The sequence below is a fragment of the Coffea arabica genome, chromosome 4c, assembly GCF_036785885.1.
Source record: "Coffea arabica cultivar ET-39 chromosome 4c, Coffea Arabica ET-39 HiFi, whole genome shotgun sequence".
NCBI lineage: Eukaryota > Viridiplantae > Streptophyta > Magnoliopsida > Gentianales > Rubiaceae > Coffea > Coffea arabica.
In genome coordinates this window covers 14,918,547-14,990,635 of record NC_092316.1, presented here as the reverse complement: position 1 = coordinate 14,990,635, position 72,089 = coordinate 14,918,547, and the positions used below count along the sequence as shown (strand labels likewise).

Genomic DNA, 72,089 nt, shown 5'->3' with positions numbered 1-72,089 from the left:
TCTTTTGCTGTAAAACCATGATGAAAACTTACCACTTTCACCAAATGATGCCTGTAGCTTTCGGGTAAGGGTAGCAATGGGGCGGGGTTGGGGGGACCCCTCCCCCACCCCCCGCCCGGTTGCCTATTAATTCCCCCTGCCCCCGCCCCCGCCTTGTCCCGCCCTGCTTTTCCTGCGGAGCACCTGTGGGATTAAAAAAATTTTGTTATATAATTTGATTATAATTAAATTTTAACAAATAATTAAGTACTAAAATATCAACACATCACCTAATTATTATTCATTGTAACTTCACAATTAAAACTCATAAAAATAATTAAATAAAAGTTATCTGAATACTAATATGATAAAATAAATATAACTAAAATAATCAAGTTTTCACTTTTGATATCAATACAATCACTAATTTATTATTGTATTTTTTTAAAAAAAAGTGTTATTATATTAAGTATAGTTAGGAATTTAATATAAATATATTAATAAATTTAGTAGAAATAATTAATAATTTTTATTAATAGACATGTATAATTAGTAATATAATTAATAATATCAATTATATTACATATACTAATATATATTAAATAATACATATAACTAATAATATCATTATTATAAATTTATAACTAATTAAATTAAATATTATATATATAATTATGTACATATATATGTGAGAACCCGTAAAACCCTAATAAATTTTCCTAGGGTTAAACCCTTTAATGGCATGTTTTCTGCTTTTTCTGGCGTAGGAATATTTTCTTGGTGGGTTTTATGAGTAGTTATAGTTTTTAGATGATTTTTCTAGTATTGGAGAGTTTTTGAAAAATTAAGAATATATATTGGACGTGGGACCCACCAGTGCGAAAAGTTCGAAAAAATTCGGCCAATAAGGTTAAGTTTCGGATATTGTGTGAAATTTATCGGGTGTTAAGAGATAAGTAGAGAGTGGGATTTGATTGATGGGAGAGGAAAAAGAAAGATAAGAATGCATTTAAGAGGTGACAAGTGTCACTCTCTTATTGGTTATACTTTATGATTTACTATTCATGTTTTTGACTTTTGACCAAAATGGTTAAATATCTTAAAAATTGCACAAAAATCACCATTTATTACCTCCTCCATAGCCGGCCCTCTCTCTTGCCAAGAAGGAAGAAAACTTCTTCAAACTTCAAGCTTTCAACTAGCTCAAATCATCCAAACTAATTGCCTAAACTAGTTTCTACTCCATACAACCTTTCCATTTGGTGTTAGTGGTGAGTTTGGTGAAGTTTTTGGAAGAGCTAAGGTGGTTTACAACTCCTCTTCTCTTGTATACTAGGTAAGTGATGATTGAACATACTCCTACACCTAATGATGCTTAAGTTATGCTTAGTAGTGGCTAAAGTGATGATATTTGTGATTTATTTCTTGATTTGAAGTGATTTGGTGAAGTTTTTATATTTTTGAGGAATTTTCTGGTTCAATATGAATGTGATGTTGTGGTCATCTATGATGGTTGATAATGAGGGGGAAAGACTCTAGTAGGTGTGAATTAGTGATAATTGCAACCAATTTTGGGTTTGGATTGAATTGTGGAAAGTTAGGGTTTTATCACCCCTTATTCTGTCCGGTTTTGGATCATAGGGGTAGAGGCCAAATTCGATTTTTCTTAAAACATGAAAGTTGTAGGTATTGATGTGTTTGAGGTGCCTGAAAAATTTCAGGTCATTTGGATTAGTGTAAAATGAGATATGTCGATTTTATTGTGGCAGTTCTGTGTTGATCAGGATGGCAGAACTGCGTTTGTATTTGGCTATTTTGACTGGAATTACTTTGGATTTGGTTGTTGGTGTCTTCTGATGAAATATAGAGGAATGTTTTAGCTACCATATGCCTTTGGAATCAATACATTTGGACTTGTATAGACTGAGTTGGACTCATTACAGCATTATGTGATTTGCAAACCTGTTTTGGTAATTCTGGTTTCGTATTTTGCATATTTGACCTAGTTGTGCTAGGATTTGGACTACGTGGCCTTCTACATTGTTGTAGCCCTATTTCTTAGCTTCGAAACGGTGGGTCTTACACCCCCATCCGATAACTGTAGTGAATTTGGTTCCATTACCACATATTGAGGTCAAATACGGTTTGTGATCCTGTTTTGCGATTCTGGTATAGTGTCTTGCATTTTTGACCTTGTTACATTCAAAATTGGACAAAGTTTCCTTCTTCAACATTGTAGCCCCTTAAGTCTTGGATATTCCTGCAAAATTTCAGGTTAAACGGATTGGTATATCCTGAGTTATAAATGAAATACTCAGACCTGTTTTGACCGTCAAATTCTGTTACGTTTTTGGAAAGTTTCTGACCGTGACTTTTTCGATTTTGATAGAGTACGATCTGGGTGTCGACTCCTTCATAAGAAATGTAGATCTTGGTCACAGCTTCGAAAAGCTATAAAGTGTGTCAAAATCCGAGTCCCGTAGCTCTAGTTATGATCGAAATAAGAATTCATGTCAGGGCTGTTCTTATATCCGGATAGTTTACGACTGGAACTTTGGCTTCACATTTGACTGGGTTACAAGCTGTTTGGGCTTGCGACCAAAACACCAAACTTATAGCCCTATATCAGGGCTTTCTAACGCCCTTGGAATTTCATGAATCGGATTTATAAAACCTGAGATATGGCCGAGCAAACAAGGCCTGCCCGTGAAAATGACCATTTTCTGGTCAGATCTGTTTTGGTCCTGATGACGAATTTCCGTTCCTAATTTGGATTGCCGACCTTCATGAAAGTTGTTCCATTTGGAATGAACCATCTAACTGCCAATTTTCAGCTCTTTTGACCATGTGTACCATAGAAAACAGTTTGCACCCAAAACTGACCATTTGTACATTGGCTAGATTTCGTACGTGATTGTGTTTGATTCATTTGGGACTGAAGCCTCCAATTTCAGTTCTGGATGTCTTCATAACAATTGTTATTCATCCTTTAAGCTTCGATATGGCTTCTCATACGCCTTAATCCGATATTCGTAGCTCAACTTATGAGTAAACTAGAAATGAGTGTGAAATCTGCCGTTTCCGCTAACGGCCGTTTCCGTTTCCGTCCGTCATATTTACGTGCGCGCGTGTCGTTTTTCCGTTTTGCTTGTTTTAGGCACGATAGTAGCCATTTGCAATATTATGTGACACAATCTTCTATTTCAGACGGTGGTGAGTTGGGCGGAACTGGTGGGGCCCACTACTAGCTGTTCATTTCGATCCGACTTCGTACTTTTGCTATTTCAGTTTCTGAGTAAGTATTCAGGCCAGTTTGGTGTGTTTTCTTTGCTATGTGTTTGAGATATGTGAAAAGGGTACTTAGACGAGGGTGTACTTTATCGCACTCGACCTAATCCCTAATTTGAATGTATAATTGTACTTGGCATATGTATATGAACCTTTTGGAACCAAAACCCTTGAGCTTGTGGCTCGGGGCGACTTTCGAGTAAAGTTTGTGAAGTTTGCAAAGTTTGTGACTTCGTGGGCCCGATCTAAGACCTGTATGGACTATTCGAGCCAGTTAGGGCTTGGTCGAGTCAGTCCAACTTAGTCTGAGGTCACCAAGTTTGTAGGTTCATGTTATTAACCAATTTTGTGAATCCGGTTCACCGAGAAGGTGACCAAGTTTGTGACCCGAGCTTGCGACTCAAGCTCAAGTTTGTGATTTCGTTCGCCCGGGCAAATTTGGGAGGTGACCGGCCAGTGAGGGTGATAAGGTGTCGGTGGGTGTACAAGTGAAGTTCTACGGACCATTGAGTGTGGTCGACGGAGTGTCGGCAGAAGATCACGCATGGCATATGAATTGGCTTTGGAGCCACCTGTATCCTTATTATGTGATGTTACTTTTCTACTTTTGCTTTACTCTGACTGTGTAACTGTTGTTACGTGAAATTTATGCTTTTGTCCCTGTTTACTTACTAAGCATATAGCTTACCCCTTTCCTTTTGTTTTACTTAGCAGGGGCCGACGCGGGGACTTTTGACTCGTATGCTAGTATAGTTAGATTGGCTTGTAATAGTTGAACAGTTAGGATGTTTGTTTTTGTTTTGGTGGTTTGTATAAGGACCCTTCTTAGGATCTATCTTCTGCTGGTTGTAGTTATAGTGTATTAGAGTGGTTTGACTCGAGACTTTTGAAGATGTAAATATAACTTTTAGGATTGTATATATTGTATATAGTGTTCTTTCGATTTATCTAGTTTTATTGCTTTAAATTTTGAGTCCTGGCGCGAGTTAGGCAGGCGGCCCGCCGATACCCTTGGATTCGCCCTTGGGAGAAGTGGGGTCGTCACGGTTGGTATCAGAGCGTCTAGGTTAGAGAACTTGGGCAAGTGGGATATACGCGATAGGCACTAGGCATATTTGACTATTTTAAGTTGAATGATATCTTTTAAGCTGAAATGCCGGTTGACTGACGACTTAATGTTTTGTAGGTATGTATCCGGGCGGTTCGAGTGGTGCGGGACCCAGTGGCGTGGGACCGATCCGAGTTCGAGAGGCGTAGAGGATCGAGTGCTGCGTAAGCGGGCGATCCGCTATCGGCAGAGACTTGGAGAGCCATATACACTATACTCCCCTTTTGGTCAGGTGGCGCACCGACCTTGTGGATGTTGGTACACATACTGTTACCCTGACGAGGTCGTCCTGGCTGTGGATGACGAGCGACGCAGCCTGCTTAGACAGCTAGACGAGGCTAGAGAGGTTGGCCTTGGGCAGGCAATGCGTATTAGGGACTTGGAGCAGGGTCTCCGAGAGGAGAGGGAGAGGACGGATGCTTTGCACCGTCAGCTTCAGGACACACACCAGCACCTCTTCGCTATGAAGAGGTAGCTGAGGGATAGGGCTCGGTGTATGTCTGTCGACTGCGAGCTCCTTCTAGATTTAGCCGCAGAGGCACCGCCACGGGCCACCGGTCCAGAGAGGATGGACGAGATGGACACGTTAGGTTCTGTTGGGAACCTGGGCCCTAGGGGAGGCGATTTGGGTCGCTTTTGTACTTTTGTTTAGCTAGTGTATGACTTTTGTTAGAACTAATTCGGCTAATTCCTTTTGTTACTTGGCCGACTAACTAGATTTTGGAGCCGGAGTGCTCGTGTATATTGGGTTTTGTACCGACTGGAGGTCGGGTAATGTGTAAATCTTTTGGTGTGACTTTGTAAATACGTGTATATATTTGAATAGAATTTTGAACTTATCTTTTGTGTGCCTTTTGTGCGTAAGTTTTGTGTCTCTTCTTTTGCTCATAGTCTGGATAATAAGTATACGTATTGTTCCGAATTATAGACTTGTACACTAGATGGACTCCGGTGGTCCAAGTGGAGCTAGAGGGCTAGGACAAGGCTCTGAAGGAAATAATGGAAACGGGCCGGATCAAATAGCTACAGCCATCTAGCGGATGACCGATCTGTTAGAACGCATGGCAAATCCCCAAGGTCAAGGAAGCAGTACTGGGAATCCTGGACATAATCCGGGACATAATCATGAGGGCGAGGACCGTGCCTTAGAACGGTTCCAAAAGTTTGCACCTCTTAAGTTAATAGGAGGACCTAATCCTGATTTAGCAGAAACCTGGATGGACCGTATGCTCGATATATTTGCCGCGCTTAGGTATTCGGAAGAGCGGCAGATATCTTTTGCTGTGTTCCAGTTTGAAGGAGCCGCTCGAGCCTGGTGGAACGTGATTAAAACTAAATGGGAGCGCGAACAAACCCCCTGGACCTGGATCAATTTTATCCGAGAATTTAATGAGAAGTACTTGCCGCCCATCGTGCAAGAGAAATGGGAAGATGATTTCATCCGCCTGCGTCAAGGTGCATCTAGCGTGGCGGAGTACGAAACTCAGTTCACTAAACTTTCTCGCTTTGCCCCAGAGCTGGTGTTAACGGAGCAGAAACGAATCCGTCGATTCGTTCAAGGTTTAAATGTGGAAATCCAGGAATCGCTAGCAGCTGCTCAGTTGAACACGTTTAGCCAAGCGCTAGAAAAAGCACAGCGGATTGAGACTGCCAGAGGACAGGTTAAGGCCTTCCACGATCGGAAAAGGAGGCAACCTAGCTCAAATGATTCCATGGTCGGACAAAGCTCGCGAAACGAGCCACCTGCCAAGATAAATAAAGGTACGGATGGTCCACGACCTGCAGGGACCCCGAAGAACTTTGTGCGGGGTCAGGTAGTGCAAGAAGGGCCGAGGAGTGTCCAGCGTGGAGGGGCAAGTACAGCCGCCAAGTCAACCTGTGGTTTCTGTGGGGGCAATCACACCGATGAAAATTGTTGGAAGAATAGTTCGGTACGCAAATGTTTCAAATGTGGTAGTACCGAACACCTGATTGCCCGGTGTCCTAAGATGAAAAAGGAATGACTTAAGCCACCGACTGAAGGGACCACAACTAAGCCGTCAAATGCAGGGGACAATCGACCTAAAAGGCCAGCAAGAGCGTATGCAATGGGTCAACAGGAGGCGATTGACCCTTCGGCAGGTTTTGAAGGTACGCTTTGACCAACGAATTAATTTCGAGAACGAAATTGTCCTAAGTGGGAGAGAGAGTGAGAACCCGTAAAACCCTAATAAATTTTCCTAGGGTTAAACCCTTTAATGGCATGTTTTCTGCGTTTTCTGGCGTAGGAATATTTTCTTGGTGGGTTTTATGAGTAGTTATAGTTTTTAGATGATTTTTCTAGTATTGGAGAGTTTTTGAAAAATTAAGAATATATATTGGACGAGGGACCCACTAGTGCGAAAAGTTCGGAAAAATTCGGCCAATAAGGTTAAGTTTCAGATACTGTGTGAAATTTATCGGGTGTTAAGAGATAAGTAGAGAGTGGGATTTGATTGATGGGAGAGGAAAAAAAAAGATAAGAATGCATTTAAGAGGTGACAAGTGTCACTCTCTTATTGGTTATACTTTATGATTTACTATTCATGTTTTTGACTTTTGACCAAAATGGTTAAATATCTTAAAAATTGCACAAAAATCACCATTTCTTACCTCCTCCATAGCCGGCCCTCTCTCTTGCCAAGAAGGAAGAAAACTTCTTCAAACTTCAAGCTTTCAACTAGCTCAAATCATCCAAACTAATTGCCTAAACTAGTTTCTACTCCATACAACCTTTCCATTTGGTGTTAGTGGTGAGTTTGGTGAAGTTTTTGGAAGAGCTAAGGTGATTTACAACTCCTCTTCTCTTGTATACTAGGTAAGTGATGATTGAACATACTCCTACACCTAATGATGCTTAAGTTATGCTTAGTAGTGGCTAAAGTGATGATATTTGTGATTTATTTCTTGATTTGAAGTGATTTGGTGAAATTTTTATATATTTGAGGAATTTTCTGGTTCAATATGAATGTGATGTTGTGGTCATCTATGATGGTTGATAATGAGGGGGAAAGACTCTAGTAGGTGTGAATTAGTGATAATTGCAACCAATTTTGGGTTTGGATTGAATTGTGGAAAGTTAGGGTTTTATCACCCCTTATTCTGTCCGGTTTTGGATCATAGGGGTAGAGGCCAAATTCGATTTTTCTTAAAACATGAAAGTTGTAGGTATTGATGTGTTTGAGGTGCCTGAAAAATTTCAGGTCATTTGGATTAGTGTAAAATGAGATATGTCGATTTTATTGTGGCAGTTCTGTGTTGATCAGGATGGCAGAACTGCGTTTGTATTTGGCTATTTTGACTGGAATTACTTTGGATTTGGTTGTTGGTGTCTTCTGATGAAATATAGAGGAATGTTTTAGCTACCATATGCCTTTGGAATCAATACATTTGGACTTGTATAGACTGAGTTGGACTCATTACAGCATTATGTGATTTGCAAACCTGTTTTGGTAATTCTGGTTTCGTATTTTGCATATTTGACCTAGTTGTGCTAGGATTTGGACTACGTGGCCTTCTACATTGTTGTAGCCCTATTTCTTAGCTTCGAAACGGTGGGTCTTACACCCCCATCCGATAACTGTAGTGAATTTGGTTCCATTACCACATATTGAGGTCAAATACGGTTTGTGATCCTGTTTTGCGATTCTGGTATAGTGTCTTGCATTTTTGACCTTGTTACATTCAAAATTGGACAAAGTTTCCTTCTTCAACATTGTAGCCCCTTAAGTCTTGGATATTCCTGCAAAATTTCAGGTTAAACGGATTGGTATATCCTGAGTTATAAATGAAATACTCAGACCTGTTTTGACCGTCAAATTCTGTTACGTTTTTGGAAAGTTTCTGACCGTGACTTTTTCGATTTTGATAGAGTACGATCTGGGTGTCGACTCCTTCATAAGAAATGTAGATCTTGGTCACAGCTTCGAAAAGCTATAAAGTGTGTCAAAATCCGAGTCCCGTAGCTCTAGTTATGATCGAAATAAGAATTCATGTCAGGGCTGTTCTTATATCCGGATAGTTTACGACTGGAACTTTGGCTTCACATTTGACTGGGTTACAAGCTGTTTGGGCTTGCGACCAAAACACCAAACTTATAGCCCTATATCAGGGCTTTCTAACGCCCTTGGAATTTCATGAATCGGATTTATAAAACCTGAGATATGGCCGAGCAAACAAGGCCTGCCCGTGAAAATGACCATTTTCTGGTCAGATCTGTTTTGGTCCTGATGACGAATTTCCGTTCCTAATTTGGATTGCCGACCTTCATGAAAGTTGTTCCATTTGGAATGAACCATCTAACTGCCAATTTTCAGCTCTTTTGACCATGTGTACCATAGAAAACAGTTTGCACCCAAAACTGACCATTTGTACATTGGCTAGATTTCGTACGTGATTGTGTTTGATTCATTTGGGACTGAAGCCTCCAATTTCAGTTCTGGATGTCTTCATAACAATTGTTATTCATCCTTTAAGCTTCGATATGGCTTCTCATACGCCTTAATCCGATATTCGTAGCTCAACTTATGAGTAAACTAGAAATGAGTGTGAAATCTGCCGTTTCCGCTAACGGCCGTTTCCGTTTCCGTCCGTCATATTTACGTGCGCGCGTGTCGTTTTGCCGTTTTGCTTGTTTTAGGCACGATAGTAGCCATTTGCGATATTATGTGACACAATCTTCTATTTCAGACGGTGGTGAGTTGGGCGGAACTGGTGGGGCGCACTACTAGCTGTTCATTTCGATCCGACTTCGTACTTTTGCTATTTCAGTTTCTGAGTAAGTATTCAGGCCAGTTTGGTGTGTTTTCCTTGCTATGTGTTTGAGATATGTGAAAAGGGTATTTAGGCGAGGGTGTACTTTATCGCACTCGACCTAATCCCTAATTTGAATGTATAATTGTACTTGGCATACGTATATGAACCTTTTGGAACCAAAACCCTTGAGCTTGTGGCTCGGGGCGACTTTCGAGTAAAGTTTGTGAAGTTTGCAAAGTTTGTGAGTTCGTAGGCCCGATCTAAGACCTGTATGGACTATTCGAGCCAGTTAGGCCTTGGTCGAAATCAGTCTAACTTAGTCTGAGGTCACCAAGTTTGTAGGTTCATGTTATGAACCAATTTTGTGAATCCGGTTCACCGAAAAGGTGACCAAGCTTGTGACCCGAGCTTGTGACTCAAGCTCAAGTTTGTGATTTCGTTCGCCCGGGCAAGTTTGTGAGGTGACTGGCCAGTGAGGGTGATAAGGTGTCGGTGGGTGTACAAGTGAAGTTCTACGGACCATTGAGTGTGGTCGACGGAGTGTCGGCAGGAGATCACGCATGGCATATGAATTGGCTTTGGAGCCACCTGTATCCTTATTATGTGATGTTACTTTTCTGCTTTTGCTTTACTCTGACTGTGTAACTGTTGTTACGTGAAATTTATGCTTTCGCCCCTGTTTACTTACTAAGCATATAGCTTACCCCTTTTCTTTTGTTTTCCTTAGCAGGGGCCGACGCGGGGACTTTTGGCTCGTATGCTAGTATAGTTAGATTGGCTTGTAATAGTTGAACAGTTAGAATGTTTGTTTTTGTTTGGGTGGTTTGTATAAGGACCCTTCTTAGGGTCTATCTTCTGCTGGTTGTGGTTATAGTGTATTAGAGTGGTTTGACTCGAGACTTTTGAAGATGTAAATATAACTTTTGGGATTGTATATATTGTATATAGTGCTCTTTCGATTTATCTAGTTTTATTGCTTTAAATTTTGAGTCCTGGCGCGAGTTAGGCAGGCGGCCCGCCGATACCCTTGGGTTCGCCCTTGGGAGAAGTGGGGTCGTCACAGTTGGTATCAGAGCGTCTAGGTTAGAGAACTTGGGCAAATGGAATATACGCGATAGGCACTAGGCATATTTGACCATTTTAAGTTGAATGATATCTTTTAAGCTGAAATGCCGGTTGACTGACGACTTAATGTTTTGTAGGTATGTATCCGGGCGGTTCGAGTGGTGCGGGACCCAGTGGCGTGGGACCGATCCGAGTTCGAGAGGCGTAGAGGATCGAGTGCTGCGTAAGCGGGCGATCCGCTATCGGCAGAGACTTGGAGAGCCATATACACTATACTCCCCTTTTGGTCAGGTGGCGCACCGACCTTGTGGATGTTGGTACACATACTGTTACCCTGACGAGGTCGTCCTGGCTGTGGACGACGAGCGACGCAGCCTGCTTAGACAGCTAGACGAGGCTAGAGAGGTTGGCCTTGGGCAGGCAATGCGTATTAGGGACTTGGAGCAGGGTCTCCGAGAGGAGAGGGAGAGGACGGATGCTTTGCACCGTCAGCTTCAGGACACACACCAGCACCTTTTCGCTATGAAGAGGTAGCTGAGGAATAGGGCTTGGAGTATGTCTGTCGACTGCGAGCTCCTTCTAGATTTAGCCGCAGAGGCACCGCCACGGGCCACCGGTCCAGAGAGGATGGACGAGGTGGACACGTTAGGTTCTGTTGGGAACCTGGGCCCTAGGGGAGGCGATTAGGGTCGCTTTTGTACTTTTGTTTAGCTAGTGTATGACTTTTGTTAGAACTAATTCGGCTAATTCCTTTTGTTACTTGGCCGACTAACTAGATTTTGGAGCCGGAGTGCTCGTGTATATTGGGTTTTGTACCGACTGGAGGTCGGGTAATGTGTAAATCTTTTGGTGTGACTTTGTAAATACGTGTATATATTTGAATAGAATTTTGAACTTATCTTTTGTGTGCCTTTTGTGCGTAAGTTTTGTGTCTCTTCTTTTGCTCATAGTCTGGATAATAAGTATACGTATTGTTCCGAATTATAGACTTGTACACTAGATGGACTCCGGTGGTCCAAGTGGAGCTAGAGGGCTAGGACAAGGCTCTGAAGGAAATAATGAAAACGGGCCGGATCAAATAGCTACAGCCATCTAGCGGATGGCCGATCTGTTAGAATGCATGGCAAATCCCCAAGGTCAAGGAAGCAGTACTGGAAATCCTGGACATAATCCGGGACATAATCATGAGGGCGAGGACCGTGCCTTAGAACGGTTCCAAAAGTTTGCACCTCCTAAGTTCATAGGAGGACCTAATCCTGATTTAGCAGAAACCTGGATGGACCGTATGCTCGATATATTTGCCGCGCTTAGGTATTCGGAAGAGCGGCAGATATCTTTTGCTGTGTTCCAGTTTGAAGGAGCCGCTCGAGCCTGGTGGAACGTGATTAAAACTAAATGGGAGCGCGAACAAACTCCCTGGACCTGGATCAATTTTACCCGAGAATTTAATGAGAAGTACTTGCCGCCCATCGTGCAAGAGAAACGGGAAGATGATTTCATCCGCCTGCGTCAAGGTGCATCTAGCGTGGCGGAGTACGAAACTCAGTTCACTAAACTTTCTCGCTTTGCCCCAGAGCTGGTGTTAACGGAGCAGAAACGAATCCGTCGATTCGTTCAAGGTTTAAATGTGGAAATCCAGGAATCGCTAGCAGCTGTTCAGTTGAACACGTTTAGCCAAGCACTAGAAAAAGCACAGCGGATTGAGACTGCCAGAGGACAGGTTAAGACCTTCCACGATCGGAAAAGGAGGCAACCTAACTCAAATGATTCCATGGTCGGACAAAGCTCGCGAAACGAGCCACCTGCCAAGATAAATAAAGGTACGGATGGTCCATGACCTGCAGGGACTCCGAAGAACTTTGTGCGGGGTCAGGTAGTGCAAGAAGGGCCGAGGAGTGTCCAGCGTGAGGGGCAAGTACAGCTGCCAAGTCAACCTGTGGTTTCTGTGGGGGCAATCACACCGATGAAAATTATTGGAAGAATAGTTCGGTACGCAAATATTTCAAATGTGGTAGCTCCGAACACCTGATTGCCCGGTATCCTAAGATGAAAAAGGAAGGACTTAAGCCACCGACTGAAGGGACCACAACTAAGCCGTCAAATGCAGGGGACAATCGACCTAAAGGGCCAGCAAGAGTGTATGCAATGGGTCAACAGGAGGCGATTGACCCTTCGGCAGGTTTTGAAGGTACGCTTTGACCAACGAATTAATTTCGAGAACGAAATTGTCCTAAGTGGGAGAGAGTGTGAGAACCCGTAAAACCCTAATAAATTTTCCTAGGGTTAAACCCTTTAATGGCATGTTTTCTGCGTTTTCTGGCGTAGGAATATTTTCTTGGTGGGTTTTATGAGTAGTTATAGTTTTTAGATTATTTTTCTAGTATTGGAGAGTTTTTGAAAAATTAAGAATATATATTGGACGTGGGACCCACTAGTGCGAAAAGTTCGGAAAAATTCGGCCAATAAGGTTAAGTTTCGGATACTGTGTGAAATTTATCGGGTGTTAAGAGATAAGTAGAGAGTGGGATTTGATTGATGGGAGAGAAAAAAGAAAGATAAGAATGCATTTAAGAGGTGACAAGTGTCACTCTCTTGTTGGTTATACTTTATGATTTACTATTCATGTTTTTGACTTTTGACCAAAATGGTTAAATATCTTAAAAATTGCACAAAAATCACCATTTCTTACCTCCTCTATAGCCGGCCCTCTCTCTTGCCAAGAAGGAAGAAAACTTCTTCAAACTTCAAGCTTTCAACTAGCTCAAATCATCCAAACTAATTGCCTAAACTAGTTTCTACTCCATACAACCTTTCCATTTGGTGTTAGTGGTGAGTTTGGTGAAGTTTTTGGAAGAGTTAAGGTGGTTTACAACTCCTCTTCTCTTGTATACTAGGTAAGTGATGATTGACCATACTCCTACACCTAATGATGCTTAAGTTATGCTTAGTAGTGGCTAAAGTGATGATATTTGTGATTTATTTCTTGATTTGAAGTGATTTGGTGAAGTTTTTATATTTTTGAGGAATTTTCTGGTTCAATATGAATGTGCTGTTGTGGTCATCTATGATGGTTGATAATGAGGGGGAAAGACTCTAGTAGGTGTGAATTAGTGATAATTGCAACCAATTTTGCGTTTGGATTGAATTGTGGAAAGTTAGGGTTTTATCACCCCTTATTCTGTCCGATTTTGGATCATAGGGTTAGAGGCTGAATTCGATTTTTCTTAAAACATGAAAGTTGTAGGTATTGATGTGTTTGAGGTGCCTGAAAAATTTCAGGTCATTTGGATTAGTGTAGAGTGAGATATGTCGATTTTACTGTGGCTGCTCTGGGTTGATCAGGATGGCAGAACTGCGTTTGTATTTGGCTATTTTGATTGGAATTACTTTGGATTTGGATGTTGGTGTCTTCTGATGAAATATAGAGGAATGTTTTAGCTACCATATGCCTTTGGAATCAATGCATTTGGACTTGTATAGACTGAGTTGGACTCATTACAGCATTATGTGATTTGCAAACCTGTTTTGGTAATTCTGGTTTCGTATTTTGCATATTTGACATAGTTGTACTAGGATTTGGACTGCGTGGCCTTCTACATTATTGTATCCCTGTTTCTTAGCTTCAAAACGGTGGGTCTTACAACCCCATCCGATAACTGTAGTGAATTTGGTGCCATTACCACATATTGAGGTCAAATACGGTTTGTGATCCTGTTTTGCGATTCTGGTATAGTGTCTTGCATTTTTTACCTTGTTACATTCAAAATTGGACAAAGTTTCCTTCTTCAACATTGTATCCCCTTAAGTCTTGGATATTCCTGCAAAATTTCAGGTTAAACGGATTGGTATATCCTGAGTTATAAATGAAACACTCAGACCTGTTTTGACCGTCAAATTCTGTTACGTTTTTGGAAAGTTTCTGACCGTGACTTTTTCGATTTTGATAGAGTACGATCTGGGTGTCGACTCTTTCATAAGAAATGTAGATCTTGGTCACAGCTTCGAAAAGCTATAAAGTGCGTCAAAATCCGAGTCCCGTAGCTCTAGTTATGATCGAAATAAGAATTCATGTCAGGACTGTTCTTATATCCGGACAGTTTACGACTGGAACTTTGGCTTCACATTTGACTGGGTTACAAGCTGTTTGGGCTTGCGACCAAAACACCAAACTTATAGCCCTATATCAGAGATTTCTAACGCCCTTGGAATTTCATGAATCGGATTTATAAAACCTGAGATATGGCCGAGCAAACAAGGCCTGCCCGTGAAAATGACCATTTTCTGGTCAGATCTGTTTTGGTCCTGATGACCAATTTCCGTTCCGAATTTGGATTGCCGACCTTCATGAAAGTTGTTCCATTTGGAATGAACCATCTAACTACCAATTTTCAGCTCTTTTGACCATGTGTACCATAGAAAACAGTTTGCACCCAAAACTGACCATTTGTACATTGGCCAGATTTCGTACGTGATTGTGTTTGATTCATTTGGGACTGAAGCCTCCAATTTCAGTTCTGGATGTCTTCATAACAATTGTTGTTCATCCTTTAAGCTTCGATATGGCTTCTCATACGCCTTAATCCGATATTCGTAGCTCAACTTATGAGTAAACTAGAAATGAGTGTCAAATCTGCCGTTTCCGCTAACGGCCGTTTCCGTTTCCGTCCGTCATATTTACGTGCGCGCGTGTCGTTTTGCCGTTTTGCTTGTTTTAGGCACGATAGTAGCCATTTGCGATATTATGTGACACAATCTTCTATTTCAGACGGTGGTGAGTTGGGCGGAACTGGTGGGGCCCACTACTAGCTGTTCATTTCGATCCGACTTCGTACTTTTGCTATTTTAGTTTATGAGTAAGTATTCAGGCCAATTTGGTGTGTTTTCTTTGTTATGTGTTTGAGATATGTGAAAAGGGTACTTAGGCGAGGGTGTACTTTATCGCACTCGACCTAATCCCTAATTTGAATGTATAATTGTACTTGGCATATGTATATGAACCTTTTGGAACCAAAACCCTTGAACTTGTGGCTCGGGGCGACTTTCGAGTAAAGTTTGTGAAGTTTGCAAAGTTTGTGAGTTCGTGGGCCCGATCTAAGACCTGTATGGACTATTCGAGCCAGTTAGGGCTTGGTCGAAGTCAGTCCAACTTAGTCTGAGGTCACCAAGTTTGTAGGTTCATGTTATGAACCAATTTTGTGAATCCGGTTAACCGAGAAGGTGACCAAGTTTGTGACCCGAGCTTGTGACCCAAGCTCAAGTTTGTGATTTCATTCGCCCGGGCAAGTTTGTGAGGTGACTGGCCAGTGAGGGTGATAAGGTGTCGGTGGGTGTACAAGTGAAGTTCTACGGACCATTGAGTGTGGTCGACGGAGTGTCGGCAGGAGATCACGCATGACATATGAATTGGCTTTGGAGCCACCTGTATCCTTATTATGTGATGTTACTTTTCTGCTTTTGCTTTACTCTGACTGTGTAACTGTTGTTACGTGAAATTTATGCTTTCGCCCCTGTTTACTTACTAAGCATATAGCTTACCTCTTTCCTTTTGTTTTCCTTAGCAGGGGCCGACGCGGGGACTTTTGGCTCATATGCTAGTATAGTTAGATTGGCTTGTAATAGTTGAACAGTTAGGATGTTTGTTTTTGTTTTGGTGGTTTGTATAAGGACCCTTCTTAGGGTCTATCTTCTGCTGGTTGTGGTTATAGTGTATTAGAGTGGTTTGACTCGAGACTTTTGAAGATGTAAATATAACTTTTGGGATTGTATATATTGTATATAGTGCTCTTTCGATTTATCTAGTTTTATTGCTTTAAATTTTGAGTTCTGGCGCGAGTTAGGCAGGCGGCCCGCCGATACCCTTGAGTTCGCCCTTAGGAGAAGTGGGGTCGTCACAATATATATATCTTTATTTTTTTGAAACGGATTGCAGGGCGGAGGATGGGGCGGGGGAGTACACTCGAGGGAAAAAATTCGCCCGCCCCCGCCCCGCCCCCAGTGCCATCCTCACTTTTGGGCTCTGTTTTGCAGCTTTCGCTCAACGCTTCCGGCTCCTTGCGGCTTTCGGTCAACACTCTTGACTCCGTTTTCTAGCTTTCGGGTGACTTCTGGCGATAGCTTTTGTGGCTGTAAGATGAAGCAAAATTGCAGTCCTTCCCTCCAATTTGTACCTCCTCTTGATGGATACTGCTGCTCCGCAGATTTGGAAATAACGGATTTGGGATGGAATTTAGGTTCAATTTGCAGTCCTCGATTCTGTTGGTTTCCTAAGGGTTTCTGAATAAATGGGCTCTGTTTCTTAACCGAGCTCCTTTTTTTCTTTTTGACTGAAAGACTAAGCACCTCGCATTTGAGAAATGCGAGGTACACTTTTAAAAAAAAAAAAGTTTTAAGCTTGTATTTGCGAAATGCAAACTTACTTAGTTCGCATTCAACAAATGGGAACAATTTGCTTTTAGAAACAACTCCGCAAATAGCCTCTCTTATGGAAACATTTTTTTTACCATAAGAATTTAAGAATTTATTCCATTATCAAATCATTAAAAGCCAAAATTTTTCATAAATTTGAACCGCCACTCTTGCATGAGCAATGGCGGAATAAGTGCATTTCGACATGTAAATTTCTTGAATGCAACCTTTTAAATTATTACTTTGTTAAAGTGAAGAAAAATTTAGGAAAAACAAAAAACAGAGATAAGGAAGAAAAAACAAAAATTTTTCGTTGCTTCCACATAGAACCAACAAGCATAGAGAAATTCCTAATTTTATGATGAAATTTAAAATTTTTCTACAAATGGGGCTTTTTGAGTAAAGCATTCTGTCAAGAGATGTTCGCATTTGCAAAATACGAGCTCACTGAATCGTATTCCGCATATGCTATTTATCATTGAATTTCTGACTTGCAAAAACCCAAAAAAAAAAAAAATTTTGCTTCAGACCTCGCATTTAACATGTCAAATGCGAGGTTATCTTACCTCGCATTTGTCCAGCACCTTGCATTTAGCATATGCGAGGTTTGAAACCTTTAGTCTTTTTTTATGCTCATGCATAAAAAAAATTCATGCTCATGCATTTCTGTTTTTTTTATATAAATTCAAGCAAATCGTTTTTGTTTTTCTTTTGAGTATGGGTTTTGCTTTTTATTTTGTAAAATTATGGAGAATTAATTTTTAGGTTATCATCCATTGATCTTGAATTTCACATTAACTGAACACTAATATTACTTGGTCCTATAATCGGATTTGTGCCTGTTATAAATCCTTTTTAAATTCAACCACTTCCCATGGTATCTAATTATGCCTATTCTTGAGCAAGTTATTGAATTAGTTAATTATCATATTAGCATCTAGTATAAAAATAACATTTTTCTTTGACAAAGATGTACAATATTATCTAATCAATTAATAATGATAGAAGTTATTTGCATACTACATTATACAACTTAATTGATAATAGAGTTACAATTTTACTAAGTTCTGAGTACTAGATATATATTAACAATAGTTGATGGGTAGTTGAAGTCGAATGAGTTGTCCTCAGGCTTACTTCAAATATCTTAAAAATCTAATTCTAACTACGAAATATTAGTTGGGTTGGTATTTAGTATTGGTTAGATTAGTGATATTATTTAGCTTTATCATGGGGTTAAGAGAGAGCTATCCAGTACGTTGAATAGCACTTTTTATTTTTAAAACTCGCACGAGCTAGACGAGGTGAGTTTGTACTTAAAAGGGGTAAAATGATCTTGTTTAATAGAGGGGATGTTGATTTGGAGAGTATTGGTTCAAAGTGTGGAAAAAGGAACTATATTTGAACATCTAATCAGTAACCGTGGCAGTAACCATAGGAGTAATCGCCCGCGGTTTTGAAGATGAGCTTAGTCAGGAAGATAGTTAGCCAAGCCTTTTGGCACTTCTTTTTTTTAAAAAAAAAAACCAAAAACCTTTATCATTTTTTTGTTCAGAAACATGAACCTCGCATTTATCAAATGCGAAGATTCTACTCTCCTAGAATCAGCCCCAAAAACAACCCCTCTTGTAGAAAAACAATTTTTTTTTCCATCGCAATTTAAGAATTTACTCACAAGCATGGAAGTTTCTGCATTATAGTATAACTTGGCTAAAATGCTTTTCTTGTTTCTTCCTATAATTTCTTATGCCATGGATGAGTTGCTCTAAAGATTTCCATGAGGAAGCACCTTCTTTCATTGCTCCACAAGCAGCTTCTTCAACCTCCTTCATCTTCTTCCTTATCTCCTGCCCTTTTGTTCCTTCCATCAGCGCTCTGACTTTCTTCTCCACTTCCTCCGACTTCACAAAGCCCCTCACTGATCCATTGCATGGCACAATTCTCAGTCCTACACCGACAACTTCTGTCATAAGTCTTGCATTCAGATGTTGTTCAGCCATCATTGGCATTGCCAAGATGGGCACTCCTGCGCAAATGGCTTCGGTTACTGAGTTCCATCCACAATGACTCAAGAACCCTTGTACGCTCTTGTGCCTGATTATTTCCATTTGATCAACCCACTCTTTCACTATGATCCCTCTATCCTTCACCTTTTCTTCAAATCCGTCCAAGATTTCCAGCGTTTTTGATCTTATGACCCACAGGAAATTCGCCTTGGATTTTTCTAGACCATTTGCGATTTCAAGCAGTTGCTCTTGGGATATTTCAGCCTGAGTTCCAAATGCCACGTACAAAACTGGCTCTCCACTCATCAATTTCTCGTCAAGCCAGAGCCTCCATGCTGGCTTTTCTGATTCTTTAGCTAATATTGCTGGTGGCTTGGCTGCTGAGAAAGGGCCAACACACCAGGCTTTGGGTCCGATGCATTCGTTCCAATAGTCGGTATAGGCTGGTTCAAGCTCATAAAAGCTGTTGACAATCACTCCGTAGCTTTTTGCCATTGCGGTGCTCTGCTCTATCATGAACTCAACCCAAGGACCTTTTGGTTCAAGATCACCGAATGGTGGCATGAAATCATTTCTTGTTAAGCTCAGTTTAGGGAAGCTAGGGATAGAAAAGGGCTCATCAATTGATGTAGTAAGTGCATGGGGCCTTTCAATAGCGATAACCGCGGATAAGGTTGAAGCAAAGCTGCTCATTCCATAGAAACCGATTCTTGGAATTCCCATCTTTGCTGCAGAATCTTGAGTCCATCCAAGAAATGCATCTGATATTATGCATCCCACCGGTTGGAGATCCTCAAGTGCTTTTTCAAAATGTGGCTGCATCAGTTTCGTGGCATTTGCGAATTGATGAAATAGTGACATGGAGGGAAGTTTATCAGTGTTTTCAACCCCATACGGGATTCCTTCAATATTTTCTGGGAAAGCTAGTTCAACAACGCAGATGGCAGCATCTTGGAGAGTAGAGCGGACTAATGGAGAGTTGGTGGGCGTAGTGAATATTGTGACAGGGAGATGGTGCTGCCAGAGTATACGAGCAAGGTAGATGAGGGGAATGGTGTGGCCTTGAGCCAAGAATGGGAATATTACAAAATGTGGGGAAGAAACGGAAACCATCTCTTGTAGCCGTTGATGAATTATTTGTTGATTATTTTGGCTTGTAAATGTTGCCTTGATGTGCCCTTTATAGGAGAGTTCGTAGCTTCTCCTGCTAGACATTAAGCAAGGGATTAGCGCAGGCGGCAGAAAAAAGAAATGAAAACAACAAATGAAATTAGTTACTTGCCACTTAATTAGGACAATTGTTTATTGATTATATAAATTCTTGTACAATTATGTTAAATTATTCTTGTACAACTATGAAACTTCTGTTTGCATACAGTAATTATAGTACAAGAGAAAAATGTTGGACGGATGTGACTTTCAATATCAATTTCTTTGGTGCAAGACTTTAAGTTGATCAGAGTTGAGACAATATGGCTAGAGTCTAGAGAAAACCAAGCAATTTCTGTCTTAATCTAGACAACTTCATTCTAATGCAATTTATGCTCTCACGTCTTAATCTTGACAACTTCATTTTGACAACTTCATTCTAATGCAATTTATGCTGTCACGACTTAATCTAGACAACTTCATTCCGTCTTAATCTAGACAACTTCATTCCAATGCAATTTATGCTCTCACGTCTTCTCTCAAGACCATATAACATTCTTGCCAAAATTTTCTGTAAATGCTCTTTTCATAACAAGTGCTCTTTTTATATTTTGTGTGCTTTATTTTATTAGTAGATGATGTTGCATAAACATCTTGCAGAACATTTGACACCATCCTGATGTATTTTGAGCTTGTTTATTTTGACACCGTCCATTGTACATAGCTTTTCAAATTCTGAAAAAGTGTGTGGTTACAGCTTTGACTAGGAAACCTTGATTTGGACAATTATAAATTGTTGAACCTTCTTAGTATTTAATCAGCATTCCGGGCGCCCAAAACCAAGAAACCCCTACGTCAAAATCCACAATCTTACAAAAGCATCATGCCAGAAACCACAAAGGATCGGTATACAATATTTGTAGTAGTCCCTTTTTTTTTTTTTTTTTTTTTGCCTGACCTTAAGGTCGGTATACAATATTCTATAAGCAGCAAAAGGTTGAATAGTGCGGAACAAAAGAGCCAAATAGTGCGGAATTAGTCAATTTGAGGACTATGTTGCTTTCTTGCATTGATAGGTGCAGGTAGCTCTCACTATGAAGTATTTGCAACTTTAACTCGTGCATAGAAAAAATTGAATTCATTTTTTATAATTTCACCCAAAAAAATCACCATTTTTATTTCGTAGATTTCTGCCAAATGTTTAATGCTCTTTGTACCACTATTTTGTACTTATTTTTTAAAAAAAAATAAACTTACATATATGTGTTTCAAAATGGTCCTCCTCTCACGCTTTTAATTGAAATGGAAAATGGCCTCATCTTTTATTTGCTTAGGGTCGTAGGTAAGACTAATGCTTTAATTTTCGATCATCCATTATTTTACACTTTCCATATGTTCACTATAAATGCCGGCCTTCTTCTATTAAAAACAGGACATTACTTGGTTTAAGATACAAGTTTCAAAAAGCACTGAGGATCCAGCATTTGTCGATATGGTTAACAACGCTTTGTTTTTTTTTTTTTTTTTATTGAAATTTTGCAATTTGAATATTTGTATTACACCATCCAAGCAAAGAAAAAAAAAACTAGTATTACATTTCTTTGGATCAATCACACGGTTTTAATTCTCATTTACTCCCCTTGTTGCCCAATTGGATCGATTTGCTCGTTAATTTTTTTTTCAATATTTTGCAATACAAAAATCGACCTAAGTAAAATCCTACTTCATCATTTAGATGCAAATATTGCACGCAATTGACATTTATGCTCTCAATAGAAGCAATAATTTGGGGAGAAACGTACAATAACACATGTATAAAAATGAAAAGACGAACATAATTTCCCTGTTGATAAAATAAAGATGATCCAATTGTATACATTTTCTGCCCAAATTGACAATTTATTGATCTAAGATTAAAGAATGTACTCTTTTCCTTGTAATATGTGCATCTTACATGACGCAACCAAATTCAATCTGGGAATTGCATTACGTTCTATAATTTACCCCTTTTTTTTTTTTATAGATTAATGACAATTTCGAGAGTTGCCTACACAAGTGGGCTTAAATGTGTGCCAAATGTTCCAAGTTAGATTGTCAATATAGTTAGAGATTATGTAAAGTGCACCTAGACAAGCTAAAATGCGACTGCAGAAACTTGCAATCACTTGTTTTTTTTTTTTTTTCTGTTATCCTTTTGTCCTATAAAATTTACAAGATTTTGAAAGAAAATGGATGATTAGATACAAAAATTAATAATTGCCAATAAATGTCTCCAACTTCCCATTTTCCCTCAAATTTTTCTTAAAAACCAAACATATATTGGAAAACGATTTTCATATATTTTTTTATTTCACTTTCCCACACAACTTTTCATCTATTCAAACAAAGCCTAATATTTTAGCTTATAAGTGCATCTGAGTTGAGATAATATTTTATCATTCCTTGGCCAAATTTTTCTATAGAAGTTCTTTTGACATGTCCTTTATTTTATTATTACATGATGTTGCATAAATAGCTTGGAAAGCATTTGATACTTGTATTTTGAGCTTGTTTAACTTGTACTCTCTTGTGGTATACTTCTAGAGGAATCTCTAGCTATTTTATACTCCGCCAGTCATTGTATATGTGGCTTTTCAAAATCTGAAAAACAGCGTGAGGAGTTTACAGCTTAGACCAGGAATTCTTGGTCTGGACAAATGTATTTGTCTCCTAATTGATGTATAGAACTATGTTGGAATGTTGAATTATAAATTGTTGAAACTTATTAGTATTTGACACTCCCAAATAGACAAAATCACAACCCTTTTTCTTTTTTTTCTTTTTTTGGGTTTTTGGCAGAGAAACATGGATGTCCACAAGAAAGAAGAAAAAGTAAGCAACTCCGGATGGTTGAACGTTGAATAGAAAACTTAGAAGTCCAATTCATCTAGACGCACGGGGCGGTTCGGAATCCTTTTTTTTTTTTTGGCAAATTACATTTTAGCCTCCTGTAATTTTCGCAAAAATCACATAACTCCTCCATGATTCAAAAAGCTATATCTAAACTCCCTGTGGTTTGGGTTGAAATGTCAAATAGACGGAAAGCACCCACCGTGACGTTTCGTAGGCAAAATGTCCAAATTACCCTAATATAAATACAAAAAGGAAGCAGATGAAGTCAGATTTTTTCAATTTTCCGTTGCATCTTTGTCGCGAGAAAGAGAGAGAAAAACATCACTGAGAATGAAGGAGAGAAAATTTAATCCAGAAAATTAAAACTATAGATCTACCATTGAAGATCAAAAAGTAGCTGTGAAAGAGTATCACGAAAGCTATTGTTGTGTCCGGTAAGTTTTTCGACATCAGTTTAGCATATGAGATGGAACTTGAGCATTTTGAATAGAAGCTGTCGGGCTTTGGGAATTTAATAAATCAGTGATTAAAATGCTTAAGCATTGATTAATTTAAGATTTTGCTGCTTTGGGACAACCTGTACTAGCAGTAGAAGGTAAAGAAGGAAGAGGATGATGAAAAGGACGGAAAAATGGAGGGTTGGCACCACCTTACCAATCCAACCGATGGTGGGCTGTGGGAAAGCAAGCAGATGCAGGTGGTACACGTAATTCTTCCTGCCCACAAATTCTGGTCTACCGAAACTTAGCAATATGACATCACTACCTTATTATTTGCAATTTGCCCAAATTACAGCCGATCTCAAACTTGCGAAGTACACTACTTGAGAAAGGTTACTTTAAAAAGGAAAAGAAAACGAAAAGAAGCCAGCTTCAATGTTGTTCGAATTATAATCGGAATTGCGTCATTGTCTGGTTAGATCTAAAATCCAGCACAGACGAGAGAGGTGGGTGGTGGCCTAAGCGGCTTTGCCTAACCTATTTGAAATTATGATGGTTACATGGCCGCCGCCCCTGTGGTGCTGAAGCTGACTCATGACGGCCCTGCTGCGGCCCTGCTGATGCAAATTACACGTCTTACTACTGCTAGTGAAAGCTTTTCCGGCCACCACCGCTTTTGATTTTTTCTCAATGTATATGTTCTGGGCTTTCTGGTTTGGTTTCTCCGTTAAATGTATTGCCTTCACCAACGTTCAATGGAAAGTCAACTACAAAGCTCTTTCGGTTGATGAAAAGAGATGAGGAGCAGAGATTTAGACTTTATTGGATGCGATAAAATGGTCAGGGGTCATATGGGAATGTTTCGTACTGTTACCAGTTGTTGAAGCGCGTTTAATCCATGAATCGTCACTGTGAGTGTTTTCCGTCTATTTGACACTTCAACCCAAACCACAGGGGATTTATGTATAACTTTTTAAATTATGGGGGGTTATATGGTTTTTGCGAAAACCACAGGAGACTAAAATATAATTTGCCCTTTTTTTTTTGTTGTTGTATAATGGTGTTGAAGCGGAAGCCACCAAGCCCAGCGGCGGTACTAGGTGGGAGTGCTGCTTTTGTTTGGGGGTCCATTTTGTAATAAACCAAAATGTGGTGATACTTTTTCAATATCAACAAATCAAGGGAGATGAGCGTCTGTTGATCTTTTAAGTTACAGCGTCTATCACCCAATCTTTACCCAAATCAAAGCAACAAAAACAAATAAGAACACCACTGTAAAAAATCTCTTGTTCAATTTCAATTGATAAACAGCTCCTAGTTGTCTTCTCCATTCTTATCTAGCTCCATGTTTGACACCATTCATCACTTAAAATTCTTATCTTCAATTCTCGAGGTTTGATTATATACTGTCCTTAGAGTTTCAATTGGCAAACTGCACTTCGTAGTTACTAAAGGGTTAAGACAGTTTATCTATCCGTAGGATACAACAAGAGAAAAGGAAACGTATTAGCTAATGACAAGTTCCTTCTCACAAGAAGAGATCAAATAATGAAAGTCAGTTTAATTCCTTAGAGACTTGTGAATTTTATAGCAAAAAATTGTTTTCTACTTATATTTAACGTCCAGAACCAATGTCCCCCCAAAATACAACGATTGGCATCAAAACAACTGCCGTGTGAAGTAAAAGGTGTCAAATAAAGGTCTGAACATTGCCTAGAGTCTGGCCCCGAATTGTGGACTGAATTCAAGGCCAGATTCTCGACGGAATCCACACAAGGACCCAATCATGATTGCATGGCCGGATTCGGGATCCGCGCACGGATGCACCTGGACCCGTCTGCGGGTTTTTTGCCCAGAAATTCAACGAACCTTTTTGTTCTATTTCATTTAACAAACTAATCTCCACCAATCTATCTCACTCTCACCAGACTAGGAAGCAAATACGTATGACATATTCTACTCGATCCCATGCCTAAATTAGTCTCCACATTGTATAAGAAAAAGACATAAACATTGAAAGGCTTCAAATAAGTGTTGACGTTATTGACCATGGGAATGTCACATGCTGCGTATGTAACCTTTACAGATAAAGCTAAAAGTATTTACAATAACAAGGACACCATATTCTTTTAGCGTGGATTCACGAAGGATCATAAAACCACTAATCACTTAAAGATTCAATAGGTTAAGTTTCTGTCTATTTTTTCATAATTTTCCTTTAAATTTGATTGATCCGGATGAAGTGAAAAAAGAACGGATAAATATGATATAACATCTCTGTTCATCACGTATATGTATGTATATATACATTTACACACACATGTATATCTATACGTGTATATATGAACACACATTCACCACACTGGCACAGATACAATCAAAGTTAATCCTCATTGAAACCTTGGGATCAAGGGCACAAACAGTTGTCAGTAATTACATTAGGATTCGATTAATCTCCTAATCTTGTTTGTACTTCTCCATTTTTTCTAAGCTTAAGGCTGGTATAGAATTTTCTAAGAAGCAGCAAAAAGTTGAATGTGCAGAATTAAATAGCCGAAATAATAATTTTGACAACTATAAAATATTTGCAACCTTTTCTTCCAAAGACTACAAAAAAAACTAAACCAAATTGCCACTTAGACTCGAGCACGGATTGACTGAATTCATGTTTTATAATTTCAACAAGCAATTTTCCATTTTTATTTCATACGTTGTTGCCAAATTTTACAGCTTTTATTACCACTTTTTGTTTTTACTTACAAATTTATAAGGATGTTTAAAATTGGCCATTGACTCACGCTTTTAACCCAAATGAAAAATGACCTCATGCTATATTAATTCTTTTAGGACCATGAGTGTGATTTAATCCTTTAATATCTAGTATCTATTATTTTGCAGTTTCCACATGTTCATTCTAAAAGCCGGCCTTCTTATATTAAAAAGAGGTGTGAACTCACTTGGATTAAAGTACAAGTCTTTAATAGGTAAACTCCGCTGTTGAGATTCTTACTCCTTCAACTACAGAGGTAAAATGGCATCACCATGCTTGGTTCAGAAAATATTTGGTTTATTTGGTTGGGGAGTAGTGACTACTGATAAAAGACGTGCGTGGTATTGAACTGGAAGTGAGTCTTGCAGCCACTTATTCTTTAATTGTGAGTATTCGGCATTTATTTGATCCCGTATCCAACAATTAATGTTGTTTGCAGTATAGAGAAGTCTATGATTGGAGGACTGATATTGATCGGTAGAGTCATCATTTAAAGGCTGATTGTTTTGCTAATACAAAATAGAGATTGGCTTTAGGGGCAGCTGTGTATGGCATTTGGCGAGAAGGGAATTGCAGAATCTTTCAGCATCAAGCTGTTGAGGCAGAAGTGATTGTCAAGAGAGTGATCAAGAAGGTTTGGAGTTATGTAGTCAGTTGGCGAAATGTTCCAAATACGAAAGAAAACTGGTTACTGAGTTTGAGTTGGAACTTTCCTCAATGTATTTGTCGCGCCCCATTTTTTCCAAAAATAAAGTTTTACGAGTTATAAAAATGAATTTTTGATTAATTTTGAGTGAAAATGAATTTTTGATTTTTAGTGAATAAAGAAAAAGAAAAGGGCCTAAAATGAGACTTAAAAATGCGACGATTTGATCCCAAAATAATAATTTAAAAAGAATTTTTAATAAAAAATAGGAGCCACCACTTGGTATTGAATTAAGATGTACCAAGTGTATTTTTACGAGAGATGGGAATTTTAGAAGTAACTTGATGTAATGTGCGTCAGGTACTTGCAAGCAGTTTTCTATCCAATAAAGATCAATTTTACGTTAAAAAAGAGGTCTTTAATGGGACCGAGGATCTAGCATTTGCCTATATGACTAACAAGTAACAACGCCAGGCGTTTTTTTCATTGAAATTTTGCAATTTGAAAGAAGTACATTTCATTGGGTTACTTGATAAAAATTTAAAAAAAAAAGGTTAACTATATCTTTTCTATATGGTTCTTAAAATACCCAATAACTTAATCTCCTCCTCCTCCTCCTTATTCTTTCAAACACCAAAATCATAGTTTTTTTTTTCTTTTTTAACTTCCCTACCCTTCTATTACCTCCTTAACTCAAACTTAGTAGCCATGATCGAACCCTGATTTGGTCGGTGGGAGTACTCCCTGACCACTAGCAATGACCACTTGTCCCATGGCTCGTGGTCACCAAAACCATAGCTTCAAAATTCCAAAATAGCAAGACTACTGCCCGCGGCGAACATCCGGCAAGTGACTGCCAAGCACATTTTCGCTTGTTAGCCTTCAACAATGTCTATGGATAAGATTTTATTCACGTAAAACATGTTTTTAACCTCAAAACTTACGAAAAATTTGTCACAAAGTCATAAATTTAGACCACTAACTGGCGGGTTGACAATTATCGCAACAAAATAATAGAATATCCATTGAAAAGCACTTAATCAGACATCAAACAGAAACGTACTTAACAACGGTCAAGACAGATTCCAATATCATACTCAACCACAAAAAAGAAGGGGGAAAAAAACCAATAGAGTCGGTTCACATAGTTCAAGATTCAAATCAATGAGTAGCATTTGCGTCCTTTTGAAGCTCCCAAAACAGCAGCAAATTTTGTTTAATTTGTATGCATACAAGAATAGAGAAACGTCAAGTGTATCCATTTGTTCATGTGTCTTTTGTGTTCGAAGGCAGAGACATGGCACACATTATTGTGATCTAGAAGAAGGCAAGCAATGGGAGAGTGAAGGGATTGATATGGCAATTCAGAAGCAGCTTTGGGAGCTGAGGCCGATGAGTGACGTGTAGGAAGAGGGAATTGATCTCTTCTGGACCTTTTGGTAGCCGGCAACGTTTTCTTCTGCTCAATTTCCTTTTTTTTTCCCCCCTTGTTGGAATTTTGTTTACGTGTTGAGTTTCATTTTGCACCTTTCAATTATAGCCGAACACGGGATTCCATGAATCTTATCATATCATATTCAACTGATCTAGAAAATTTGGCAAAATTAGGATGGTAGTTTGAATACTTTGGATACAACAACTTCCTTGAATTTTAAATACAATAGTTTTTTTTTTTTTTTGAATGTTCTAATATATCTTATTAACTTTGGATACAATAGTTTGTTTGAATGAATATTCATTACATGAATGAATATGAAAGAGAAACACATCTGTACTAATGCACAAGCTGAAATGCTTGTTAAAATTGAGCTTAAATCCAGCCAAAGCTGAATCTGTTAATCTTTGACTTGATGTCTGACATCACCACGACTGCACACAATTTTTGAGCTGTTCATGCATCGAGTTGCAGATGTAAAATATTTCTAAGATTTATCATATACCAATTAAACAAAGTTAATTCTAGCCGACATGATGTTTATGATGACAATGATGCACAGCTTTAAAAACTACTCGAATTAACTCTAGAATATTAACCAGAAACTTAATTATGATTATCTGCAATTTTCAACCTTTGTTCATGAAACATCATCCGCTGCTTAAACTGCAATTGTCGTCAACCTCAGCGTGATTTTCTCAATTATATTTTCTCCATCTGTCCAACATCAAAAGATATAGATGCACGCATGTATGTATTAAATTTGCTAGTCGGCTGAAAACTAATGCACAGAAGGCAGTATATAGTATTGATCTTTCTTTTTCTTGGCACACGATCTAAGGATAGAGAAAGCGATGTATTTTATCGATTTGTAAATTTATGTCTATGAATAAGTAAATTCAACTTCAACATCACAGAGTCAAGAGTTATTTTTTCTTTAGTAATCAATTAATGATTTTTCAAAGCTCTTCCAAGATATAGCTTTAAAAATATTTTTTTGATTACGAATTCCCCTTGTTTTATTAACTTGGTGATTTCACAGGTACATTCACCTAACAGTAAGAAGTAATGAAGTGCTGGACCTTCTTAATAATTGAAAACCATAATTAACACATATGTACTAAGTGTGTAGGGATGTTGCCGAGACCGTTCTTTTTTTTCTGATGTGGCAAAATGTTATTGGACAATTTGTGGTCGTCCTTGCATGTGTTTGTGCAAAAAAAAAAAAAAAATTCCAAAATGCTGAGACCGTTGTCTTTGTAAATGAACGGTACATTTATTGTCTTCATTTTGGTTGTATACGATTGGACCACTTTACCATTTCTGTTCCGCCTTTTCCCATATGTATTGGGAAGTGATTGTCATCATTGCAATAACTCAGTTTAGTTGACTATCAGGACAAATGTATTCCAGTTTTGCCCTCCCATTATATTTTTCTTACCAGCCACAACGAATTGGTTTGCACTTGTCAGGAGGTCAATTTTTATTTACACTTGGGTTGCATTTGTAAAAAACCATCATTCCTTCACTGTCGACGGCTATTGAAAGGAGGACTGTGGCAATTTCTTTTGTTCTGCCAAACCCACAGCAATTTCTTTGTTCTGCCCAAGCCACCGCTGCCGGTAAAGCTATGGATTGTTGCTGGGATTTTCTGCTTATGCTAATGGTTAGTGATATGTTAAGTTTTTGCAGTCCTTTTTTGTATCATTCCTTTTTTGTTTTCTTCGGTTCTTACTTTCTCTTTTATTGCTATGTTCCTCCGAAGCTTCTTCTTCATTTTGCTCTCCTTCATAAAGATTGGTCAGGTGAGCTTTTCCTTTTACTGAACTATTCCTTCTATAATGCTGTTTATTCCGATATGTTTTTTGCTTGGTCATTCGTAGACTAACTCAATCGTATTTACTTTGTTTATGGGTGTTTTGTATTTTGTCGTTGTGTTAAGGTAAGCTTATTTTTTATTTTCTGTGTTCTTTGATTATTATTATTGGACAATTGGTGGTCGTCCTTGTCTGTGAGAATTGAACAATATTCGTCGGGTGCGCTTTTTCTTTTAGTGAGCTATTTCGTCTATACTCCTGTTTATTCCAATATGTTTTTTGGTCCGTCATTCATCAACTAATTCAGGTTTACTTTCTCTGTTTATGGGTGTTTTCTATTTTGCCGTTGCATTAAGGTAAGGCTATTTCAAATTTTCTATCTTCTTTCATTCTTTGTTCTACCTTTCATTTGTCCATTGTTTGTTCTTATTTGTGTTCTGCCTTTTTCTCCTCTTTTCCCTTTACATTTTGCATGCAGCTTTGTTCATATGTGGTTGCTGTAACGAGCTTTCTTTCTTCGTCATCTTGTGTTATATATTTGGAGCTTGTATTGATTCAGGTTAGCTGATCATTCTCTCTTTTTTTTTTTTTTTGGCTTTTTGTTCTACCAGTTTTTTGTTTCTTGTATTGATAAACTGCTACAAGAACATAGAATCTCCTGTTAAAAATAAGAACTTTAATTATGAGACTTGAAACCCTTCAAGACTTCAATTTGATTAACGTTTATTGATTATCATATCTAAAATCGTACTTGATCTTCACATAGGAAGATGTTACCCTTTTTTGAACAATATATTTTACATTGAAATATGAAGGCATGCATTTCAAAACCAAAAAATTTGAACAATATATTTTACCGTTATCCACCATTTCATATACAATTTATAAAATCATCACTTTCTACTTTTTGCATCAAACTTTAGATATAAACGAAATCAACATCAACAACTAACAAACCATTTCTACTACTTTTCCATTTATAACTTTTAATGCTTGGACCATTCTAACATTTTTTACTTTCAATTTTCATTGTACGATTTCAACCTATTTCACTTCCACACCAAACTCTCATCTTAATCATTCCATACTTATCTTAATGTAAACTTAACAGCCTATATAGTTTACATGCTTCTTCTTACTCTAACATCACACCAACTCTAAATAATCAATACAAGTTAGGGCATAATAACATTGATCCCCCGCGCGTAGCGCGGAATCAGCCTCCTAGTGAGTTATAAAATTGTATTGGCATGTCAACCAAGTTTAATCAACCATGATTAGGTTAGATTTACACAAATATATATATATATAAAAGGCTCTCATTATCTACCTCTTGTAAGCCATTTGCATGAAGTTCTACTCCTAGTGAACTATGCAAGCCTTGTAGTAAAGCATCGTAAAATTTTTTTTTTAGCAATGTATCATATAAATATTTATTTGTCTTAAAGCATAAATTGGTTGCATTCTAGTCCCTTTATTCTCCCAAATGTTCTCCTTTTTGTCGATCCATCTAATAAAAGAACTTATAAGTGATAAATCTTCAATAACAATTTAATAAGAAAAGCGCAAAATGTAGAAAGTAAAATTCATGGTTTAATTTTGCATTAACAAAAGTTTGATAGTTAGAAGACTCAAGGACTTCTAAATATCAATCTCGTCACCAACCTTGATTAATTCAAGTTCACATCAGCTTGGGCATTTAAAAAAAAAAAAAAAAAAAAATCGGTCGTGGCTTAGGCTTCGCAAAAATTTGTTCAAGATGATGCATTTGATTTTGTAGAGATGCCTAAAAGAGATGAATTGATGATAGTGCTTACAGTTTCACATCATGCTCGAATATGTCAACGGAACTTTGTACAACAGCACTTCCAGTACATCATAAGTTTGCATTTGAATAACAATTTTTCTGTGCTGCAGACCCGAGTTTAGTTGATTGCTATTAATATTAATCAAGTAATCATCAGGTGAGGTTTATTGTTAGACTCTTGAATCCCATGCCTAAGATAAAAAAAAATATGAGGAGGGGAGAGAAAAAAAAGAAAATGACTCTCAAATCCCAACTTGGTTTTTGGATGAAGTTCATTATTGGACTCTCAAATCCCAACTTGGTCTTTGGAGCAAGTGCACAAGTCGTACATGAGTATAGGAATATTCGAGTGTTAATCCCACAGAGAAAGATGATTATCTACCGATGCTATTCAAATTCTTTTATTAGTTAGACCAATATAAATAACAAGAAAGTAAAACTACAGTAGGAGCATAAATGAATAAAAAATACAAACACAAGAAAAATTCCTAGGTTCAGTTTTCTCTCTTAGATTAATGATCCGATTATTGAAATTTGTCACCTTGACTAAGCATGGCATGATTTTCCAATGTATGTGAAACCTACTCTTACAATGAATCAATTATACCCATAACTAATTCATGTCTACTTTCATGGTTATAAAATTAGTTATAAACTCATTAGTTCCTATGAAATGACATGAATAAAAAGTCACAAAAATGCTCCTCCACTCTCATAGGTGAACTCTCTAGGTGTAGCAATTCTTTGACTTAGTATCAAATCTCAACTCTCATTGATGATCTAATACCTTTAAATACTCACAACTAATGGCTAGTTAATCATAATTTTACAAATAAAAGTGCTAAATATTTGCTCAAATGATAAACACAAGAACCAAGTTCATTTCATCCAACAAAGAAGAGATTAAACTTACTTATGCATGAAACTTTAGAATAACATGGTAAAAATTAAAGAAAAGGCCAAACTTATATTACAACTAAACCATGAAATCAAATACAGGAGAGAAAGTAGTAGGAAAAAAGTCACACTTTCACATGAGGTCCCAAGCTCTCCATCTCTACTCCTAAAATCTTCTTCAAAGTCTTGCTACAGGTAGAAGAATGGATAAAAACTACACAAACCTATTCTACTGCTAAATTAACTACTAGGATCTTGTAGTTTTAGAGCTACATTTTTAGTGATTCTCTTCTTCCCTCCAAGCTCGCAAAACTAAACTCCCCAATGAAGAGAACAAGCCCCTATTTATAGAGAATTCTCTACAAGCTTCTCTTATCTCTTTCTTTGCTTGATAATGTCCTTGGGAAAGTTTGATAAAGAATCACCAAATGATCCACAAAACTTGCTAAGAATAGAATCAAATGATGATAATTTCTTGAAAGATGTTGCCTTGAGCTTTGTGTCTTGCTATCAAGTTGTTGTTTCATCCCTAAGTTCAAGTAAAGAATGACGGCTCAAAGTGGACAAATTAGAGGATATGACTACTACTTTCACTATGGAAGTCCATATAATGGACACAGACACTAATTTGGACTAGTGGTTCATTGGTATTTATGTTAGCACTGATGATCAAATCAGGAACAACCAATGGAAAATTGTGGAAATAAGAAAGGAATTATGGGGCCTTAGGTGGATAATTGCAGGAGACTTCAATGACATCACTTCGAATGAGGAGAAATGGGAGGGAAGAAGAAACATTCAGGGATTTTAGGAATTTCATTAACCAAAACAAGCTGATTGACTTAGGCTTTGAAGGCTAACCATGGACAAGGAGCAACCATTGGGCTCAAGAAGGGGAAATCAAACAAAGGCTAGATAGAACTTTGGGGAGCAGTGAATGGAGCCAAATGTTTGACAGAACAATAGTTAAACACATAGAAAACTTTGGCTTAGACCATAGCATGATTTTCCTGGACTCTAACCCCTAAAAGGAGAAAAAGAAGAAAAGATTTGTGTTTGATAGAAGATGGCTGAAAAAAGAAGGATTGGAACAAGTAATCAAATAGGCTTAGGAAGAGGAGCAAACTGGTTCGAGCATGTATAAACTGCACAAGAAAGTTGCAACTTGCAGAGTTGCCATCCTCAAATGGAGAAATAACTTCCAAGGAAATGCAAGGCATAGAATTGAAAGTATCAAAAAGCTCTTGGAAGAACTTAAAACTAGTGAGTGTCAAGACAAAAAGGGTAAAAACAAGGATCATAAAATGCAATTGAAGGAGGCTTAATTATGATGAAGAGGAACTCTTTTGGAGCAGAAATCTAGAGTCCAACGGCTTAAGGAGGGTGATAGGAATACTCATTTTTTTCCACTCTAGTGTAAAGGGCAAAAGAAAAAGGAATAAGATCCAAAAGCTTCAAAAAGAGGACAGGTCTTGGACTAAAATAGAAGAGGAAATTGGACAGGAAGTAGAGAATCAGTTTGAAGACCTTTTCTGCAGTAAGAGAGTGGACCAGGAAAATTTGTTTCTAGAAGGAATCTCACCGACCATCATAGACCAAATGAACACAGAACTCATTGAACCTGTTGAGGAAAAAGAAATCAAAGAAGCCTTGTTCTCTTTGAACCCAAATAAATCTCCTGGCCTTGATGGCATGACACCAATTTTCTTTTAGAAATTTTGGCCTATTCTCAAAGCAGATATTATACAAGCCATTAAGAGCTTCTTCCAATTTGGTCACATGTTGAAAGTAGTAAACCATACCATTATATCTCTCATACCTAAGGTTGAGACCCCACTGAGGTTAAGCAATTCAGACCCATAAGTCATTGTAATGTCTTTTACGAGATCATTTCCAAAATTCTAGCAAATAGATTGAAAAAGGTTTTGGAAAATTGCATCTGCCAAAACCAGGCAGCTTTTGTGCGTGGAAGACAAATTTTGGACAATGTTATAATTTTTCACGAGTACTTGCACTATCCCAAAAACAAAAGGCAGGGATCTCAAGGTTTTATGGCTTTAAAATTAGATATGCCAAAAGCTTATGACAGGGTGGAATGGAGCTAACTCAAAGCAATCATGGCAAAAATGCAGTTCTGTGACAGATGGATAAGCTGGATAATGGAATGCATCACAACAGCTACCTTTTTTTGTCAATATAAATGGGGAACCTAAAGGATATCTGATACCATCAAGGGGCATTAGGCAAGGTGATCCCCTATCACCTTACCGGTTCCTTCTAGTATCAGAAGGCTTTTCCAACCTATTGGCTCAAGCAGAGAGGAACCACCGATTAAATGGAATGAAGATCAGTAGAAATGGTTCATCTTTAACCCACCTTTTCTTTGCAGATGACTCCTTGATCTTTTGCAAAGTAGAACCTACTCAACCTGAAGAAGTGATGAGACTATTGAACATGTATGAAAAAGGCTCAGGACAGTTGATCAATATGGAAAAGTACTCGGTTTTCTTTAGTAAGAATGTGGAACAGGAAGAGCAAAGTGAGATTTGCAATAGATTAAGAAACATAAAAGTGGCAAAACAAGGGAAATACTTGGGGTTGTCAATGGTCATCATAGGAACCAAAGACCAAATCTTTGGTTTTACCACAGGAAAATGCCAGAAGACAATCTCAAGCTGGAGCAACATAATGCTTAGCCAAGCAAGGAAAGAGGTTCTACTAAAGCAATCACCATGGCAATGCCAACTTATGCAATGTCATGTTTCAAGCTTCCAGTGAAACTATGCATAGAGATAAATGCATTGATGGCAAACTTCTGATAGGGAGAAGAAAGTGGAAAAAGGAAAATTCACTGGTGCTCATGGAAAAGGATGACAACTGACAAGAACACGGGTGGACTAGACTTCAAAGAACTCCAAGGATTCAATAAAGCTCTGCTGGGCAAATAGATTTAGAGGCTTCTTACATGCCCAAACCTTCTGATGAGTAAAGTGATGAGAGCTAAGTATTATCCCAATGAGTCACCATTGAGCTACAAAGTCAAAGGAAATTCATCGTGGATATGGCAAAGTCTGATAGGAGCAAGGGAGGAGGTGAAGAAGGGATCAAGAAAGAAAATTGGGAATGGTAAAAACACTAGGATCTGGGAGGATGCATGGATACAGGAATGAAAGAGAGGTAAACTAAACTCTCTTAAACCTCCAGATTGCCAGATTAACAAAATGAGTGAGTTGATATCTAACTAGATGGAATACATCACTCATTTTCAGGATCTTTAGCTCAAAAGAAGCTAGAAAAATCCACAAAATGCCTATTAGTTTAACTGGTCGAACTTATTGCTACTTTTGGAGCCTTAGTAATGGACAATACACGGTCAGGTCAGCATATGAAGCAATGACAAGAGAGGATAGGCAGATGGAAAAAGATGGAAGAAATAAGGGAGAAACAAGCTGGACAGCTGAGAATGAAAGAGTATGGAAATAGCTATGGAAAACCAAGATAAAGCACAAGCAAATGTTGTTTATATGGAAGAGTCTAAATCATGCTTTGCCAAGAAGGGAAGCAATATACAAAAGAACAGGGAAAGGTGATATAACTTGCAAGGATTGTGGAAAGAATATTGAGACAGTGGAACATATATTTTTTTCATTACAGAAGAGCATGAATGATATGGAAGATGGCACCCCTCCAATGGGATGGACTCAAAGATTACACAGGTGATTTCAGAAGCTAGTAGAGTATGCTGTTGGAAGTGAAAGCCAGAAAGGATGGAATGGAACACATTGCCCTGACAGAGGACATATTATGGCAGATTTGGAAAGCTAGGAATGAATCAGAATTTGAAGATAAAGAAAGACATCCAATGGAAGTTATTAGAAAGGCAATCAAGGATTGGAAGGAATATCACCAATCTCAACAAACAGTGCATCATATGAGCATCTCAAAAACAAAAATAGCTTAAGAACAAGAGCAAAGGGTGGTTGACGATGATATGCTCAACATTTGTGTAGATGTTGGGCAACATGAAGAAGATCAGAATACGGGAGTTGAAATCATAGCAAAAAAACAACCTGAGTCAATTACTTGCAGCTTGGATACTAAAGAAAAGAAGTACTGGATCAATTGTACTGGACAACGTGCAGGCTATCAAATTGGCCTTATGCAAGACAAAGGAACAAGGTTGGCAGTCAATAAAGATCCAAACATCCTGCATTCGGGTTCTAAAATTGATAAGGAGTCAAGCCTCAAGAGACATAGGCATTGCAACTCACCTAGAGGACGTAAGAGACATTAGCTCACTGTTTAGGAAATGCTCATTTGATAGGTTGCCTGTTGAAACTAATAGACTAAGTGTAAGACTGAGTGAACTTGCAACACACATACATTTTGATGAGAAATTTCTATATCCTCAGTGTCTTAGTACACTTTTGTATAGCTCAAGTTGAGCCCTTGCTCATATAATGTAATGCTTTTTACTATTAATAAATCTATCTATCGTTTCCGAGAAAAAAAACACATAAAAAGTAATCATTTTTTGCCCTCTTACACTTTTTCTAGCCAATTTTAATGGGAATCTACCTGAGACCAGTGTTTTAAAAATCGGACCGAACCAGCCGGTTCGATCGGTCAGACCGCGAACCAGCCTTGGCTCCGGTTCGATTCATGCTTTGGGTTGATTATACATAAAAACAGGATTGAACCATGCGAACCGGATTGAACCGTTGAATCGGCCGTTTTTCGGTTTTTGTCTATTAAATTGAAAAAAAAATTCAAAAAAGAATATGTTTTCCTTAACCCTAAAAACTAATTATTAAATGCCACATTCACTCATTTTCTTCTCATTTTTTACCTCTTATCAGGTTTGTATTTTTATTTTCTATTTTCTTTACTTTCTCCAAATTCAAAACTTCTTTTTTTTAAGTTGCAATATCGAAATATCAAAAACTTGAATTAAAATTTAAACTCACAATGTCTAATTCTCATAAAAGTGAATTTTGTACAATTTCAAAATATTGTGGTATTTTTGAGTTGGATTTAACATTATTTTTTTTATACATTCAATTAAGATTGAGATGAAATTTATTTGTTTCAACTTATAATTTAAAAAATTTATTTGTGAAAATCCAAGTTCTTTGAAAATATTAAAATTTTCATCATATAAAGTCTTAAATTAGTCCAATGCATGTCTTATTTTGTGCATATATATTTATATAAATTATTTTTAAAAAAAATTTATTGAACCAGGGTCGAACCGGTCCGACCGATTGAACATCGACCCGAACACCTTACCGGTTCAATTAACGGTCTGAGTTTTAAAATATTGCCTGAGACCCACCAAAGGGTAAATTTGAAAAATCCATTATTACATTGTTCCAAATGTGAATGACCTATTTCTCCCTTCGTCTCCAAATAGGGACAAAACACTTAAAAATGCATTTTCCATCTAATAATGCCCTAGAAGTCTTAACATTGCCTGCAAAACCTCCCCTGTCAAATTAATCATCTCCTCCTCACCTTTCTTCTTCTCTCCGATTCTCCCTTGTTTTCGCCCAATCCAGACAATCCCATTTCTCTATTTCCAGCATGCAAAGCAAATAGGAATAGTGAAAGCAATGGCTATTATCTCCGGCGGTGACAACAACAACGTTAGGGGTTCTATCCAACTCCTCCACTACTTCAATGGGGGGCAGCGACCCTTTTTAAAGGAAGAATAACCGGGCAAACTCTAGGCCTCCTTGGCTTCCATATTCATGCTCTTGGTGACCCACTAAAAAGGAATCACGGAGCACCATCTGATCAAAATCGTCATGCCGGGAATATTATTGCTGGTGCAGATGGGGTTGATGAGGTCTCAATCAAAAACTTTTAGATTCCATTTAATTGTGGACACTTCATATTGGGACGGGTGGTTATTGTGCATACCGATCCGGATGATCTGGGAGAAGGTGGACATGAACATAGCAGGACTACTGGAATGATGGTGCAAGGGTTGGTTGTGGGATTATTGGGCTTCAGTCATCTGTGTAGGTTGGAATTCTTGCATCCAACAATAGAGCTGCCTATTTTGTAATTTTCTCATGTATGTTAGAAATAAATGGTTGAATAATTATATGTGCCCCCTATAGCCCAAAGCATTAATCCTTTCTGCATTCAATATGAATCTTTTCTCCCAACTGAAAAATCCGAACTTTCTCTCAGTTTCTAAACTCATTCATCTTCTATCCCACTTCAATTCATCATCATCAATCATCATATGAGAACCTTAGCTCTTTTGGATCCACCAACTGAGCAAGATATGTGACGATTCAGCTGTTTTGGTACGCTTTGCTAAAAAACCAGCTGGCAAAGGTTTTGAATTTGTCTGGTTTATCAATTACGGATCAATAGGCTCAACCAATTAATATCCATGTTCAAATGCACCCGTAAGGATTGTGTTCTTGTGAACTCATACAGAGTAAAAAGATGCAGTTTTATTTTGAGTTGCAATACATATAGGAAAATGATACATTAAACCATACGACTTAAGTGATAGAAACAAATTAATAGATAATCCACCTCCTTGATTTAGGGATTTCCATATTTATATCTATCAATTAGGAATGTAGTGATTTAGAGTCATTTTTTTGTAGATGAATTATATATATATATATATATATATATATTCATCTTAACTTCAAAATTTCAATGAGAAAGTTTTGTTAAAAAGGCATCAAGTGGCTAAAAACATAAGAGGACCAGTCATGTTCAAATTTAATAAATTTCTTAGTTTGTAAGGATTATGTTTAAATCAGTTCACATCTAGAATCGAGTTCTGAGTTATCATTATTCTTTCACTTTGTAAAGTATAGACATGATAAAAATGAATATTTTAACATCATATATTCTACACCAGAGTTCAAGTGCGGATCATTCCAGCACCTAGTTTATGATCAAATGCTTTGCTTCTAACTTTACCTAGATAGCCCGTATATACCATTCTTGCAGGATTTAGCCGGTATTGGGAAAATATGTTGAACCCGATTTAACGGGATTGTTTGGATGATTCAACTTAGTACAGATTTTTGAATTCTTTGCTAAATAATCAAACAGGAATAAAATGTTTCCTTCTCATGCCTGCAATTTGCATAGTATTCTTGTTATTTCTTTCATTAATTCTTTAAATTCGTAACTCCACCTTAAAAATATCAAACTTAATTTCATTTCTTCTACATAGCTCAGAAAGAAAAACATAGTACAATTATTCTGAGTTGACTCCGTATTGTCAACTTAAGAGATGAACAAGAAACAAAGTTTTGCTTCTCTATTGGCATGAGAAGCACTCTTGGTAAAATAGTTGATTACATGAGTTATCTTTCTCTTAACTAGCTAATTGCTTCATAGTTACTCACATCAATGATGAGTTGATCTAAAGTTTTCCATGAGGAACCACCTTCTCTCATTGCATTGACTGCAGCTTCTCCAACCTTCTTCGTCTTCTTCCTTATCTCCTCGCCTTTTCTACCTTCGATCATTTCTCTAACCCTCTCCTCCACTTCCTCAGATTTCACAAAGCCCCTTACTGATCCGTTGCTCGGCCTAATTCTCAGCCCAACACTGATCTCCTCAGCAACAAGTCTCGCATTCAGGTATTGCTCAGCCATGAATGGCATTGCCAAAATGGGAACTCCAGCACATATGGCTTCGGTGACCGAATTCCATCCACAATGACTCAAGAATCCTTTTACACTCTTGTGCTGAAGTATCTCCATTTGATCAACCCACTCTTTCACCATCAACCCTCTATCTTTTACCCTCTCTTCAAATCCTTTCAGTATCTCCATGGCTTTTGGTCTTATCACCCACAAGAAGTTCACATAAGATTGCTCTAAGCCCTTGGCTATTTCAAGAATCTGCTCTTCTGATACTTCTGCTTGAGTGCCAAATGCTACGTAGAGAACTGATTCTCCAATCATGGCTTTGTCATCGAGCCACTGCTTCCACTTTGGCTTGGTAGATTCGTCTTCTACCGTCTTTGCTTTCGCAATGCAAAAAGGGCCAAGACACCACGATTTAGGTCCTATACATCGATTCCAGTAATCCATGTAAGAAGATTCGAGCTCATAGAAGCTGTTGACAATTAAACCATAGCTGTTTGCGAGTGCGATTGTCTGCTCAATGATGAAATTGACCCATGGACCTTTTGGTTCGAGTTGATCGAATGGTGGATCAAAATCACTCCTTGTTAAGGTCAATTTAGGGAAGTTTGGAATCGAAAAGGGCTCATCAAGTGAAGATGTGAGAGCATGTGGCTTCTGTCTACCAAGTGTTTCATACATGGTCATTCCAAAGCAGCTCATTCCAGAGAAACCTATTCTAGGAATTCCCAGCTTTGCAGCAGAATCTTGAGTCCATCCCATAAAGTGATCAGAGACGATACAGCTGACGGGTTGGAGACCCTCAAGTGCTTGTTCAAATTGTGGCTGCATGAGTTTTGTTGCAGTTGCAAAGTCAATAAACAATGACATAGATGGAAGTTTATCAGTACTTTCAACTCCTGATGGGATTCCATCAATGCTTTCTGGGAAGGTTAGTTCGATAATGGAGATAGAAGTATCATGGAGAGTAGCTCGGATCGAGAGAGAGTTTGCCGGGGTAGTGAATATTGTGACGGAGACATGGCGCTGCCAAAGGAGGCGAGCAAGGTAGAGAAGAGGAATGGTGTGGCCTTTCGCCATGAAAGGAAATATAACAAAATGTGGGGAAGAAATGGCAACCATGGTTTGTAGATGATGATCACTTCTAACGCTGTCTTGGCCTGGAGATCTTCCAACCTCATGTGCATTTCATTTATAGGAGTGACTCTCACGGAAACGGGGCTCACAAGTTGAGTTCTATCTAATATTATTATTTTTTATATAAGTTATAGTATAAATTCATACAATTTGAATGTAGATTTAATTTTGTCAATTAATATAATTAAATTGATATAATATTTATAATTCATACAATTTTTGCATGAATTATAAATATTATATCAATTTAATTACATTAATTGACAAAATTAAATCTACATTCAAATTGTATGAATTTATACTATATATAGTAAAATTTATACAAATAGGTTTGAATTGAACAGAACTCAATTTGTGACACCCAAGTATACTAGACATGGGATTAGTACGAAGCAAATTCTTTGAAGTCTTAAATTGATCTCGACATTTGTCAAATGTCAACGAGAGCTAAAGATTTTTATTTAGTGTGTACTATAGTTGGCGTGTCTCCAATGTGCACTCTTTACGTGAGGCTTCGGTAACTAATTTCGGAAAACCCAGAAGTTGGCCATTTTAATGCCTTAATAAGGACTCGTCACATGTATGCTTACAAGAAAAAGGGAAATTATTGAAGTAGATTATGGCGCCTTTCTAAAGTCCTAAACAGATCAAGGTCCAATATGATTAGAATTTTTATACAATTGTCAGATTATTGTCCTTTTTACACAATATGATGTATGCTTCTGTAATATTGTTATAATTTTTTTTAGCGTGCACCAATTCAATGCATATATACAAACGTGTCTTCAATTCAAGTCAGCTTCAAATTGTGAAAGAAATGCAACAATTGTATTCAACTACAGCAAACCCAACCGTACCTATCTTAATCCTGTTCTACACTCCGTTTACTAGATTTATATGGCAGATCGTTGACTTTTGATGAAGGCTTAATTAGACTTTCAATTCCTTTAATTTAGAACGAAGTTATAATAATCTAGGATTACTACTCTAAAAAGACAAAAAAAGAGTCAAGGTTTGGGGACAATAAAGCAGATTGGTGATCCAAAATCTTAAGAATTTTGCTGCCTTTGATTGGCGAAGTAGCGTGTTTATTCACATGGGACACGAAGCCCTATAAATAAACAATTTGCTAAGTTTGAATATTGTTAACCCTATGTTGCCATGCGTTGGACTTAGACTTCGAATTGATTGTTCTGGCTATCTTTCCAACCCATGATCCGTACGGTACATCTCCCCCAACTTAGCTCTTCCAGGAACACATGATCCTGCCTTGCAAACAAAAGGCAAGAAATTATGCTTTGGTTCTCGCAGAATATGACTATTGATGTTTCTTCCTTTTTCTTTCATGGGGGAGGGAAGAAGGAACGAGGTCCATTTGACAACCGATTCGCATTTGGTTATCTTATTTTATGATTCTTACTTCTATAGTATATGAAGGAACATGATTACTCTTGATTTTAAATGTCATCGCAGTTTTAACTGTTGATGGTGACAATAATGCCGTATGTTGATACTTATATATTTCGTTACATAAATGGCTCGCCATTCATGCAAACTGTACATTTGGTATTATAGTATGGTATGGGTAGGTTACAGAGATTTGTAATGAGCAGCGGTCGATAATGTTGGGCAAACATTACCAAAATCATCAGTTTAGTAGAGGGCTATTAAAGAGCAATTTATGTGGAGTCCAAAAGACATTTACATGCATATGTGTTTTTTTTTTTTTTTGTACAGCCAACATCGATTGTCTACAAATCTTTTGAGCAAAATACTATACATATGTCATTTTAAACCCATTTGTATGCAAGGACAGATCTAGGGAGGATGGAAGGGGCCTCTAGAGGTGTCAAAATGGGGGCGGGTTTGGGTTGGGTAAAATGGGTAATGGGTATAAGTGAGTCAATCCATTTATACACATTTAATTAGATGGGTATAAATGAGTAAGTAAAAAAAATGAATTGGGTAACCCAATTATCCATTTATAACCCATTTATTTTAATTTTTTGTAAATTCATTTAAATTCATTTTTGCAAACTAAGTTATCAATTTATACCGCTCTTTGTACCCATCATTAGTTTTAAATATTTACTTATAATGTTCAATAAGCCTAATTACCATTTTTTTTCATTTATACTCTATTTCACAAAATTACATATTATTTAATAATTGAATAATAAGAATATAAAAATTTGAACTAAGTACTATAAAAGTTAATATAAAAATTTAATCCAAAAATTTTGAACCCCTAACATTTTTTTCATAGATAAATTTAAAATTTGATTTTAGAAAGATAAGAAAAGAGGCTTAAATTTATCATAAATTGGTAATGCCGAAAAATGAGCAAATTAACAAATTAAGAGAAAATAAAATAATAAAATAAAACCAACAAATAATAATAATAATGAAACAAAAGTAGTTAACATCATGACAAAATGAAAATTTTGAAAAAAAATGGACGGGGAAAAGAAGAGATTTAGGGGAAGAGAATTCTAAATGGGTTAATTGGGTTTGATGGGTTACCCAATAATACCCATTTATTAAATGGGTATTATTGGATAACCCATTTATACCCATATACAAAAATTTAAGATACCCATACCTATCTATTCATGGGCGGGTATGGGTAAATTTAGTTCAGTAGGTTGATTTGCCACCTCTAGGGGCCTCAGCCCCCCAAGTTTTATAAAATTTAATTTTTCTCTCTTATAAAATTAAAAATTTTCAAAAACACTCTTTATAAGTTTAAATTCTTGTCCTGACAGAAAGCTAAAAATGTTTTTAGATTATATGTGTAAGTTTAGATACACTGAAGTTCGCCCTCTCAACTTATATTTTCTGGTTCCGTCTATGTTTGCACGTGTCCGACCATTTTGGAGTGTACAAGATCATGCCGGTTGATTTATGGATCTTACAAATTTTGAACCCATAAAAGTCTACCCAAGCTAGCTTCTGTTAGTCATCTCACCTTGCTAATTGTTTGAAATATCGAAGATTTTGATGGAGTTTGCAACTTGGACTTTGATATCTATGAGGCAACTTCTCTAATCTTCCATTACAACTTTGTCTTAGTTGACAGTAAATAATGAGGACCACTTCTTTATCATGTAATTAATTTCATGGTCAAGTACATTGTTAATTTGCTATTTAATATTTCACACTCTCAAAGAACTGAAGTTTTTTCAATATCAATTCTATATCACTTTTGGTCTCGAAATATCAAAAACACAAGCCAACAAGTAACAGGTAATCTTCTTTTCATTATCTACTAGGATTGCAAAACACTTGCCGTCAAATATCTGAATTTGCAGTATGTCCGAGCATTGTGAACTGATCCATCTCTCCATCTATGAATTCAAAGCTTGAATTTTGCCGGTGTATTATTGAAAAAAATCTTATTTAAGAAAGATGATCTGAAGTCAATGGAAATCGAATAAATTTTAGGATTGCATTTACGTCTGGATTGATGTTGGACTTGCAAATCTTTTAGGATTTTTTACTAAGGATCCAATGGACACTAATTTGAACCTTAATTTACTTTCTATTACCATATGGAATTTTTTAAAAGGTGACCCGGAGTCATGCGTTATTACACCTGAGATACATCTAATTTATTATGCAAAGGCATGTACTCACATTAATTACAACCCTACACTTAATAATTGTCCCAAATTAATTTCATTTTTTCAAGAAATTAACACCTGATGCATTTGTTGATTGGAACACCTATTAGCCAAAACCCCCTTCTCTAGTATATATACAAGCAGTACATTTGTTAGTTCTTTCACATTTGAGCACTTTCTGAACTTAACATTATTTTTTCAAAAACTTAACAAAAAGTCATGAAAATTATAGAATGAGTTTATGACATTTTTTTTGATGTTCTAGTCTATGTTTACTAGATTTATATGAGAGGTTGGTGAACTTAAGTGAAGGGTTCATGGGACTTTTAAGTCTTAAGCACCTAAAGAAACAAAAAGGAAGGAAATGAAGGTGAGGATAGCAATGTAATGGGTAATATAAAATGTATGGATTAGGGTCAAAGGATTAGGGACAATAGGGCGTAGTCAAGAACTTTAAGAATTTTGCGACTTTGATTGGAGAAGTAGCTCGTTTATTCATATGGAACGCAAAGCCCGTAAAAAATTAAGTACTAATTTTGCATATTGTTACTCACATGTTGTCTTAAAATGGACCGTTCCAACTTAAGTAATTAGCCATTTGAAGAACAAGTTATGCGAAACTCTATATCAAAAAGTTGTGTTATGAAGCAAAAATCCTACCTTAAAACTAAAATAACAAGAAATACTATACCAAAAATAGCAAAACTTGATGCCGACACTTGATACATTTCATGGCACATCAATGCTTGTCTACTGTAAATTATTTTGTGTATCATATTCTTCAAATATGAAGACTACTCTTTTCTTTTTTTGTCTTTGTTCCATGTTATTATTTTTGTTAGGGAGTGGAAGAAATACTATACCAAAAATAGCAAAACTTGATGAGACACTTGATACGTTTCATGGCACATCAATGCTTGTCTACTGTAATTATTTTGTGTATCATATTCTTCAAAATATAAACACTACTCTTTTCTTTTTTTGTCTTTGTTCCATTTTATTGTTTTTGTTAGGGAATGGAGGAAATAGGTGCAGATCAAGTTGACAATTATAAACAATAAGTAAGGTTCATTGGCAGCCACAGTATGTTTGGTTCATCATCTTTTTGATTTTGTGGTAACTTTCATTATGTGAAGAAATACAATCAGTCATATTATTGGATGTTATTTTTCGTTTCATTATATGAAGAATAGGTGCGGTACTTGATGCCGACACTTGATATGTTTCATGGTGCATCAATGCTTGTCTACGGTAAATTATTATGTGTATCATGTTCTTCAAAATATAAACACTGCTCTTTTCTTTTTTTTCTTTGTTCCTTTTTATTGTTTTTCATAGGGAGTGGAGGGAATAGGTGTAGATCAAGTTGACAATTGAAACAATGAGTAAGGTTCATTGGCAGCCACAATATGTTTGGTTAATCATCTCTTTAATTTTATGATAACTTTCATTACATGAAGAAATGCGATCAGCCATATTATTGGATGTTATTTTTCTTTTTAATTGTTGCTTGTGATGATATTGACATAGTTCAGAATCGATATTTACATATCACATACCTATACATTTATGTATCATTCAAGTAAATAAATAGATTTGTAATGTACCCAGGACCTCTGGCTATGTTAATTAGGTAATTGTACGTTCGTAATTTGACTTTCAAACTCTTTTGCCTCCCTATAACACTTTGATTTCTTCCACTTATAAAACTTATTATATACCTTGAATAAGAAAATACAGAAAAAAATAATTGGAGATGAGCCACGGAAAATGACTTTGGGCAAATTTTACCCATATCATAAGTTAAAACAAATGTATCATAGAACCTTAAGCATTTCATGTTTACACATTTTTTCAAACCCTACATCCATGGTCTACAATTCTTTTGAACCAATGAGGACAAGTGTCATTTAAATCCTGTTTGTATGTATCATATGCTAATTTATAGGCGATATAAACATTGTACCGATGAAAGTCTACCCACCATAGCTAGGTTCTCTTAATTTTGTTAGGGAGAAACACTCGAAAGAGTTTATCAAAAAGGTTCAATATGTAAGTCAAAAATTCAATATTGATCCAAAAATTTAAACTGTTAAACTTCAATCCCTTATTTATATATTGAACCTAACAATCTTTCCCGTCATGAGAAATTTCTCACATTAAATCCAAGTTTATTAGCTCTTCTTCAATTCCACTTTAACACTCAATGCAAGTCCACCTTAGCTTCAAGAAGCGAATTTCACCAATCCAAAAAGAATTTACTTGCCTATGACTAACCCAGTCTTGTAACCTAACTCTAATATCACCATAGGAGAAACACTCGAGAAAATTTATCAAAAAAATCTAATATGTAAGTCAGGATTCTAACATTGATCCTTATGTACCACATAAAACGCTCTTACTCTATCTTTTGAACTAATGTGAGATACAATTTTTTATTCATGAAACTAATAGACTTTGACATTTATGATTTAAACTTCTCAATTTTCTATTACAACTTCCTGCGAGTTGACGATTACTAATGCAATGAGGACCACTTCTTTCAAATGTAGTTTCGTAATCAAATTACCTTGTTAATTTGCGATCGGAATTCACTCTCTCAAGCAACTGAATCTGTAATCTATAGTTTAAGTTTTGCCGGCGGATTATTGAAAAAGACTTATCAAATTAAGGTGAGCAGTATTCAACTGAAATCCAATTTATTAGTCATACATATCGATTAGGATTACATCATGGACTTGCAAATCTTTAAGGATTTTTTTACTAAGTATCCAATGGACGCTTATTTGTTGTCCCTTAATTTATTTTTCAATACCCATTTAAGTATGCACATCATATTTAGTACTTCCATTTGTATGAGCACTGCCTGAATTGAACATTATTTTTTCAGTACCCTATAAAATAATCATCCCTTAGACAAAGCCAAGTTTTGTAAACATTCAATACTTCCTACAATTTTGACTTGGTAATGAATGGAACGAGACTTAACTGGCACTTTGTTTTACTTCACCAGATGCCAGCAATTTAGCATGCAGCTTTGCTTGCTTCGAGAAAAAATCATGTTAAGCCACTGGTATCGTCTTTTTGTTTATCCACGTTCTGTTCATGATGAGGAAAAATCATGTTACCAATGCAATAAAAAACAGTACTGAGGACAAGATGTTTATGATGTACATGCTGGGAAAAATACAAATCAACGCAATTCAATTCTGTAATACCATTTAGTAATTTATATATGGCGTCTACATGTATATCTATTTTCGTTGACGTGCAATGAAAGGCCACAGTATGCTACTCTCTCTCTCTCTGTAATGAAAGATTTGGATGGTTTCACTTATGGTTGTCTTGTCTTAATTTTCTAAACTTGATATATTCAATTAATAATTTGTGATTTTAATGATATATAATATTTTAACGTATGAATGTCAGAACAAAGCCCAATGTGCGCAAGCCCTAATGCCTAATCTTTCTCCCGGCCTGACCCCAATAAACATAAAGATATGAGCTTGAGCCTTTTTTTCAAACCTAAAAGGGTCAAACCCGAACCCAATTTTATATGTTTTTAATTGGGCTTGCGTTTGGAAATTTCAAAATGCGGCCCACTAGGGTCAATTGACATGATAGGCTTAGTTTCATTTTGATCAGCATCAATGGATTATTTAATCCATATTTCTTCGTTAGGCTACTCATACATTAGTAGTGAAGTCAAGTAATAATATATTCGCCCTAAAGATTTTCCCCTAATCGCTTAAACTCGAATGGTACATATAAAACTGTATTGGTGGCTTTTAACAAGAAGTACTGTCTCCAAAAAAAATTCAAATGGTGCAGTAATGTAATCTTTCTTTATCTTGGTAAGCTAGACCGATTGTTTAGCAAAAAACAAAATGTAATCTTTCTATATCTTGGTAAACTGGACTGATTAAGAGAACAAACAAACTTGTTTTCTAGTTTCTTGATTTAGTAGCATACAAAATGAGTCTTTTTCTACAGTTCACCATCAAAGGAAATTTTTATAGCAATTGTTGAATTAGTAAAATCCTTCGGTGATATTGTTTGGGGAAGCTGCTTGAGTTTGATTTGATAAGCCTCTATTGTCATGAGATTGATGATTCTAGGGCCTTTAGTCATCAAAATTGAAAATACAAAAAAAAAATATATACAAATTGTTGGCTTTTAAGTATTTCAGAATTGAAAAGAAGTTAAATACTAAATTTTGCAACGCCTACGAAGTAGGCTCGATCAGCTGAACTTAACTTGAGGACAGTTAATTCTTAAGTTAATTCTTGAGTTTCTCTTATTTTACATTACCTCTTAAGTTAATGCTTGAGTTTTTCTTTCTGGCTACTCATCTTCTAAACATGTTTCTTAATCATTTCTGTTTCATATATACGACTTTCTCATATTTTTCACTTTTTTTCTATTTTAAAGGCCATACATGTTCACTAGGAAGGTCTTTTTATAAAATTCTTCTAAAAAAATGCAATCTAAGCAAAAAAAATTTTACATGCGATCTTATGCTTTTAGTGTATAATTCATCATGCACATATTTTTTTCATCTTACTGATCTTTTTTTTTTTTTTTTTTGCATCTTTTCCCTTCAAAAATGGTAGCCAAGAAAAGAAAAAATGGAATTACTAGAAAAAAAATTCTATGCATGCATGTTTGAGTAGGATATTCTTTATGTCACTTTTAAAGTTTCCCTAGAGATGGCAATTGGGACGGCTACTCTTGGGGGGTTAATGGGGCGGGTGGGGCGAAAATTCCCCCTCCCTCCCTCCCAATTAAAAAATGGGGCGAGGAGCAGGGAAGTATATCCCCGCCCTATCCCCCACCCCACCACCCATTAAAAAATTATATATATAATTTAATTAGTTATAAATTTATAATAATAATAATATTATGAGTTATAAATATTATATAATGTATATTAGTACATATAACATAATTAATATTATCAATTATACTAATAATATACATATCTACTAACAGAAATTATTAATTAGTTATACTAAATTTACTAGTACATTTGTACTAAATTTCTAATTATACTTAAACCAAAAAGAGTTTTTTCTTAAAAAAAAAAACACAATAATGATTTGGTGATTGCATTTTTCTAAAAAATGAAAATACGATTACTTTAGTTGTGTTTGTCTTATCATGTCGCACTGTATTTAAATAGCTTTTATTTGATTATTTTTATGAGTTTTAATTATAAAATTACAGTAAATAATGACTGAGCGATGTGTTAATATTTTTTTTTTCCAAACGGCAACATTTCATTCAACAAAACCAAGTTACACATCCTGGAGCAACTGCTCCTTAACGTCTGCTTGCGCACTGTCAAGCAACCAAACTGGAAAACAAGTTTTCCAATCAACAACAGACTCTACACTTAGAGCCAGTTTAGCTAACTTATGGCTAACAAAGTTGAACTCCCTTCGAACAAAGGAAAAACAACATTCCTCAAAGTTATGTTTTAGCAGCTTAATATCCTGCAAAATTGTGGATATAACCACATCATCCGAATCCTTCAGTATTTTATCTATGACTACCTTACAATCTGACTCTATGATAATTCTTTCCCAGCCTTCCAATGCAGCTTTAACCATTGCAGATCTGATTGCCAATGCCTCCTCGAGTATTGGTGCTGAACAAGTAAAGGAAGGACAGGCCCAAGTAGCCACCAGCTTCCCCTTCCAATCTCTAGCCACAATACCCCAACCAGCTTTCTTTGCCTGCTGATTCAAGGCAGCATCAGTATTCAATTTGAACCATCCTTCCTCAGGGGCTACCCAACTTTCTTGTTTCCCTTCTTTTTTCCTTATCTCCATCTCTTCCTTCCTTCCTACACCCTGAATCTCTTGATACTCCAGCCATTCTGTTAAAGCTCTCTGTACTACTACCCCCGGATCTCTACCCTTCCCTTTGAAGTTTATCTCATTCCTATCCTTCCAGATTTGCCATAGTAGATTAACTGTGAAGGTAATATGCTCCTCCCCCTTCTCCCTGGCTATTGCCTCCACCAACTCAGACCACCACAACCAAAACTTTCCTCTCAAACTTTCCAACCCATCCCATTGAATTGGAGCCATTTTCCAAATAGCTTCTGCATGACTACATAGGAATAACATATGTTCAGTCGTCTCTGAGAAGACATCACAGCATTTACATGAGGGATTACCTTGTGCACACCTAGCCTTGATGTTTGCATTAGCTGGCAGAATCCCCTTCATGCATTTCCAAATAAAATGTTTTAGTTTATGCTTCATATTAAGTTGCCATAGAATCTTCCAACCCCTAGCATTTACTTCATTCCTACTACCAGATTCCTCAAGACTGTTCCTCCCTTTCCTTCCTATCCTCCTCTCCTGGGCAAACCTGTAACCCGACTTGACAGTGTACTCCCCAGTAGCAGAATATGCCCAGAAAAGTCTATCCTTGGTATCCTGCAGGCTCAAGGGAATCTGCAGAATCCTTTCTCTATCTTCCTGCGCAAACACCCTTCCCAGCACCTCCTCATTCTAGCTCCCATTTTTTATCAACTCACTAACTTTACACAGACCCAAACCAGAATCCTGCTGTGTGTACACCTTCCCTCCAGCCACCCCTGGAATCCATCTATCCTTCCATATGTTTATAGACCTCCCATCTCCTACTCTCTTCCTCACCCCCTCTTCCAATAGTGACCTTGCACTCAGAATACTTTTCCAGCACCATTAATCAGTCTGTTTCCCCTTCAACTTCCAGATTGAGGTGCCTTTAAAGTATTTGGCTTTAAGTAGCTTACTGACTAGCAAATTTGGTCTAGTAAGTATCCTCCACAACTGTTTGGCCAGAAGTGCCAAATTGAAATTTTCTAACTCTCTAAAACCCAATCCCCCATTCTGTTTAACCTCATATAGCTTCCCCCATCCTAACCAATGTATCCTCCTCTCCTCACCCCTACTACCCCACCAGAACTTTGCCATCTCCCTCCCAATACCCCTACACAGTTCCTTTGGAAGTCTGCAGCACGACATCACATATGCTGGAAGAGCCATGACCACAGATTTCAGTAACACTTCTTTGCCTGCCAAACTAAGCAACTGCTCTTTCCAACCCGAAATTCTGCTAACTACCTTGTCCTTGACAAAGTTAAACACTTGTGTTTTTGATCTGCCAATTACCAGAGGTAGCCCCAAGTACCTGCTCTGTTTAACCTCCTTCATCCCTCTTACTTTCCCAAGCACCTTCAACCTTTCCCCTACTGGAACATTCTTGCTGAAAAAAATTGATGACTTCTCAGAATTAATAAGTTGGCCTGATGCAGCACCATATTTCCTTAGAACCTCCATCAGCTGCATTGCTTCTTCCTCCTTTGCCTTACAGAATATTAATGAATCATCTGCAAAAAAGAGGTGAGAAAGACTAGGACCACCCAAAGACAATTGAAGATCAGTTATCTATCCCTGTCTGACAGCTTGATTGAGCAAAGCTGAGAAACCTTCAGCACAAATGAGAAACAAGAAAGGAGACAAAGGATCACCCTGTCTAAGCCCCCTAGAAGGTTTAATAAACCCCTTCTTCTCTCCATTAATATTGATTGCATAGGACACACTAGAGATACACTCCATAATCCACCCCACCCATTTTTCACAGAATCCCATCCTCAACATAAGTTTTTCTATAAAAATCCACTCTACCCTATCATAGGCTTTAGACATATCTAGCTTAATTGCCATAAATCCCTCCTTACCAGATCTTTTATTATTCAGAAAATGAATGCATTCCTGAGCCACAAGGATGTTATCTAGAATTTGTCTGCCAGGTACAAAAGCTGACTAAGAAGGACTGATGCAACAGCTGATAACACTTCTGAATCTATGAACCAGAATTTTGGAAATAATTTTGTAGAGCACATTACAGAGACTAATAGGCCTAAACTGGGACATATCAACAGGGGAGTCGACTTTAGGAATTAGACAAATCAAAGTCTCATTAACAGCACTAAGCAGATTGCCAGAATGAAAGAAACTCTGAACAGCATTAATCAAGTCTAACTTAATATCAGACCAGAACTTTTGATAGAATAAAGGGGTCATACCATCAGGTCCAGGTGACTTGTTTGGGTGCATAGAGAAGACAGCTCTGTGAACCTCCTGCTCAGACACAGGTAAGGTCAGTTGCTTGTTCATCATACTGGTTATGGACCGTGGAATTTCATTGAGGATGCCATCAATTCCCTGGGGATCCTCTGCCTTGAAGATTCCTTTAAAGTATTGGACAATTTCTGTGCTAGTTTCCTCCTCATCTTTGCACCAGTTCCCATCCCTTTTCTGGAGAAGCCCAATTCTATTTCTTTTCCTCCTTCCAGCCACACATGCATGGTAGAATTTAGTGTTCTTATCTCCCTCCAATAACCATTTTTGTCTTGCTTTTTGACTCCAATATACCTCTTCATTCTTATAAGCAGCAATCAGCTTCTTTTTCAACAGAGCCAATTTCACCCCCTTTCCACTCACAGTACTATCCCTAATCTCATTCATCTCTTTCTTTATCTGCAGTATAATTCTTCCATAATTGCTCTCCTTTTGCTTGTTCCATCTTAATAAAGCCACTCTACATTGCTTTATTTTAAACTGAAACCTAAAAATTTGGATCCTATGCAGCTATTGTGTGACGACCCCACTTCTCCCAAGGGCGAACCCTAGGGTATCGGCGGTCCGCCTGCCTAACTCGCGCCAGGACTCGAAACTTAAAACAATAAAAGCCAGAAAATCCAAAAGAGTACTATTTACAATCCCAAAAGAGTTATAATTACATTCTCCAAAAGTACCTACTTTTACTATTACATCCGTATAATTACAACCAAAATCAAAATGTAGACCCTAAGAAGGATCCTAATACAAACCACCAAAAAAATAAAACAAACATCCTAATGGTTCAACTATTACAAGCCTCTACTATACTAGTGGGTGTGCCCAAACGTACCCGCGTCGGCCCCTGCTAAGGAAAACAAAAGGAATGGGGTAAGCTAAAAGCTTAGTAAGTAAACAGGGGCAAAAGCGTAAATTTCATGTAGTATCAATTACACAGTAAGAGTAAAGCAAAAGCAGAAAAGTAACATCACATAATAAGGATACGGGTGGCTCCAAAGCCAAGTCATTTGCCATGCGTGATCTCCTGTCGACCCTCCGTCGACCATAAATAAGATCCGTAGAACTTCACTTGTACACCCACCGACACCTTATCACCCTCACTGGCCAGTCACCTCACAAACTTGCCCAGGCGAACGAAATCACAAACTTGAGCTTGAGTCGCAAGCTCGGGTCACAAACTTGGTGACCTCAATCCAGGTTGGACTGACTTCGACCAAACCCTAACCGGCTCGAATAGTCCATCTAGGTATTGAGTTCAACCTCAAACTCACAAAATTCACAAAATTATACAAAAGTCACCCCGAGCCACAAGCTCAAGGGTTTTAGTTCCAAAATTTCTTATATACATATGTCATGTACAAATAAGCGCGCAAATTAGGGTTTAGGTCGAGCGCGATAAAGTACACTCTCGCCTAGGTACCCTTTTTACGCATAACGAAACACATAAACAACTAACACATAAGAGCGGCCTGAATACTTACCCAAAATACCAACAGTAGTATAAAGGCGGAATTCACTTTGTGTGTTGGCTAATAGTGGGCCCCACCGGCACCGCCTAACTCACCACCGTCTGAAATCGAAGATTATGTCACAATATATCACAAACGGCAACTAACGTACTTGAAATAAGCCAAACGGTAAAATTTGGCACGCGCAAGTGCGGAAACGGCAAAACGGCCGCACACGTCCGCGCGGAACGGCAAACGGAAATGGCCAAATCGGCCATCTCAAACTGTTTTGGTCAAAAATTAGGCTAGGAGTGTCGGATCAAGGCGGGTGAGACACCGTTTCGAAGCTAAGAGGAAGAGCTACAACTTTCATTTAGACATCTCAACCCAGATCTCAATAGGTATAAGTCAAAAAGGCATGAAATGGTGCCAGTTGTTTCATTGCGGTTTACCAAACAGGCCCTGTTTGCAAGGCCGTATCTCATGGCTCTAAACTGTCCTGTTTCCCAGTTTTGCCGTTATCGCGCGCCGAAGTCGCACGGTCCGTTCCTACGATTCTTATACCAGATTTTTATCCATTTTGATACCAAATAATCCTTATGTATCTCAGTTCTTAATTGGTCCGAAATTCTCTTCCCAAATCAGTCCAAATTTAACAAACATCAACCACAATCCCTAACCAAATTTCATTTGCACCAATGAACTTAATCCAACCTCTCACTAACTAAACTCTATCTCACTAACCACAAGCTAAGCTAAATTAGCCTAATGGAGTTTATGGTTTCTTAACCCAAATCAGATTTTTGCAAGTAACCAACCAAATCAAGTGAGGCAATTCATCAAACATAACCACTACAAGTCCATTTCTCAACTAAAACAAGTAAGGAAAGCATTAGCAAGAAACCCAAATTTTTTCCTCTTCTTGGCCGAATTTTCAGCAACCAAATAACACTAAAATTAACCATGAAACTACACTATACACATCAAATCCATCAAATAAATCCATAATCATAACATAATACATCATTTCCATGGCTTAGAAACTAAAACCCCAAAAGTTTAACTTTCAAGTAAGAGGCATACCTTCAATTAAGCTTTGTAGATGATTAACCTTCACTAATCAAGCACCCAAGTTGTTGCTCCAAGATCCAAACCCAAGATGGAAGCTAAAACTTGAAGATTTTTGAAGAAATGAAGGATTTGTCATCTCAGGTTGACCCATCGCATAGACTCTTGCTGGCCCTTTGGGTCGATTTTTCCCTGTAGTTGACGGCTTAGTTGTGGTGGTCCCTCCAGTCGGTGGTTTGAGTCTATCCTTCTGCATCTTAGGGCACCGGGCAATCAGATGTTCGGTGCTGCCACATTTGAAGCATTTGCGTACCGAACTATTCTTCCAGCAATTTTCATCGGTGTGATTGCCCCCACAGAAACCACAGGTTGACTTGGCGGCTGTACTTGCCCCTCCACGCTGGACACTCCTCGGCCCCTCTTGCACTACCTGACCCCGCACAAAGTTATTCGGGGTCCTTGCAGGTCGTGGACCATCCGTACCTTTATTTATCTTGGCAGATGGCTCGTTTCGCGAGCTTTGTCCGACCATGGAATCATTTGAGCTAGGTTGCCTCCTTTTCCGATCGTGGAAGGCTTTAACCTGTCCTCTGGCAGTCTCAATTTGCTGTGCTTTTTCTAGCGCTTGGCTAAACGTATTCAACTGAGCCGCTGCTAGCGATTCCTGGATTTCCACATTTAAACCTTGAACGAATCGACGGATTCGTTTCTGCTCCGTTAACACCAGCTCTGGGGCAAAGCGAGAAAGTTTAGTGAACTGAGTTTCGTACTCCGCCACACTCGAGGCCCCTTGACGTAGGCGGATGAAATCATCTTCCCGTTTTTCTTGCACAATGGGTGGTAAATATTTTTCATTAAACTCCCGTGTGAAGTTGATCCAGGTCCAAGGAGTCTGTTCGCGCTCCCACTTGGCTTTGATTACATTCCACCAGGCTCGAGCGGCCCCTTCAAACTGAAAGACCGCAAAGGATATCTGCCGCTCCTCTGAATACCTAAGCGCGGCAAATATGTCTAACATACGGTCTAGCCAACCCTCCGCTAAGTCAGGGTCGGCCCCACCGATAAACTTTGGGGGTGCGAATTTTTGGAATCGCTCCAAGGCACGGTCTTCACTCTCGTGATTGCCTGGATTATGTCCCGGATTATGTCCAGGATTCCCCATACCGCTTCCTTGGCCCTGTTGATTTGTCATTTGCTCTAGTAAATCGGCCATCCGCTGGATGGCTGTAGCGACTTGATCTTGCTCTGGTCCTTGTCCCCTTTCAGGGCTTTGTGCTCGCCCTCTACCTCCACCTCGAGTACCGGAGGCCATTTAAGTGCAAACGTCTATAGATCGTAACATTACACATAAACTTATTATCCGGACTATGAGCAAAAGTACGGACGTAAAGCGTACGAACAAAAGACACACAAAGGATAAATTCAAAATGCTACTCAAATATATACATAGATATACAAAATCACACCAAAAGATTTACAGATTACCGACCTCCAGTCGGTACAAAACCCAATGTACACATGAGCACTCCGGCAACAAGATCTAGTCGGCCAACCAAATAAAGAAAGAAAGTGGTCATGCCAGTTTTAACAAAAGGAATCTACCAGCTAATCAAAAGACGAAAGCGACCCTAAACGCCTCCCCTAGGGCCCTGGTCCCCAACGGAACCTAAAGTACCAATCTCGCCTATCTGCTCTGGCCCAGTAGCTCGCGGGGGTGCCTCCGCGGCCATATCTAGCAAGACCCCGCAGTCAAACGTGATACTCCGGGCCCTCTCCCTAAGCTGCCTCTTCAAAGAGAAGAGGTGCTGGTGTGTGTCCCGGAGGTCCCGCTCCAAGTCCCTAACGCGTAACGCCTGCCAGCGGCTAAACTGTCTAGCCTCCTCAAGCTGCTCCCTCAGAGTCTCGACCGTCATGTCGAGGTGATAACGCTCATCATCCAATGCTAAGACTATCTCGTCGGGATAGCCGTAAGTATACCAACACGCGCAGGGTCGGCGCGACACCTGGCCGAAGGGGGAGTACAAAGTGTAAGGCTCTCCCAGCCTCTGTCGATAACGGATAGCCCGCTTACGCAACGGTCGATCCTCTGGCCCCCTCCTACTCGAACTGCCTGGGTCCATACCTACAAAACATTAAGTCGTCAGTCAACCGGCATTTCAACTTAAAAGATATCATTCAACTTAAAAGAATCCAATATGCCTAATGCCTATCGCGTATGTCCCACAATTGCCCAAGTCCTCTAACCTAGGTGCTCTGATACCAACTGTGACGACCCCACTTCTCCCAAGGGCGAACCCTAGGGTATCAGCGGGCCGCCTGCCTAGCTCGCGCCAAGACTCGAAACTTAAAACAATAAAAGCCAGAAAATCCAAAAGAGTATTATTTACAATCCCAAAAGAGTTATAATTACATTCTCCAAAAGTACCTACTTTTACTATTACATCCGTATAATTACAACCAAAATCAAAATGTAGACCCTAAGAAGGATCCTAATACAAACCACCAAAAAAATAAAACAAACATCCTAATGGTTCAACTATTACAAGCCTCTACTATACTAGTGGGTGTGCCCAAACGTACCCGCGTCGGCCCCTGCTAAGGAAAACAAAAGGAATGGGGTAAGCTAAAAGCTTAGTAAGTAAACAGGGGCAAAAGCGTAAATTTCATGTAGCATCAATTACACAGTAAGAGTAAAGCAAAAGCAGAAAAGTAACATCACATAATAAGGATACGGGTGGCTCCAAAGCCAAGTCATTTGCCATGCGTGATCTCCTGTCGACCCTCCGTCGACCATAAATAAGGTCCGTAGAACTTCACTTGTACACCCACCGACACCTTATCACCCTCACTGGCCAGTCACCTCACAAACTTGCCCAAGCGAACGAAATCACAAACTTGAGCTTGAGTCGCAAGCTCGGGTCACAAACTTGGTGACCTCAATCCAGGTTGGACTGACTTCGACCAAACCCTAACCGGCTCGAATAGTCCATTTAGGTATTGAGTTCAACCTCAAACTCACAAAATTCACAAAATTATACAAAAGTCACCCCGAGCCACAAGGTCAAGGGTTTTAGTTCCAAAATTTCTTATATACATATGTCATGTACAAATAAGCGCGCAAATTAGGGTTTAAGTCGAGCGCGATAAAGTACACTCTCGCCTAGGTACCCTTTTTACGCATAACGAAACACATAAACAACTAACACATAAGAGCGGCTTGAATACTTACCCAAAATACCAACAGTAGTATAAAGGCGGAATTCACTTTGTGTGTTGGCTAATAGTGGGCCCCACCGGCACCGCCTAGCTCACCACCGTCTGAAATCGAAGATTATGTCACAATATATCACAAACGGCAACTAACGTACTTGAAATAAGCCAAACGGTAAAATTTGGCACGCGCAAGTGCGGAAACGGCAAAACGGCCGCACACGTCCGCGCGGAACGGCAAACGGAAATGGCCAAATCGGCCATCTCAAACTGTTTTGGTCAAAAATTAGGCTAGGAGTGTCGGATCAAGGCGGGTGAGACACCGTTTCGAAGCTAAGAGGAAGAGCTACAACTTTCATTTAGACATCTCAACCCAGATCTCAATAGGTATAAGTCAAAAAGGCATGAAATGGTGCCAGTTGTTTCATTGCGGTTTACCAAACAGGCCCTGTTTGCAAGGCCGTATCTCATGGCTCAGAAATCGAAATCAAGAAATTCCAGAGGCGTTGGAAAGCTGAGACATAAGGCTAAAACTTTGATGTTTTGGCCAAGACTTGAATCCATTCAGAACAGAACGAAAATCGAGTGCCAAAGTGCCCATCAGAACTGTCCAAATACAAGGCAGTTCTGACGAGCGATATTGTTTTGATCATAATCAGAGCTACGGAACTCGGTTTTCGACGTACTTTATACCGTTTCGAAGCTGAGACCAAAATCTAAACTTCTTATGAAGGAGTCGATACCCAGATCAAAGGAAATCAAAACCGAAAAGTCATGGGCAGAAGCGAAACTAGAAAAACGCGCAGAATCAGAGGGTCAAAATAGGCTGGAGCATATCATCGATAACTCAGGCTACACTAATTCGATTGACCTGAAATTTTACAGGCATAAACAACACTCAAGGGGCTACGACTTTCATGTTTTGAGGAATTCCTAAATCCGTATATAGCATTAAGAAAAATGAAGCCGAAATTCAGTTGTTAAACTGTCCTGTTTCCCAGTTTTGCCGTTATCGCGCGCCGAAGTCGCACGGTCCGTTCCTACGATTCTTATACCAGATTTTTATCCATTTTGATACCAAATAATCCTTATGTATCTCAGTTCTTAATTGGTCCGAAATTCTCTTCCCAAATCAGTCCAAATTTAACAAACATCAACCACAATCCCTAACCAAATTTCATTTGCACCAATGAACTTAATCCAACCTCTCACTAACTAAACTCTATCTCACTAACCACAAGCTAAGCTAAATTAGCCTAATGGAGTTTATGGTTTCTTAACCCAAATCAGATTTTTGCAAGTAACCAACCAAATCAAGTGAGGCAATTCATCAAACATAACCACTACAAGTCCATTTCTCAACTAAAACAAGTAAGGAAAGCATTAGCAAGAAACCCAAATTTTTTCCTCTTCTTGGCCGAATTTTCAGCAACCAAATAACACTAAAATTAACCATGAAACTACACTATACACATCAAATCCATCAAATAAATCCATAATCATAACATAATACATCATTTCCATGGCTTAGAAACTAAAACCCCAAAAGTTTAACTTTCAAGTAAGAGGCATACCTTCAATTAAGCTTTGTAGATGATTAACCTTCACTAATCAAGCACCCAAGTTGTTGCTCCAAGATCCAAACCCAAGATGGAAGCTAAAACTTGAAGATTTTTGAAGAAATTTTCTCACTTTCTCTCTTCAAGGTGGCCGGCCCTCTCTCTCAAATTTCTCTTCAATTTTTGTTTTGTTTTTGTTTTGTTTTGTCTTGTTTCTTATAAGTTGTAAGACAACATATAGTCAAAGCTTTGGGAGATATTTCTTATAGCTAACCAATCACAAAAATGCTTTATTTGTTGTTTAAACCCTTGCACTTTAACTTTCTCTTTCTTATACATTTTCCCTCAAACATATGATAACCTTTCAATTAACTCCATAGGTCATACCTTAATCTCATTTAAAACATGCAATCATGCTTAATTATTTCACTAATCACTTTCTTATTTTAATCACCTATACTTAAACATACTTTCTCCATAATCAAAACAATCAAATAATAACTTTTATAACTTAGGCAAAATTAGGATTTTTATCCCCACTTAAGCTTTCTAATACATTGGAACACTAAAGGTTTGCTAATCATTTAAACTTACTAAACCTTTGTAATAAAAATAAATCCTATATTTACTTATGTCAAGGCACACACGAAAATACCGAATATAAATTATAGCTTGAGCCTTATAATAATAACACGTAACCTAGGATTTTTTTCAAACTTAATCGAATTAAGGTTTCCTTCCTAGCCATAAAACCCTAATATCGACTTACGAACGGACTGGGGCCTCACAATCTCCCCCACTTAGGACAATTTCGTTCTCGAAATTCATTCGTTGATCAAAGCGTACCTTCAAGGTCCACCGAAGGATTTGTCATCTCAGGTTGACCCATCGCATAGACTCTTGCTGGCCCTTTGGGTCGATTTTTCCCTGTAGTTGACGGCTTAGTTGTGGTGGTCCCTCCAGTCGGTGGTTTGAGTCTATCCTTCTGCATCTTAGGGCACCGGGCAATCAGATGTTCGGTGCTGCCACATTTGAAGCATTTGCGTACCGAACTATTCTTCCAGCAATTTTCATCGGTGTGATTGCCCCCACAGAAACCACAGGTTGACTTGGCGGCTGTACTTGCCCCTCCACGCTGGACACTCCTCGGCCCCTCTTGCACTACCTGACCCCGCACAAAGTTATTCGGGGTCCTTGCAGGTCGTGGACCATCCGTACCTTTATTTATCTTGGCAGATGGCTCGTTTCGCGAGCTTTGTCCGACCATGGAATCATTTGAGCTAGGTTGCCTCCTTTTCCGATCGTGGAAGGCTTTAACCTGTCCTCTGGCAGTCTCAATTTGCTGTGCTTTTTCTAGCGCTTGGCTAAACGTATTCAACTGAGCCGCTGCTAGCGATTCCTGGATTTCCACATTTAAACCTTGAACGAATCGACGGATTCGTTTCTGCTCCGTTAACACCAGCTCTGGGGCAAAGCGAGAAAGTTTAGTGAACTGAGTTTCGTACTCCGCCACACTCGAGGCCCCTTGACGTAGGCGGATGAAATCATCTTCCCGTTTTTCTTGCACAATGGGTGGTAAATATTTTTCATTAAACTCCCGTGTGAAGTTGATCCAGGTCCAAGGAGTCTGTTCGCGCTCCCACTTGGCTTTGATTACATTCCACCAGGCTCGAGCGGCCCCTTCAAACTGAAAGACCGCAAAGGATATCTGCCGCTCCTCTGAATACCTAAGCGCGGCAAATATGTCTAACATACGGTCTAGCCAACCCTCCGCTAAGTCAGGGTCGGCCCCACCGATAAACTTTGGGGGTGCGAATTTTTGGAATCGCTCCAAGGCACGGTCTTCACTCTCGTGATTGCCTGGATTATGTCCCGGATTATGTCCAGGATTCCCCATACCGCTTCCTTGGCCCTGTTGATTTGTCATTTGCTCTAGTAAATCGGCCATCCGCTGGATGGCTGTAGCGACTTGATCTTGCTCTGGTCCTTGTCCCCTTTCAGGGCTTTGTGCTCGCCCTCTACCTCCACCTCGAGTACCGGAGGCCATTTAAGTGCAAACGTCTATAGATCGTAACATTACACATAAACTTATTATCCGGACTATGAGCAAAAGTACGGACGTAAAGCGTACGAACAAAAGACACACAAAGGATAAATTCAAAATGCTACTCAAATATATACATAGATATACAAAATCACACCAAAAGATTTACAGATTACCGACCTCCAGTCGGTACAAAACCCAATGTACACATGAGCACTCCGGCAACAAGATCTAGTCGGCCAACCAAATAAAGAAAGAAAGTGGTCATGCCAGTTTTAACAAAAGGAATCTACCAGCTAATCAAAAGACGAAAGCGACCCTAAACGCCTCCCCTAGGGCCCTGGTCCCCAACGGAACCTAAAGTACCAATCTCGCCTATCTGCTCTGGCCCAGTAGCTCGCGGGGGTGCCTCCGCGGCCATATCTAGCAAGACCCCGCAGTCAAACGTGATACTCCGGGCCCTCTCCCTAAGCTGCCTCTTCAAAGAGAAGAGGTGCTGGTGTGTGTCCCGGAGGTCCCGCTCCAAGTCCCTAACGCGTAACGCCTGCCAGCGGCTAAACTGTCTAGCCTCCTCAAGCTGCTCCCTCAGAGTCTCGACCGTCATGTCGAGGTGATAACGCTCATCATCCAATGCTAAGACTATCTCGTCGGGATAGCCGTAAGTATACCAACACGCGCAGGGTCGGCGCGACACCTGGCCGAAGGGGGAGTACAAAGTGTAAGGCTCTCCCAGCCTCTGTCGATAACGGATAGCCCGCTTACGCAACGGTCGATCCTCTGGCCCCCTCCTACTCGAACTGCCTGGGTCCATACCTACAAAACATTAAGTCGTCAGTCAACCGGCATTTCAACTTAAAAGATATCATTCAACTTAAAAGAATCCAATATGCCTAATGCCTATCGCGTATGTCCCACAATTGCCCAAGTCCTCTAACCTAGGTGCTCTGATACCAACTGTGACGACCCCACTTCTCCCAAGGGCGAACCCTAGGGTATCAGCGGGCCGCCTGCCTAGCTCGCGCCAAGACTCGAAACTTAAAACAATAAAAGCCAGAAAATCCAAAAGAGTATTATTTACAATCCCAAAAGAGTTATAATTACATTCTCCAAAAGTACCTACTTTTACTATTACATCCGTATAATTACAACCAAAATCAAAATGTAGACCCTAAGAAGGATCCTAATACAAACCACCAAAAAAATAAAACAAACATCCTAATGGTTCAACTATTACAAGCCTCTACTATACTAGTGGGTGTGCCCAAACGTACCCGCGTCGGCCCCTGCTAAGGAAAACAAAAGGAATGGGGTAAGCTAAAAGCTTAGTAAGTAAACAGGGGCAAAAGCGTAAATTTCATGTAGCATCAATTACACAGTAAGAGTAAAGCAAAAGCAGAAAAGTAACATCACATAATAAGGATACGGGTGGCTCCAAAGCCAAGTCATTTGCCATGCGTGATCTCCTGTCGACCCTCCGTCGACCATAAATAAGGTCCGTAGAACTTCACTTGTACACCCACCGACACCTTATCACCCTCACTGGCCAGTCACCTCACAAACTTGCCCAAGCGAACGAAATCACAAACTTGAGCTTGAGTCGCAAGCTCGGGTCACAAACTTGGTGACCTCAATCCAGGTTGGACTGACTTCGACCAAACCCTAACCGGCTCGAATAGTCCATTTAGGTATTGAGTTCAACCTCAAACTCACAAAATTCACAAAATTATACAAAAGTCACCCCGAGCCACAAGGTCAAGGGTTTTAGTTCCAAAATTTCTTATATACATATGTCATGTACAAATAAGCGCGCAAATTAGGGTTTAAGTCGAGCGCGATAAAGTACACTCTCGCCTAGGTACCCTTTTTACGCATAACGAAACACATAAACAACTAACACATAAGAGCGGCTTGAATACTTACCCAAAATACCAACAGTAGTATAAAGGCGGAATTCACTTTGTGTGTTGGCTAATAGTGGGCCCCACCGGCACCGCCTAGCTCACCACCGTCTGAAATCGAAGATTATGTCACAATATATCACAAACGGCAACTAACGTACTTGAAATAAGCCAAACGGTAAAATTTGGCACGCGCAAGTGCGGAAACGGCAAAACGGCCGCACACGTCCGCGCGGAACGGCAAACGGAAATGGCCAAATCGGCCATCTCAAACTGTTTTGGTCAAAAATTAGGCTAGGAGTGTCGGATCAAGGCGGGTGAGACACCGTTTCGAAGCTAAGAGGAAGAGCTACAACTTTCATTTAGACATCTCAACCCAGATCTCAATAGGTATAAGTCAAAAAGGCATGAAATGGTGCCAGTTGTTTCATTGCGGTTTACCAAACAGGCCCTGTTTGCAAGGCCGTATCTCATGGCTCAGAAATCGAAATCAAGAAATTCCAGAGGCGTTGGAAAGCTGAGACATAAGGCTAAAACTTTGATGTTTTGGCCAAGACTTGAATCCATTCAGAACAGAACGAAAATCGAGTGCCAAAGTGCCCATCAGAACTGTCCAAATACAAGGCAGTTCTGACGAGCGATATTGTTTTGATCATAATCAGAGCTACGGAACTCGGTTTTCGACGTACTTTATACCGTTTCGAAGCTGAGACCAAAATCTAAACTTCTTATGAAGGAGTCGATACCCAGATCAAAGGAAATCAAAACCGAAAAGTCATGGGCAGAAGCGAAACTAGAAAAACGCGCAGAATCAGAGGGTCAAAATAGGCTGGAGCATATCATCGATAACTCAGGCTACACTAATTCGATTGACCTGAAATTTTACAGGCATAAACAACACTCAAGGGGCTACGACTTTCATGTTTTGAGGAATTCCTAAATCCGTATATAGCATTAAGAAAAATGAAGCCGAAATTCAGTTGTTAAACTGTCCTGTTTCCCAGTTTTGCCGTTATCGCGCGCCGAAGTCGCACGGTCCGTTCCTACGATTCTTATACCAGATTTTTATCCATTTTGATACCAAATAATCCTTATGTATCTCAGTTCTTAATTGGTCCGAAATTCTCTTCCCAAATCAGTCCAAATTTAACAAACATCAACCACAATCCCTAACCAAATTTCATTTGCACCAATGAACTTAATCCAACCTCTCACTAACTAAACTCTATCTCACTAACCACAAGCTAAGCTAAATTAGCCTAATGGAGTTTATGGTTTCTTAACCCAAATCAGATTTTTGCAAGTAACCAACCAAATCAAGTGAGGCAATTCATCAAACATAACCACTACAAGTCCATTTCTCAACTAAAACAAGTAAGGAAAGCATTAGCAAGAAACCCAAATTTTTTCCTCTTCTTGGCCGAATTTTCAGCAACCAAATAACACTAAAATTAACCATGAAACTACACTATACACATCAAATCCATCAAATAAATCCATAATCATAACATAATACATCATTTCCATGGCTTAGAAACTAAAACCCCAAAAGTTTAACTTTCAAGTAAGAGGCATACCTTCAATTAAGCTTTGTAGATGATTAACCTTCACTAATCAAGCACCCAAGTTGTTGCTCCAAGATCCAAACCCAAGATGGAAGCTAAAACTTGAAGATTTTTGAAGAAATTTTCTCACTTTCTCTCTTCAAGGTGGCCGGCCCTCTCTCTCAAATTTCTCTTCAATTTTTGTTTTGTTTTTGTTTTGTTTTGTCTTGTTTCTTATAAGTTGTAAGACAACATATAGTCAAAGCTTTGGGAGATATTTCTTATAGCTAACCAATCACAAAAATGCTTTATTTGTTGTTTAAACCCTTGCACTTTAACTTTCTCTTTCTTATACATTTTCCCTCAAACATATGATAACCTTTCAATTAACTCCATAGGTCATACCTTAATCTCATTTAAAACATGCAATCATGCTTAATTATTTCACTAATCACTTTCTTATTTTAATCACCTATACTTAAACATACTTTCTCCATAATCAAAACAATCAAATAATAACTTTTATAACTTAGGCAAAATTAGGATTTTTATCCCCACTTAAGCTTTCTAATACATTGGAACACTAAAGGTTTGCTAATCATTTAAACTTACTAAACCTTTGTAATAAAAATAAATCCTATATTTACTTATGTCAAGGCACACACGAAAATACCGAATATAAATTATAGCTTGAGCCTTATAATAATAACACGTAACCTAGGATTTTTTTCAAACTTAATCGAATTAAGGTTTCCTTCCTAGCCATAAAACCCTAATATCGACTTACGAACGGACTGGGGCCTCACAATCTCCCCCACTTAGGACAATTTCGTTCTCGAAATTCATTCGTTGATCAAAGCGTACCTTCAAGGTCCACCGAAGGATTTGTCATCTCAGGTTGACCCATCGCATAGACTCTTGCTGGCCCTTTGGGTCGATTTTTCCCTGTAGTTGACGGCTTAGTTGTGGTGGTCCCTCCAGTCGGTGGTTTGAGTCTATCCTTCTGCATCTTAGGGCACCGGGCAATCAGATGTTCGGTGCTGCCACATTTGAAGCATTTGCGTACCGAACTATTCTTCCAGCAATTTTCATCGGTGTGATTGCCCCCACAGAAACCACAGGTTGACTTGGCGGCTGTACTTGCCCCTCCACGCTGGACACTCCTCGGCCCCTCTTGCACTACCTGACCCCGCACAAAGTTATTCGGGGTCCTTGCAGGTCGTGGACCATCCGTACCTTTATTTATCTTGGCAGATGGCTCGTTTCGCGAGCTTTGTCCGACCATGGAATCATTTGAGCTAGGTTGCCTCCTTTTCCGATCGTGGAAGGCTTTAACCTGTCCTCTGGCAGTCTCAATTTGCTGTGCTTTTTCTAGCGCTTGGCTAAACGTATTCAACTGAGCCGCTGCTAGCGATTCCTGGATTTCCACATTTAAACCTTGAACGAATCGACGGATTCGTTTCTGCTCCGTTAACACCAGCTCTGGGGCAAAGCGAGAAAGTTTAGTGAACTGAGTTTCGTACTCCGCCACACTCGAGGCCCCTTGACGTAGGCGGATGAAATCATCTTCCCGTTTTTCTTGCACAATGGGTGGTAAATATTTTTCATTAAACTCCCGTGTGAAGTTGATCCAGGTCCAAGGAGTCTGTTCGCGCTCCCACTTGGCTTTGATTACATTCCACCAGGCTCGAGCGGCCCCTTCAAACTGAAAGACCGCAAAGGATATCTGCCGCTCCTCTGAATACCTAAGCGCGGCAAATATGTCTAACATACGGTCTAGCCAACCCTCCGCTAAGTCAGGGTCGGCCCCACCGATAAACTTTGGGGGTGCGAATTTTTGGAATCGCTCCAAGGCACGGTCTTCACTCTCGTGATTGCCTGGATTATGTCCCGGATTATGTCCAGGATTCCCCATACCGCTTCCTTGGCCCTGTTGATTTGTCATTTGCTCTAGTAAATCGGCCATCCGCTGGATGGCTGTAGCGACTTGATCTTGCTCTGGTCCTTGTCCCCTTTCAGGGCTTTGTGCTCGCCCTCTACCTCCACCTCGAGTACCGGAGGCCATTTAAGTGCAAACGTCTATAGATCGTAACATTACACATAAACTTATTATCCGGACTATGAGCAAAAGTACGGACGTAAAGCGTACGAACAAAAGACACACAAAGGATAAATTCAAAATGCTACTCAAATATATACATAGATATACAAAATCACACCAAAAGATTTACAGATTACCGACCTCCAGTCGGTACAAAACCCAATGTACACATGAGCACTCCGGCAACAAGATCTAGTCGGCCAACCAAATAAAGAAAGAAAGTGGTCATGCCAGTTTTAACAAAAGGAATCTACCAGCTAATCAAAAGACGAAAGCGACCCTAAACGCCTCCCCTAGGGCCCTGGTCCCCAACGGAACCTAAAGTACCAATCTCGCCTATCTGCTCTGGCCCAGTAGCTCGCGGGGGTGCCTCCGCGGCCATATCTAGCAAGACCCCGCAGTCAAACGTGATACTCCGGGCCCTCTCCCTAAGCTGCCTCTTCAAAGAGAAGAGGTGCTGGTGTGTGTCCCGGAGGTCCCGCTCCAAGTCCCTAACGCGTAACGCCTGCCAGCGGCTAAACTGTCTAGCCTCCTCAAGCTGCTCCCTCAGAGTCTCGACCGTCATGTCGAGGTGATAACGCTCATCATCCAATGCTAAGACTATCTCGTCGGGATAGCCGTAAGTATACCAACACGCGCAGGGTCGGCGCGACACCTGGCCGAAGGGGGAGTACAAAGTGTAAGGCTCTCCCAGCCTCTGTCGATAACGGATAGCCCGCTTACGCAACGGTCGATCCTCTGGCCCCCTCCTACTCGAACTGCCTGGGTCCATACCTACAAAACATTAAGTCGTCAGTCAACCGGCATTTCAACTTAAAAGATATCATTCAACTTAAAAGAATCCAATATGCCTAATGCCTATCGCGTATGTCCCACAATTGCCCAAGTCCTCTAACCTAGGTGCTCTGATACCAACTGTGACGACCCCACTTCTCCCAAGGGCGAACCCTAGGGTATCAGCGGGCCGCCTGCCTAGCTCGCGCCAAGACTCGAAACTTAAAACAATAAAAGCCAGAAAATCCAAAAGAGTATTATTTACAATCCCAAAAGAGTTATAATTACATTCTCCAAAAGTACCTACTTTTACTATTACATCCGTATAATTACAACCAAAATCAAAATGTAGACCCTAAGAAGGATCCTAATACAAACCACCAAAAAAATAAAACAAACATCCTAATGGTTCAACTATTACAAGCCTCTACTATACTAGTGGGTGTGCCCAAACGTACCCGCGTCGGCCCCTGCTAAGGAAAACAAAAGGAATGGGGTAAGCTAAAAGCTTAGTAAGTAAACAGGGGCAAAAGCGTAAATTTCATGTAGCATCAATTACACAGTAAGAGTAAAGCAAAAGCAGAAAAGTAACATCACATAATAAGGATACGGGTGGCTCCAAAGCCAAGTCATTTGCCATGCGTGATCTCCTGTCGACCCTCCGTCGACCATAAATAAGGTCCGTAGAACTTCACTTGTACACCCACCGACACCTTATCACCCTCACTGGCCAGTCACCTCACAAACTTGCCCAAGCGAACGAAATCACAAACTTGAGCTTGAGTCGCAAGCTCGGGTCACAAACTTGGTGACCTCAATCCAGGTTGGACTGACTTCGACCAAACCCTAACCGGCTCGAATAGTCCATTTAGGTATTGAGTTCAACCTCAAACTCACAAAATTCACAAAATTATACAAAAGTCACCCCGAGCCACAAGGTCAAGGGTTTTAGTTCCAAAATTTCTTATATACATATGTCATGTACAAATAAGCGCGCAAATTAGGGTTTAAGTCGAGCGCGATAAAGTACACTCTCGCCTAGGTACCCTTTTTACGCATAACGAAACACATAAACAACTAACACATAAGAGCGGCTTGAATACTTACCCAAAATACCAACAGTAGTATAAAGGCGGAATTCACTTTGTGTGTTGGCTAATAGTGGGCCCCACCGGCACCGCCTAGCTCACCACCGTCTGAAATCGAAGATTATGTCACAATATATCACAAACGGCAACTAACGTACTTGAAATAAGCCAAACGGTAAAATTTGGCACGCGCAAGTGCGGAAACGGCAAAACGGCCGCACACGTCCGCGCGGAACGGCAAACGGAAATGGCCAAATCGGCCATCTCAAACTGTTTTGGTCAAAAATTAGGCTAGGAGTGTCGGATCAAGGCGGGTGAGACACCGTTTCGAAGCTAAGAGGAAGAGCTACAACTTTCATTTAGACATCTCAACCCAGATCTCAATAGGTATAAGTCAAAAAGGCATGAAATGGTGCCAGTTGTTTCATTGCGGTTTACCAAACAGGCCCTGTTTGCAAGGCCGTATCTCATGGCTCAGAAATCGAAATCAAGAAATTCCAGAGGCGTTGGAAAGCTGAGACATAAGGCTAAAACTTTGATGTTTTGGCCAAGACTTGAATCCATTCAGAACAGAACGAAAATCGAGTGCCAAAGTGCCCATCAGAACTGTCCAAATACAAGGCAGTTCTGACGAGCGATATTGTTTTGATCATAATCAGAGCTACGGAACTCGGTTTTCGACGTACTTTATACCGTTTCGAAGCTGAGACCAAAATCTAAACTTCTTATGAAGGAGTCGATACCCAGATCGAAGGAAATCAAAACCGAAAAGTCATGGGCAGAAGCGAAACTAGAAAAACGCGCAGAATCAGAGGGTCAAAATAGGCTGGAGCATATCATCGATAACTCAGGCTACACTAATTCGATTGACCTGAAATTTTACAGGCATAAACAACACTCAAGGGGCTACGACTTTCATGTTTTGAGGAATTCCTAAATCCGTATATAGCATTAAGAAAAATGAAGCCGAAATTCAGTTGTTAAACTGTCCTGTTTCCCAGTTTTGCCGTTATCGCGCGCCGAAGTCGCACGGTCCGTTCCTACGATTCTTATACCAGATTTTTATCCATTTTGATACCAAATAATCCTTATGTATCTCAGTTCTTAATTGGTCCGAAATTCTCTTCCCAAATCAGTCCAAATTTAACAAACATCAACCACAATCCCTAACCAAATTTCATTTGCACCAATGAACTTAATCCAACCTCTCACTAACTAAACTCTATCTCACTAACCACAAGCTAAGCTAAATTAGCCTAATGGAGTTTATGGTTTCTTAACCCAAATCAGATTTTTGCAAGTAACCAACCAAATCAAGTGAGGCAATTCATCAAACATAACCACTACAAGTCCATTTCTCAACTAAAACAAGTAAGGAAAGCATTAGCAAGAAACCCAAATTTTTTCCTCTTCTTGGCCGAATTTTCAGCAACCAAATAACACTAAAATTAACCATGAAACTACACTATACACATCAAATCCATCAAATAAATCCATAATCATAACATAATACATCATTTCCATGGCTTAGAAACTAAAACCCCAAAAGTTTAACTTTCAAGTAAGAGGCATACCTTCAATTAAGCTTTGTAGATGATTAACCTTCACTAATCAAGCACCCAAGTTGTTGCTCCAAGATCCAAACCCAAGATGGAAGCTAAAACTTGAAGATTTTTGAAGAAATTTTCTCACTTTCTCTCTTCAAGGTGGCCGGCCCTCTCTCTCAAATTTCTCTTCAATTTTTGTTTTGTTTTTGTTTTGTTTTGTCTTGTTTCTTATAAGTTGTAAGACAACATATAGTCAAAGCTTTGGGAGATATTTCTTATAGCTAACCAATCACAAAAATGCTTTATTTGTTGTTTAAACCCTTGCACTTTAACTTTCTCTTTCTTATACATTTTCCCTCAAACATATGATAACCTTTCAATTAACTCCATAGGTCATACCTTAATCTCATTTAAAACATGCAATCATGCTTAATTATTTCACTAATCACTTTCTTATTTTAATCACCTATACTTAAACATACTTTCTCCATAATCAAAACAATCAAATAATAACTTTTATAACTTAGGCAAAATTAGGATTTTTATCCCCACTTAAGCTTTCTAATACATTGGAACACTAAAGGTTTGCTAATCATTTAAACTTACTAAACCTTTGTAATAAAAATAAATCCTATATTTACTTATGTCAAGGCACACACGAAAATACCGAATATAAATTATAGCTTGAGCCTTATAATAATAACACGTAACCTAGGATTTTTTTCAAACTTAATCGAATTAAGGTTTCCTTCCTAGCCATAAAACCCTAATATCGACTTACGAACGGACTGGGGCC

General features: G+C 38.8%; 3 protein-coding genes across 3 annotated transcripts; 1 reads left to right on the top strand and 2 right to left on the bottom strand.

Moving 5' to 3' along the window:
• Positions 1 to 18,244: 18,244 nt before the first annotated feature.
• LOC113714158 (UDP-glycosyltransferase 90A1) lies at positions 18,245 to 19,872 on the bottom strand. The gene has a single exon (XM_027237954.2). The coding sequence runs from the start codon at positions 19,837 to 19,839 to the stop codon at positions 18,313 to 18,315; it is 1,527 nt and encodes a 508-aa protein (XP_027093755.2). The 5' UTR covers positions 19,840 to 19,872; the 3' UTR covers positions 18,245 to 18,312.
• Positions 19,873 to 34,817: 14,945 nt separating this feature from the next.
• LOC140004705 (uncharacterized) lies at positions 34,818 to 35,425 on the top strand. Its single transcript, XM_072044845.1, has 2 exons — positions 34,818 to 35,189; positions 35,300 to 35,425. Exons 1-2 carry the CDS (start codon positions 34,818 to 34,820, stop codon positions 35,423 to 35,425), a joined length of 498 nt encoding a protein of 165 aa, XP_071900946.1.
• A 4,227-nt stretch (positions 35,426 to 39,652) lies between these two features.
• On the bottom strand, positions 39,653 to 41,293 carry LOC113714157 (UDP-glycosyltransferase 90A1-like). The gene has a single exon (XM_027237953.2). It carries the CDS (start codon positions 41,231 to 41,233, stop codon positions 39,839 to 39,841), a length of 1,395 nt encoding a protein of 464 aa, XP_027093754.1. The 5' UTR covers positions 41,234 to 41,293; the 3' UTR covers positions 39,653 to 39,838.
• Between the last annotated feature and the right edge of the window lie 30,796 nt (positions 41,294 to 72,089).

Excerpts from the sequence above, each read along its gene's own strand:
- LOC113714157 (XM_027237953.2), bottom strand. The coding sequence starts at position 41,233 with ATGGTTGCCATTTCTTCCCCACATTTTGTTATATTTCCTTTCATGGCG.
- LOC140004705 (XM_072044845.1), top strand. The coding sequence starts at position 34,818 with ATGAAGATCAGTAGAAATGGTTCATCTTTAACCCACCTTTTCTTTGCA. Across the intron at positions 35,190-35,299 it reads TTAGCCAAGCAAGGAAAGAG|GGAGAAGAAAGTGGAAAAAG; the intron begins GTTCTACTAAAG and ends AACTTCTGATAG.
- LOC113714158 (XM_027237954.2), bottom strand. The coding sequence starts at position 19,839 with ATGTCTAGCAGGAGAAGCTACGAACTCTCCTATAAAGGGCACATCAAG.